This window comes from Glycine soja, chromosome 16 (genome assembly GCF_004193775.1).
Source record: "Glycine soja cultivar W05 chromosome 16, ASM419377v2, whole genome shotgun sequence".
Lineage (NCBI taxonomy): Eukaryota > Viridiplantae > Streptophyta > Magnoliopsida > Fabales > Fabaceae > Glycine > Glycine soja.
In genome coordinates this window covers 31,518,754-31,590,842 of record NC_041017.1, presented here as the reverse complement: position 1 = coordinate 31,590,842, position 72,089 = coordinate 31,518,754, and the positions used below count along the sequence as shown (strand labels likewise).

At 31.1% G+C, this 72,089-nt stretch overlaps 6 protein-coding genes and 2 pseudogenes across 12 annotated transcripts; 3 read left to right on the top strand and 5 right to left on the bottom strand.

Annotated features, from left to right (window-relative positions):
- Positions 1–1,897: 1,897 nt before the first annotated feature.
- Positions 1,898–6,304, top strand: LOC114389689 (annotated as a pseudogene).
- Positions 6,305–20,178: 13,874 nt separating this feature from the next.
- Positions 20,179–22,077, top strand: LOC114390993 (GATA transcription factor 9-like). Its single transcript, XM_028351970.1, has 2 exons — positions 20,179–20,454; positions 20,945–22,077. The coding sequence occupies exons 1-2, from the start codon at positions 20,359–20,361 to the stop codon at positions 21,683–21,685; spliced, it is 837 nt and encodes a 278-aa protein (XP_028207771.1). The 5' UTR covers positions 20,179–20,358; the 3' UTR covers positions 21,686–22,077.
- A 2,141-nt stretch (positions 22,078–24,218) lies between these two features.
- LOC114390992 (glucan endo-1,3-beta-glucosidase 8-like) lies at positions 24,219–27,590 on the bottom strand. Its single transcript, XM_028351969.1, has 2 exons — positions 26,393–27,590; positions 24,219–25,384 (listed from the first exon to the last, which is right to left on the bottom strand). Exons 1-2 carry the CDS (start codon positions 26,734–26,736, stop codon positions 24,277–24,279), a joined length of 1,452 nt encoding a protein of 483 aa, XP_028207770.1. The 5' UTR covers positions 26,737–27,590; the 3' UTR covers positions 24,219–24,276.
- A 5,126-nt stretch (positions 27,591–32,716) lies between these two features.
- On the bottom strand, positions 32,717–46,586 carry LOC114390205 (general negative regulator of transcription subunit 3-like). Of its 4 annotated transcripts, none has more exons than XM_028350906.1 (16): positions 46,330–46,586; positions 46,123–46,254; positions 42,850–42,987; positions 42,672–42,722; positions 41,492–41,581; positions 41,261–41,407; positions 40,976–41,083; positions 40,314–40,376; positions 38,929–39,628; positions 37,216–37,391; positions 36,351–36,516; positions 35,976–36,118; positions 34,729–35,004; positions 34,494–34,628; positions 34,236–34,417; positions 32,717–33,036 (listed from the first exon to the last, which is right to left on the bottom strand). In XM_028350906.1, exons 1-16 carry the CDS (start codon positions 46,420–46,422, stop codon positions 32,970–32,972), a joined length of 2,667 nt encoding a protein of 888 aa, XP_028206707.1. In that variant the 5' UTR covers positions 46,423–46,586; the 3' UTR covers positions 32,717–32,969. The 4 variants fall into 4 exon arrangements, with proteins under 4 accessions (XP_028206707.1, XP_028206708.1, XP_028206709.1 ...); XM_028350907.1 differs by having other exon boundaries at positions 37,216–37,386; positions 38,930–39,628; XM_028350908.1 differs by having other exon boundaries at positions 37,216–37,380; positions 38,930–39,628.
- A 1,939-nt stretch (positions 46,587–48,525) lies between these two features.
- LOC114390461 (E3 ubiquitin-protein ligase SIRP1-like) lies at positions 48,526–50,352 on the top strand. Its single transcript, XM_028351198.1, has 3 exons — positions 48,526–48,630; positions 48,780–48,853; positions 48,959–50,352. The coding sequence occupies exon 3, from the start codon at positions 49,000–49,002 to the stop codon at positions 49,966–49,968; it is 969 nt and encodes a 322-aa protein (XP_028206999.1). The 5' UTR covers positions 48,526–48,630; positions 48,780–48,853; positions 48,959–48,999; the 3' UTR covers positions 49,969–50,352.
- Positions 50,353–50,621: 269 nt separating this feature from the next.
- Positions 50,622–53,665, bottom strand: LOC114390409 (probable pyruvate kinase, cytosolic isozyme). The gene is made up of 4 exons (XM_028351137.1): positions 53,563–53,665; positions 52,964–53,230; positions 51,995–52,456; positions 50,622–51,794 (listed from the first exon to the last, which is right to left on the bottom strand). Exons 1-4 carry the CDS (start codon positions 53,563–53,565, stop codon positions 50,982–50,984), a joined length of 1,545 nt encoding a protein of 514 aa, XP_028206938.1. The 5' UTR covers positions 53,566–53,665; the 3' UTR covers positions 50,622–50,981.
- A 5,372-nt stretch (positions 53,666–59,037) lies between these two features.
- Positions 59,038–62,203, bottom strand: LOC114389362 (myb-related protein 2-like). 4 transcript variants are annotated; one of them, XM_028350018.1, is made up of 7 exons: positions 61,776–62,203; positions 61,401–61,611; positions 61,242–61,318; positions 60,749–60,809; positions 60,551–60,635; positions 60,369–60,438; positions 59,038–60,039 (listed from the first exon to the last, which is right to left on the bottom strand). In XM_028350018.1, exons 2-7 carry the CDS (start codon positions 61,606–61,608, stop codon positions 59,287–59,289), a joined length of 1,254 nt encoding a protein of 417 aa, XP_028205819.1. In that variant the 5' UTR covers positions 61,609–61,611; positions 61,776–62,203; the 3' UTR covers positions 59,038–59,286. The 4 variants fall into 4 exon arrangements, with proteins under 4 accessions (XP_028205819.1, XP_028205821.1, XP_028205820.1 ...); XM_028350020.1 differs by having other exon boundaries at positions 59,038–60,036; XM_028350019.1 differs by having other exon boundaries at positions 60,749–60,806; positions 61,776–62,200.
- Positions 62,204–70,860: 8,657 nt separating this feature from the next.
- Positions 70,861–71,696, bottom strand: LOC114389963 (annotated as a pseudogene).
- Between the last annotated feature and the right edge of the window lie 393 nt (positions 71,697–72,089).

Here is a 72,089-nt window from a genome sequence, read left to right as displayed (position 1 = left end):
CATGGCCTGAGTCTTTTTATTTAAAGCCTCGCAAGCATCCCGTGAGGTCGTGACTCCTCAGGAGTTTCCCGCCTTTGAAAGTCTCAGTTGAGGATTTGAAATAATATATTAACTAGAAAGAATTCGTAATTTGGGAAAATAAGAGTGTGTTTGGTTTGCTTTTTCATTTTCTGTTTTTATTTTCTGAAAACTATTTTTATTTTAAAAATATTAAAATTCTGAAAACATGTTTGGTTTGACTTCTTGTTTTCTGTTTTCATGAAATAAAAATACTGAAAATTTATGATATATTGACTTCGTGTCTTTTTTTATTTTTAAATTTGCTTAAAATTACATTCATTATCACCACAATTTCATTTTTACCCGAAATGAGGTTTCTGTTCTCAACTGAAAACACCGAAAACGAGAATGTATTGTTTTCATTTTCTGGTTGTTTTCTATTTTTATTTTCACTAAAAATATTTTCAGAAATCCAATCAAACACATTTTCATTATTATTTTCTGTTTTCAATAAAAATGAAAATAAAAAACAACCAAACCAAACACCCCTAAAATACCTACTACCTATCACCACTCCGTTAGATTCTTATATACATTGGCATCTAGTATATTATGGCCATTCCAAAATGGTTTGAATTTTTGCAGAATAAATTCAATAACCTGATAAAATGTGAAAGTTGATTAAGTTTTTCTTAATGAGGGTATATTTTTAATTAATTTATATGATTAATCAAGTTTTTGCTCTCTTAATTTTTTTATATTATAATTTGCACGAGTTTCTCTTGTATTTGCAAGCATTTCTTGTTTTTTTTAATGACTCATGCAGCTTGGATTCAAAATCTAATAAGAAATTTAATGTGGAACACAAAACAAAGATTGATCATGAAAAGATACAAAACAAAAACAAAAAATTGCACAAGAAATAGAATAGAATTTGACCCAAGAAATTAACAAGTTTAACATAAAGAAAAAGATGGTTGATATTAGAAATATTTTTTTTATAGGATTTAAATAAAGAAAACTCAAACTTAAACACATATAAGAACACCATAAAATTTTAATTGCCACAATATGCGTTGATAAAATTATATTTAATTCTTTACCTTATAACTAAAAAGAAAACTCTCACAACTTATGAAAATACTTCTCATTCAAATTCAATTTGATTTTTCTAAATTGAAAAGTTTTTTTCCCCAATGGGACATGACATAAAAAACAAGTAATAGATAAAGTTCTTAATAATAGCAAATCTATGATAGTATCCTCGTCTTGATAAAGTAAATAAATACCAAAAATAAATTAGAACAAATACTAATAAAAATTAATAATTAATATATTAAAATCAATCTCAAATCCTCGTTATATTTACGAAGAATAATTTGAAATCCCACAAAATAAAATAAACAATTCCGCTCTTATTTTCTTTCTTCATTTGCTACACTATATTTTAGGTCTTCATGTCTTTGGACTTTATAATTCAAAATGTTATTATGATTCATATCATTCTTCGTCCTCTTTTTCTTGAATTGGAGTTATCCTCAATTCTTCAAGATCTACATCTCTCTCTCTTCATCATGAATTCCACTTTTGTTTTGTTGAATTCAGGACTACTTAAAATTCAACAAGAAACTGTATTGGATCATGCTCTTCCCAAATAAAATTCACAAAGTTTTACAAATAAGTAGCAAAAAGGAAATTGTTTTGACAAAACTATACAGTAAAATATGTAATTAAGCTTATAATTTATAATTTATTATTAAAAATTTAACTATTGTGAGAACTTTTGAAAGGACAGAATTGATATAACAGAAAATAATAATAGTTGTAGTATCAATTTTTCTTTCAAAAAAGTTCTTGGAGCAGTAAATTGGGCAAAAAAAAAAAAAAAACAACAAAACAGGGTTTCCAATTCAGTTGTGTTATTGTCAATTCCAACTGTTTCATGAACAAAACTGAAACAACATTCGTGACAACTACCCTCTATGCTTATTTCTTCCCTTTCTCTTCGTCCCTTCTTCTTCCTATGTCCCAAGGCCTATTCTTTTCCACACCAATGCAAATTCCCACTTCAAAATTTTCCCAAACCCATTTTCAATGATCACAGGGCAATGCTAAATTCGAAGTTACTTGGTTATACTCACAGTTCTTGTGCTGAAAAGTTTGATTTTTTTTTTCTTTTTCTCTGTACAGTTACTGTGTGAAAATTTGAGTTTTGCGGCTTTCAGTAATACTGCATTGAGCTATGCCTACAGCAATGACGAAGGGGAAGCAAATGGAATTGATTTCTTGCACCTCATGGAAGGGCGTGGGGTTTGTTTGAATTCCCAGACCTAATTTTGGCTTCTAGAAGGTTGTTTGAGTTCTGGGTCGTTTTCTGATGGTTGGAAGCTTCATGGGAAGATTCTGAAGATGGGTTTTTGTGCAGAAGTGGTTTTGTGTGAGCGTCTTATGGACTTGTACAGGCATTTTGTGACTTGGATGGTGCAGTCAAGGTGTTTGATGAAATGCCTGTAAGACCGTTGTCTTGTTGGAACAAGATTTTGCATAGATTTGTTGCCAGGAAGATGGTGGGTCGTGTTCTGGGTTTGTTTGGGTGAATGGTGCGGGAAAAGGTGAAACCTGATGAGAGAACTTATGCTGGGGTTTTGAGGGGTTGTGGTGGTGGTGATGTTCCTTTCCACTGTGTGGAGCATATACAAGCAAGGACTATAACTCATGGTTATGAGAATAGTTTGTTGGTATGCAATCCTCTGATTGATTCATATTTTAAAAATGGGTTTTTGAATTCAGCTAAGAAGGTTTTTGACAGTTTACAGAAGAGGGATAGTGTTTCTTGGGTAGCTATGCTATCCAGTTTACCACAAAGTGGATGTGAAGAAGAGGTGGTTCTTCTGTTTTGTCAGATGCACACATTGGGAGTCTATCCTACCCCTTACATTTTTTCGAGTGTTCTAAGTGCCTGTACAAAAGTAGAGTTTTTTAAGCTTGGAGAGCAGCTCCATGGCTTTGTTCTGAAGCAGGGGTTCTCTTCAGAAACCTATGTTTGCAATGCCCTTGTGACATTATATTCAGGTTCGGGAACTTTATATACGCTGAGCAGGTTTTTAATGCGATGTCACAGAGGGATGAAGTTTCATATAATTTGCTCATCTCAGGTTTAGCTCAACAAGGATATAGTGACAGAGCTTTAGAGTTGTTTAAGAAAATGTGTCTTGATTGCCTAAAGCATGACTGTGTTACAGTTGCAAGTCTTTTGAGTGCCTGTTCATCAGTTGGGGCTCTTCTGGTGCAATTCCACTTGTATGCTATAAAGGCTGGGATGTCTTCAGATATTATCTTGGAAGGTGCACTGCTTGATCTTTATGTAAAATGCTTGGATATAAAAACCGCCCATGAATTTTTCCTTTCAACTGAAACTGAAAATGTGGTGTTGTGGAATGTGATGCTTGTAGCTTATGGCCTGTTAGACAATCTAAATGAATCATTTAAAATATTTACTCAGATGCAGATGGAAGGCATTGTACCAAATCAATTCACCTATCCAAGTATTTTGAGAACTTGCTCTTCTTTGAGGGTTCTTGATCTAGGAGAACAAATTCACTCTGAAGTCCTAAAAACTGGCTTTCAGTTCAATGTGTATGTCTCTAGTGTGCTTATTGACATGTATGCTAAACTTGGAAAATTGGATAATGCCTTAAAAATCTTTAGAAGACTAAAAGAAACAGATGTTGTTTCTTGGACAGCCATGATTGCTGGGTACCCTCAGCATGAAAAGTTTGCTGAAACTCTTAACCTCTTTAAAGAAATGCAAGATCAAGGGATACAATCTGATAATATAGGATTTGCAAGTGCAATTAGTGCATGTGCAGGTATCCAAACACTTAACCAAGGACAGCAAATTCATGCTCAGGCATGTGTCTCTGGCTATTCAGATGATCTTTCAGTTGGTAATGCACTCGTTAGTCTTTATGCTAGGTGTGGGAAAGTACGAGCAGCATACTTTGCTTTTGATAAAATATTTTCTAAAGATAATATATCACGGAACTCATTGATATCTGGTTTTGCACAAAGTGGACATTGTGAGGAAGCACTGAGTCTATTTTCTCAAATGAATAAAGCTGGACTAGAAATCAATTCATTCACTTTTGGTCCTGCAGTTAGTGCTGCTGCCAATGTTGCTAATGTTAAACTAGGGAAGCAGATTCATGCTATGATTATAAAAACTGGCCATGATTCAGAAACTGAAGTTTCTAATGTTTTGATCACATTATATGCAAAATGTGGTACCATTGATGATGCTGAGAGACAGTTTTTTAAAATGCCCAAGAAAAATGAGATTTCTTGGAATGCCATGCTTACTGGTTATTCTCAACATGGCCATGAATTTAAAGCATTAAGCGTTTTTGAGGATATGAAGCAGCTTGATGTATTGCCAAATCATGTCACCTTCGTGGAAGTTTTATCGGCCTGTAGCCATGTGGGTTTGGTTGATGAGGGAATTAGCTATTTTCAATCAACGAGTGAAATTCATGGTTTGGTGCCAAAACCTGAACATTATGCATGTGCTGTGGATATTCTCTGGCGGTCTGGTCTCTTAAGCTGCACAAGGAGATTTGTTGAGGAGATGTCAATTGAACCAGGTGCAATGGTCTGGAGGACCCTTTTAAGTGCTTGTATTGTTCATAAGAATATTGATATTGGAGAGTTTGCTGCAAGTCATCTTCTGGAACTGGACCCAAAGATTCAGTAACCTATGTTCTGCTTTCAAATATGTATGCAGTAACTGGGAAATGGGGTTGTAGGGATCAGACAAGGCAAATGATGAAAGATAGAGGTGTTAAAAAAGAGCCTGGTCTTAGCTGGATAGAGGTTAATAACTCAGTTCATGCATTTTTTGGTGGTGATCAGAAACACCCTCATGTAGATAAAATATATGAATATCTCGAAGATTTGAATGAACTGGCAGCTGAAAATGGTTACATACCGCAGACCAATAGCCTTTTGAATGATGTAGAATGACGTCAGAAGGGTCCAGCACAAATTATTCACAGTGAGAAACTAGCAATTGCTTTTGGATTACTTAGTTTGTCTAGCTCAACTCCTATCCATGTTTTTAAAAGCCTTCGTGTTTGTGGGGATTGCCATAACTGGATTAAGTATGTCTCTAAGATTTCAGATCGAGTAATTGTAGTGAGAGACTCATATCGCTTTCATCATTTTAAGAGTGGTATTTGTTCATGTAAAGATTACTGGTAAGATGGCCGAAGAAGGTTCACTAAAATGAAAGAATCCCCCAAGATTTGCAGGATGGACCAGGATTTATGACGAGTGTTGCAGAATATTTTTCATTGGTCAGTTTGCCTATGCCATTGGTAAGAACTCTAACATGAAATAAATGGAAAGATTTTAGGACAAGAAAGTCTTGATGCTTATGTTCTTCAACTTTTGTATACATAGTATGTTGTGTTCTCTTCTATACCTTTACTTCATCTGAATCAGTTTTCGAGTACTTTAGTTGGCTCCCTTGTATTAAAAATCAACGTTATGTTAGTTATTTTTTCAGTAAGTATTATGAAGCCATGTTTTTCTATTCTTCTTTTCAGGTGAACAATAATATCTGAAGCATTTCATGACCTTTATCTGCGTGTATTCCTTTTGATCCAAATATCATGCTTGAGCTTTTGGTGACATTTGGTTTGAGCCACAATGGTGATTTGGATATCTCTTCCACGGATATAAATACTCAAAATTGAAGATCTTATAAATAGGCTTGGAGGTATTTCCGTTGATCCTTCTAGGAGATCGTACACAAATCATCTTTTATCAACGTTGATTTATTTATTTTTTTGTACAAGAACAGTCACAGTAAAAAAGGGAACACCTGAAGAATGGCGTCAGGATTTATCAAGATCCTCTTCAGAACCATGAATTAATCCTCGGTAGCAGTTGCACATGCCCCGATGTCATGTCATACACATTAATTATCCTACGGAGATCCACATAATTTTTAGGTCATTCTAAAAAGTCATTGTAATTGTATGTTAAGTTGTATGTTAAAATTGCCAGATATTATAATAGCTTGGACTTAGTTTTGCAGCTGCTTGCTGGCTCATCTGCATAAGGGCTAGTATTTGTTGGCCCTATGAAATGATGTATATGATTGATATGACAATCTTGGATTTTATCTTCACCTACTGTGGGCATGCTTATGCTGTGAATTGGTGAAACCTTATTTTGAGGAGAAAAATAACTTGTCATCCAATAAACAGATTACCCTATCGTGTTTGCGATGGTGTTACTCCTATATACTTCATGAATACATTCTATCTCTTATGTTCCCAAATTTTAAAACAGTATTATAGCCCATCTTAAGTTTATTATTGGCCAACTATATTTATGTACACTTTAGATGTTTATTCTCATACGCGAGAGTGTTGTTATTGGACTACCCACATCTATCCACACTGAAGATATGAAATTTTGAGGATGTATGATGTGTTGAAGTCCACATTAATTGGAGCTATAATCAATGTAGTCTTTATACAACTTAAAACTTAGTCAATTCTTACATTTTAAGTTAATTTTGTGGAATTGAGTTAGATTTTAAGTAAACATTTTAAGAATTTTAAATTTTTAATAATATTAATATCAAATTCTTTACTTTTCACCTTCATTTTTAATGAGGAAAAGTTGATCCTAGAAGTACAAAAGAGAGATGTAGTAATGTGATTTACCTAGCTCTATATTCAACACACCAATTTTTTTTTAATGAATAAAAAGTGGTATAACATGGAGTTACCCTCAATAAATATTGTTGAGTAGGGCTAATGACATATTAAAACAACTAGTAGACACCACTCAGTAGATTATTGCATAAATCTAAACTGCAAACAATTTTACTCGGTTGCAACTAGTCATAAACTAGTTGTTTCACTATGTCAGGAAATCTCCGTAAGAAAGGTTGCCCACCAAAAGAGATTTTAGTTATTTCGGGAGGAATCAAACTTGCATCCCTGACAATGAGTTGGTGTACATGTCACAAAGCTGTGTATGAATTATTCATGCAAGTGCTGACCAAACACCAACACATCATGCATATCACGTCCATTGCAATATGGGAAAAGCAACGCTAAAACTGTAATTTCAGCACGAAAAAACTTGAAATGGGGCCCTCGAGTCGGTAGAATTTCTGAAATGTAGTCATACTTGAGAATCTTGGTGTAAGAATTTTTTTTCTTTTTGTAACAGTGAACTAGAATCATACTACGTTGGTACTAAACTGAACATATGCAATGTTTTATATATCACTCAACTATTTATCGATTCCTGTTGAGGATATGTTGGCACTTGGTATGTATGAATTTTATTTGTAAATGTAAATTTCGAGTACCTTTTATATACGCAGGGAAATTTAAAAATCTCAAGTTTGAATAGAATTAAAAATCATCAAAATATGCTTGAAATGTTTAAGAATATGGATATCTTGAATTTTCAAACATCCTACGTTTCTCTTGCTTTGGCATGATGTCAAGACAGTTAAGGCATTCAAAATACAGGATTTTGATTTATACGAATTGATATTGAAATGCTTAGTTGACTGTTACTACCTACACAAAATTGTAATTACAGTTAGGGGCATCCGACACATATGGCTCTCATAGGGGATGTTTGGTTAAGGAGATAAAATAAAAAGAAAGAAAGTGAAAGAAATAAAATAAGAAAGAAAGAAAATGAGTAAACATGAGATTATTTGTTAAGTAGTTTGGTAGAAAAGAAAATGAAAAGGAAGATAAAATTTGTTAATCTCCTGTTTGGTTGGATAGTAAGTGAAAGAAAGGAAAAAAAAAGAAAAAATAAAATTACCTAAATATCATGAATAGAAAAAAAAAATGCAATACAAATAAGGATAGTTTTATAATTATATAGAAGAATAACATAATTTTAATATTTTCTTTTCTTTGTAATTCATTCCTCACACTTTCTTGTATTTTAAACTCAAACTTAAAGTTTGAAAATTGTACTAGAAAATCTCAAATTCATCATTTCTTGATTTCTCTCTATAAGAAAGGAGAGAGAAAAACACGAATTTTATGAGACACTCATATGACAAATGGATTCCACTTAAACTTGGTGATTTTTTTTTTTAATCTTTGCCACATAGTGGTTGGAGAGGATTCAAGTCTTTTACATCATTATTTACATGTTTGAAGAGATGGTCCATAATCAATTCACCTACAAGCTTAATGGAAATTTTTTCATTCTGCATTGACTAGTATTTATCACTACAACTTGTAGTTTTGCCATTTACATTATTCCAGAGTAGCAGGTTCTGAATGACTTATACTCTTGTGAGGACAAACTATATCCAAATTGAAAGTTGGCACCTTTAATAGATACAAATGATGAGACTCAAAGTGGTCTTGCAAGTAACATTGCCATGAAAGTTGCATATCCTACATGGGGAGAATAGTTCCTCACAAGACTTTATTATGCTCACGAAGAGGTGCACAAATAAGAGGTGGATTCAACTAATCTCATAGGATAGATGAGGATGCATAATTAAAGTGTGCAAATAGTAAGATGATATTGGTAAAAGAACTTTCAGCACATTGATGGATCATAAAAAAACAGACCCATCATGCATATCCTTGGGGTAGGTGGCTGTTTCCTTTACCACATTATTGTATATTCATATGCTTGCGTTGAAATTGCTGGTCACACTCACGCCTCAGCCGATCAAATTATTACTACACAAATCACTTTTTCATGGGTCTCCAACGCCCTTCTTCAACCATACAGTTATGATCACTTATCTAGTCCTTTCCACTCACACCCAAAACTAGGAAAGTGTGCTCCCTTCATAATTTAGCTGCTCCCCTTTTCTTCCTTCTCTAGGCAGTGCCACATGAGATTGGAGCTTATTTCGGCCATAAATTAAAATATAGAGGGTCAAAGCATAGTTTGTCGAACACAACCTAACAATGAAAGTTGCTTTGGGGAAAATAATGTACAGAGAGTATTTGTGGTCACCTCAGTCATAGGAACTAAGGGGAGCATGTAGAATGATTTTAGGAAATGATGGCGATGGTGTTTGAAGCTGTGAGGATATTCTATTGGAACTATAGGACTCGTGACCATGAGATGGATGATAATACAAGTTTGGTTATTATTGTAATTTGCTGACAGGAAATAAATACTTAAGGCCTATTTGAATAAACAATTTAATCGAAATCAGGTCCTTCTTTTCAGGTTGAGTTTGTGTTGTCAACTACGTCAGACCAATGGAATTAAATGTTATTAAATGTTAATTTTTAACTTCTAATTTTTTATATTTTCTTAAATTTTTATTCTTGATATATTCATCAAATTTTTTAATTACTTTTTAAATAAATCATGATTTTATTAATTTTTTTTCATTTTATATTTTCAATTAGTTATTTCAACATGTTATTTTATCCAACACTTATAATTTAATAAGCTAGTTTTTTCAACTATTAAATAGTTTTTTTTTTTGCTCCAATTAACTTTTCAGCTTTGAGTTGGCTTCAATCACTTATTTTTTTTAAAACAATTATCATAAAAATTATTAAAAACAAGATAAAAATACACTTATTATAAATCATATTTTATTTTCATAAGACTGAGGTAGTGTTTATTTATTTTTTACTTTTCTTTTCCTTAAAAGGAGAATTTAAATATAATACATTTAGATTACCATTGACCATGTATATCAACTAGCATAGTTTGTTTCAATATAACTAGTGGTCTTTAAGTTCAAGATGTAGGTTACACACTTGTGTTTATGTGAATGATGCATGTGATCTTAAAAAAAAGTCAGTTAAAAATTCACCCGAAAAAAAAAGAGCTTATTTTTTTGTAAAAGAAAATAGGGAAGTGGCATTTTAAAAAAAAAAGAAAGAAAACTAAAGTAGTTTTTGAAAAAAGTTACGTTCCTTAACCCCCTCCCCCTCTCATCCTAAACAATGGGATAATAAAACGGAGCTTTTGACTACAACGCATGCCAATGGGCTAAAATCAACAAATAATTTCCATTTTACTTTTATTATAATTTTTAACTAACAATGAATATACCAAACATAAATTCTGTATGCATAAATTTCTTATTAAATATTTATAGAAGAAAAAAAAAGACAAAAATGTAATTTTCTCTCCTAAGTTAAAATTAGTTTGTGTATAAACTAATTTGCAAAACATATCTCATCTAACTTTTGCAAAAATTGATCTTAATGTATGTATACGTTAGTTTTATTTTATATGTTAATTCATTCTATCTTCTTCTTTTTTTCTCAAGGTTTGTTGATAATTTTTTTCAAGGGTCATAATAAACTTTGCAGAAAATTAATCTTCAAATGTCCCTAATTTAGTAACTTCATTAATGTTCATAATAGAACATATTGAACTAAGTAAAAAAAACTTATTAAAAAGTTACAAATTATTTTTTTATTACCACATTATTAATATAGAGTATTCATCGATTTCCAAAATCAATTCTTATTAAAAAATCTAACTTATCACCTTTGACAGTGTTTCCTCTCCTAATCAAGTTTTTTTCCTCCATAATACTTCAATTTGAGACTTTTAAATTACTTTCTTAAAAATAATTAAACACATTTAAAAAATAATAAATACTAACCAGTGCATTAAGAACATTGATTAAGAAACTTAAAATAAAAATATTTTTATTGAAAGACAAAAAATTATGTTGTTAATGATTTTTAAATGTAACTATGATTTATATAATAAATATTTTTTCTTTTTAATTTCTTAATCAATATCTTCAATATATTGATGAATAAGATCCTTTAAAATTAGGCAGCATAAGGGGGGGTTTGGGTTGATAAGAGATCAAAGGCCATTTGCCCGTGGGAGTGAGGACAAAGGACTATAGAAGGGCCTGTTAATTCATAAGCAGTTCCTTCTCTATCTGTCTCTTCTCTCTTCTTTGTATTAAACTGCTTCTTTCAACACCATTTATTTTCAAATCATCCAACGACTGACCCACCTTAAGATTCATAATGCATTTACGTTTTGTGTCAAATCTAGTAGTCCTCCAACATTTGCCAATTCAACTTGCATGTTAGTTCACGAGTTTATAAAATCAAATTCAAATTATGTACGTATGGAAATAATTTTGAAATTTCTTTTATGTTAATTCGAGCTATTTTAATATTTGTGAGTATTAATCGAAGTCTGAAGATGATATGCCACTTCAAAATTACATTTTTTTGTTTGTGAAAATACAATTCTTTCTGAATCCCGAGGACCTTCATGACATGCTTGGGACACTCCATTTATGATGTTTGAAAAAGATTGGGACAATTTATACTTCACTCAGTGACCACATATTTAACAAGACGGGACTTTTTTTTTTTATCATTTGGAAGTAATTTTTTTCCAAAATTACTAAATGGAAATATTTTTTGAATTAATTCTCATTTAGAAATAAGTTATAAAAGTAGCCACGACTTTATAAATAGAAGTCGTAAATCTTTACATGATTTTTTATTTTTTATTTATGTAACTTCAATGAGGACAAAAAAACTCTACCTAGTTTTAGATTTAAGTAGAGCTGTGTCCTTTTTCCCCATTTGGTTTCCACCCCCCTAGGGTCTCTGGTTTTGCTGTGTCTTTTTTTTCCCCCATGAATTTGGTTTACATCCCCTATGGTCTCTTGTTCTTGTCTTTTTTCATAAATTTATTTGTGGTGTTCTGTTTGGGTTGAGTGGTTGTCAACTTAGCTGATATTTGCTTCAATCACTCTGTTTTCCCTTGCATGCCCACCTTTTTTGCGTAAAAAAAATGAGCTGAGTTTATTTTGCTCAAATGAAGTTTTATTTACCACAAATTCCATAAAATTGGATGAGAGGCAGACTTATTTGTCAATTATATATGTCACACCATGTTGATCCCAAAATTTCTCAATTAAGCAAATTAGAGTTTTACTAATAAGATGTTGAGAAACAATTTTTTTTTTTTAAGAAAGAAACCAAAAAATGATGGATATCAACATGATCATATCATGCTCTAGCATATCACAGTGCTAAAAAAACAAGTATTTGCTAGCTTTGCACTCTCCTCTCGCAATACATTTTTTTTGGTGGAACTTGATTCCCAATTTTGTGAAGGGCGAGTTCCTTAGGGATAAACATTCTCTACCTAACTATAAGTTTTGTTAGTTTTCTTATTGGATTTTGGCATAATCCCCCCAATTGTTGCTTCCTTTTTGCTAATTTTAATTTGACGTTCTTTGGGGTTTGTGTGACTGAGTGGCTTCTTGGAGGCGCTAACCTAGTTGGGGTTTTCCTTGTCACTCTCCTATCAACCTCAATTTATTAAAAAAAAAAAATGAAAAAAAGTCTTTGGGATTGTCCCTATCCAGGCACAGATCAAGAAATTTTAATTTTTTTGGGAGCAAGACTCGTATATGTAAATTTATAGGTGTAATATACTCATTTTTATTTTATTTTAGGAGTGTAATATACTTGTGAATTAACTTTTGAAATTATGGGAACAATTCATAATTATACATACATATATATATTATATTAAGAAAAGTTATAAAACTTGTGGGGCAACAGCCATACAAAGCTGATCAATGTGAAAATTCATCCATAGTCCTATCTAGTAAGAACTCAGGGTTGAAGTGTGGAGCCAATTGCTCCATCATGAATGAAATTGAAATTGGAATTGGAACCTCAGAAATTAAGTAGCATGAGTCATGGTGAAATACAACTTATACTTCTAACTTCTATGTCTAATTATACTAATGCCTAATTTCATAGACAAATTCTAATTCAAGATACATATATCTATAACTTCTACAATTTAGGATGTCTCTATAATTATTCATATATTTTTTTATAAAAAAATTCAATAGAACTAAATACAAAGTTATATAGTCAATAGAAGAAAGTATATAATGATGATAAAGAATAAATAGGTTGGTGGAAAGTACATGTTGACATCGCATTAGCTACAAATATAAAATTAAACCTATCAATTTTATTGAATTAGTTTAAGAAACTTAGGCTGTTTAGATAAAAGCAATGGATTTTATTTTTATAACAATAATTTGTTGACTATTTTAATAAATTATCAATCATTTTTTTTTATTTTTTTTAATTAATTAAAATAAAATAATTAAAAATATGAAGAAAAGGTATATATTTTAAGAATGAATTTAGTATCATCCAACCATATGAGTCCAATTAAGTTTCAGGGACGATAATTTTCCTATTTTTGTGTTTTACTGTAATTATAGAAAAAAGTGAATTAGAAGTGTATTGAATTAGAATTTTGAAAAATTTTAAAATATCATTTTTTTATAACAAAGTCTCTCGTGATATTCAATTAGGATTTTAAAATAACAAATAAGTTTTGTGATATTTAATTAAGACTTTTAAGATTTTTTTAAGGAAGACAATAAAATTTGATAATATTCAAGTAAGATTTTTTATAACTTATAAAAAGTCTTTTGGTATTAAAGAATATAAAAATTTGGGTAGATTGTTTTTTTAAAAAGGATTTTGATGAATTTGATGAGATTTTTTAGTATAAAATATCTATTAAATAATCTCACTCAAATAAAAACATATCAAATATATTCTTTTCCTATGCACTTTTTTCTCGTTATGTGCTATGACTAATCATTTTTTCTTTATATTGACTATACTCATTGCCTACTTAATGCAATATTTTTGTATTTGTCACCTTTAATTTCATTATTCACATGATTCAATAATTCTTCTATCAATTTTTTACTCTCACTATTCCCTTATAATATATGTTTATTATTGCATCCCATTTAAACATATCATTAGATTTATCATGAAATAATTGTAGTAATTAAAAAAAAATCTAAAAATTAACTTATAATTTCAAATCTATTGTTCAAATCCAAAAGGAAGAACAAGATGTTATTACAAGAAAGGTTAGTATAGAAAAACATAAAATTAAAATCAATATAGTTATTAAAATATTAAAAAAAATTATATTGATTTTACTCTTTTTTTTATCCAAACCTTATCATTTCTTATTATTTTTTTATTAACTGTTGTAATTTTGAATGTGTTTTTAAAAATTCATAGAATTCTTTCAAATTCTTTAAATTCTTATGATATAAATTCATTAAAATTCAAACTATCATAAAAGTCTTGTAAAAAAATATGATAAGTCATAATATTTCTACATGATACTTTAAAATACATATGACTTTTTTTAAAATAGTCTTTTAAAATCATAATATGATATCACTCTTTAGTCTCATGTTAGAGTTATTCTTGCCCAAGTTAACTTTTTCCCATGGTTAATTCTATGTTGCTATTTTAAAAGAGTGAAAAATAATTTTGGCCTAAAAATCATGATTTGTGATGAAAAAAAAAAAGAAAAATGTTCGACAAAAAAATTATATATGAAGAAGTTTTCCAAAAAAATATAATGTAATGTATACTTTGTTTATATTTTGTATTTTGTCTTATATAAGATTTTTTGTACTATTACATATTTTTTTAAAATATTTTATACGATTAAAAATGAAATTGAAATTAAAATAGATATTGTGCATGGTACTGGTGGAAAACTAGTTAACAAAACACAATTTGAAAATATTACATAAAAATTAAAATATTTATAATAAAATATTATTTCGAAAACAATGAGGAAAGAATAAGGATGTTAGTATGTTACATAATACTTTTAAAGATAAAATGAGATTTTAATCATTGATTATAAATTTAATGATTGAGAGCTTAGTAATTTTTCAGTTTGCTATAGGTGTGAATATATTTTATCACAATATTAATTGTTAAATTTAATTAACAGTTGCAATTATATTTCATTCTTTAAAGCACAAAATTTCCGTATAGAAAGGCTAATTCCCAATTTGACACCAATATAATGCTTAAGGAAATATCCTAATTAAGGAACAAAAAGTTACAAGACATTTGTGAGAGTAAATGTTAGGTGAATAAAATATCTTAATTTTGTTTTTAAATGGAGTGGGAACAAAATATCAGTTTGGTTTAGAACTATGGTTGAATTGTTTTAAACCGTTTGATTTTTAACATACTTTTTCTTTGCATTACGTTTTCCTTAAAAAATATTGTTTGTTTTTATTTTATTTTATGGAGCAACCCAAAGAAGAGATTGATTTTCTCTTGCAAAGGAATTGAAATGATATAATTTTAGCACCGCAAAAATCGAATGAGAAAAGCAACTTGTAATTTTAATTTAGGAAAATGCAAGACAGATTTTGGAGAAAAAAAAATTATGCTATGTCAAGTTGCTTTCACTTCAATTGGCGTAAAGCCCATACTTGAGTGTGATGGTGATGCCATGTCCTAACTGTTAATACTTACATCTCCATTCTTTTGTCTTTTTCAATGCATTCTAATTACTTTTAATATTATTGTAAATAAAATGCTTTAAAATACATTAAGCTTTATTCATAGAAAGCAAAATTTTCTCTTGAAATATTTAATATAATTATATGTATATATATATTATCAAAATTCGAATTCAAAATTACTAGTTAAAATAAAATAATTTTATGTTAGTTCATGCGCATATGTCATGGTTTACTTCCAATATATGTTATCCTTTTTTAACATCTTACTTCAAAACTCAAACAAAAATCTTTTACAAGAAATGAATACTGAAATTAATTTTATAGAGATCGTTTCATGGAATAAAATGCAGTATTATTAAATATAATAAATCATTTATATTCAATGAAAGTAAATAGTATAAAAATAATTTTTTTAAAAGAAATGCATGTATATATTGAAATATCAATTATTTAATAGCACTACACCCATACAGTAAAGCATTTTTATATTATGGTTCAATCATAAATTATTATACAATTATAGTTTTTAATTTTTATACTTAAAATGATTTAATAATATTTTTATTGATACTATATCCATATTAAGATAATAAAATTATATATATATATACATATTAGAAAATTAATTTATTATTTTAAAGTTTACAATGCTATATATAGTTACATAATGATCTAAACAAAAAAAGGATAGACAATAGTTTTGTTATTTTTAATGTGTATTTATCCTTAAAAATTTGATAAAAATATATGAAAATGACACTGTTATATTTTATCCCCAAAATAAAAACCATATAATTGAACCTAAATTTAAGAAATGCAAATGCAACTTATCCTAATTAATGAATGAAAAACCCATGTGTCCGTACGTAGTTTCTTTTGACCACATGCAAATGAAGTTTGAAGGTGCTCAAAATCAAAACTGAAGTTAAATTTAAAAAGGATTTTCAAAGAATCTAAGACAGCAAGCAGGCTGCCACTACCAGTCTGTGCTTGTTCTGGCTGATGCATCTTTTGAGATTGCAAAGTAAAAAAAGAGAAAAAGATACTGCAAATATCCCTCCATCGCGTAAAGGAGACACTTTTAATATATATATATACAAATTGCTCTCACTATGATTGTTTAGGGTCTTGAAAAAAATATTTTTTATTTTTATTAATGCTATAAAAATATTACAGTATTTTTATTTTAAATATTTATACACAAAAAAATATATTATTTTATTAGTTATATATGAATGATTTAAAACAAAAATAAAAAATTGACACAAACAGGTGGTATGGTATGACATATTGCTAAATGAAAAACAATAAAATAAAATATGGATGCCATGAGATATTGCATTCACATGTATTCATATAAGCATTGTACATTTATTTACAATATTTATCATTCAGGTTTTTTTTTTTCATATGAAATCATTTTTAAATTATTTTTTTTAAAAAAAAAGATAAGACGTAACTGGTGGTATGACTTAAGAAGTCATAACTTAATATTTTTTTATTCTTTTTAACGGAAGTCGTAAATTTTTTAATGACTTTAGTTTAATTTTTAATTTTATTTATAACTTTAGAGTGGAACATATTTTTTTAACTTATGATTTCAAAGTCTTAAGTTTTGTTTTTTATTTTTTTAAAATTTTTTTACGACTTGAAAGTCATATTTTTTTACATTTAAATTTTTTTATTTTATAATTTTTAATTTACTTGTATTTTCTTTTTTTATTTTGTTTTCAATTTTTTTAAAAAGTTGTAAATAATTTTGTTTATTTAATTATTAAATAAATATTTTTAATTTTACTTATTATCAGTTTTATTTAATATCTTATATATATTTTTTATATGGTTTTATTTAATATTTTATATATTTATTATTTTAAATATTTTATATAATTTTTTAATAATATTTTATCTAAAATATTTTATATATTTAAAATTTAGATAATTTTGTATATTTTAATATTTTTTATATTTAACATAATTGTAGTAATTGTGCATACAAATAAGTAGACGAATAACATAATTTTTATTTTTTATATTTCTTTTTAAGTTGTATTGTTTATATTAATATATTCTGTTATTTTTTATTTAACAACTAATTTTGTTACTAATATTAACTTATAATTATGAAATAATATTATTTATTTTGTATAAAAGAACTTACTATTAATAACATCTAATAATTTAGTAACAAAATTAGTTGTTAAATTAAAAACAACATAATACATTACTATAAAATGAATCATACAACTTAAAGAAAAACTTAAGAAGTAAAAATTATATTAATTTTCTATTTGTTATATACAGTTACTATGATTATGTTAAATATACAAAATATTAAAATATACAAAACTATCTAAATTTTAAATATACAAAATATTTTAGATAAAACATTATTAAAAAATTATATAAAATATGTAAACTAAAAAATATTTAAAAAATATATAACTTATTAAATAAAACCATACAAAAAATATATACATGATATTAAATAAAACTAATAACAAGTAAAATTAAAAATATTTATTTAATAATTAAATAAATAAAATTATTACAATTTTTAAAAAAATTGAAAACAAAAAAAAGAAAATACAAGTAAATAAAAATCATGAAATTAAAAACTTTAAATGTAAGAAAAATGACTTCAAAGTTGTAAAAAAAAACTTACGATTTTGAAGTCATAAGTTAAAAAAAACGTACAACTTTAAATTCGTAAATAAAATAAAAATTAAACTAAAGTTGTAAAATTTTTTACGACTTTTGTTAAAAAAAGAAAAAAATAATAAGTCGTAATACTTGTTACGACTTATCCTCTTTTCAAAAATAATTTGAAAATGACTCCATATGGAAAAAAAATATGCACAAATGGTAAAACTCCTGGTTTCTTTGTTAACATAACAATTTCATGATATAATAGGGTTGCATACATAATCACACTCAAATCAATCAACACAAGCTATACATTAGGAATACTTCATAAATGTCACTTAGGTTATGAATCACACGCACAAGAATGCATGCATGCACAAGAACAAATAGAAATATTTATTAAAAGTTAGGTATTTAAATATATAATGACAAAGGCTAGGGTGGACTATCTTAATAGGTAGGCCAAAATGAACCATAACTTTGAAGTGTTATATTGATCTCGTTCCATGAATCACGATTTACATCCTTTGTACAAGATTACTCCTCCCCCAACTCTCTTCCGGGCAATTGTTGTTGTCAATCATCATTCGCCACTGAAATAATTTGTGTGAGGGAGAAGAGATCTAGCGTGAATAATCCTATGTTATTAGATTAATCTGATGGTTAAAAATAATGGTTCACAATTGACTACCTATTAAGGTGGTCCATCAAAGCAATGGCCTTAAATAATTTTGTATATTTTTTTTTGCTCCGCGTTGATATATCTTTGGATCCGTCCTGTCGATCAATATTGGAAAGGGTTCTCCTTATGATTTATTCCTAAAACTTAAAAATTGTGGTGTTATACATGCAAAGAAGAAATGCAAAGGAAGAAAAACAAGTTAACACTCATTGATCTCGCGTCAGGATGTTCTAGCATCACAAAGATACTCCAACTCATAGGATCAACATGAGCTAAAACTAGATTTCAAATTATTGCACTCCCAAGATCAGAGTCATATGCCAATTCATTCATGCGATCTCCCCGATTGGATTCATAAATATCTTTCACTTTAAAACACATGCAAACAACATGATACATGATACAACTCATGAGGACTAGGTTGCGGTAACATTTTCACAACCCATACACATGCCATGTTATATTGCATTCACATGTATTCATATAAGCATCATGCATTCATTCATAATATTAATCATAGACACATTCCTTCATTAACATAGAAATTTCATGGTATAGTAAGGGCAAAATATATGCTATGAATAATCCATAAATTTTCATTTAGGTTATGAATCACATGCATAGGAACACATGCATGCACAACAACACATAGAAAGAATTACACGGGCAACAACAGACATATATACACACTCAAATTTACTAAACAATTATTTATTAAAAATTAAGTATTTAAATAATGGCAAAGGCTAGGGTGGACATCTTGATCGGTGGTTCCCGTAACTCTGAACCATTAGATTAGTATCGTCCCATGGGTCATATTTCACAAACTCTGCACAACATTACTCCTCTCCCATTTCTCTTCCTGACAATTGCTATTGTGGATCATCATTTGCCGTGGAGGAACTGATGGGAGGAAGTAAGGATTTGGTGTGAACAATCCTATGTTATTAGATTAATCCAACGGCTAAAAATAATGGTTCACACTGAAGCAATGACCAAGTGCGTAATTTTTTTTTTACTTCCCCTTGATATATCTCTCGATCCGTCCTATCAATCAATATTAAAAAGGATTCTCCTTATGATTTATTCATAACACTTAAAAATTGTGGTGTTACACATACAAAGAAGAAATATGCAATGGAAGAAAAACAACCATGCAAGCAAGAGTTCAGTCAATGAATTCTACCCTTTTACTTTTAACCCAAAAATAAAAAGATTTTTTTCTTTTACAAAGGTCTTGTAAAATATTTTACTATCATATTAAACAATTACTTTAGTTATTTACAAAAAAAAAACAATTACTTTACTCTATCATTATCATTATCATTATTTTCACGACAAAAGGAAGAAGACACGAGGTAATAAAGGGAGCGTAAAGATGAATTGATGTTATGGAGTAAACATGGTAATGTAAAACTAGAGATGTTGATTGGTGAGTGTGTGCATGAGACAGGGATGTTAACTTTCTCTCGCCGATTGATTTTTGAAAATTTGATTTGTTTTCTTTAGCCTTTATCTGCCGACAAAAACTCAGAGGGCCATAAAGAGAGAAAGAGAAAGAGCATTTAGAGAGTGTTGAGTTGTGTGACATGTAACACCAAACTCACTCAAACCTACCTTTGTTTTTCTCCTTCTTTTTCTTCTCAGTTTCATTCTCTTGCTCATGGACATGGATGTTTGCCGAAATATATCAGTTTCTTCAAGTGAGTGTCAGCAAGAGCTTCCCACCCTTGATGACCTTTTCTGTCATCAGAACACGGTTAGTAGTGTGTTTTGCCTCTTCATTCTACCTTTCTATTTTTCTGCTTTTTGCACTTATTTGATAAAATTTTCTTACTTTGCTACTTGTTTGCAAGTTTTATCAAATGGGTTTTCCTTGAAAACCCCTCCTCCCTTTTTTGTTTTTTTTAAGTGATGAAGAAGTGATTCTTTTGTGTATGTAAACATATGAACAAAATTTAGATACAGTTTCTTTCTTAAGTGTTGCTTGTATCAGTCTTAATTTTGTGTAATAAAGGTTTGCTTTTAAAAAGATTAAGTGGATTATTAAAATAAAACTCCAATTCTGATTGAAAAACTGCACAAATAACACTTTAAGAAACTGTTTTTTAAGTTTTTGTCCTTAATAAACTCTGCAAATACTTTATAAAGTTTCAGTATTTGTTGGTATGTGTGTGTATATAAGTGTTTATATGCTGCCTTGTGTGTGGATTGTTCCAACTAAATTTGGCACCAAAAAATGTGAGCAGGAAGTGGATTTTGGCATGGAATGGTTATCAGTGTTTGTGGAAGACTGTTTCTCTAGTAGGCCAAGTTGCCTCTTGCCACCCTCTGGTGGTGGTGTTCAAACCACAAGCACTAGCACCAAGCCTTCTTCAGGCACAATAATGCCAAGACCCCAACAAAGTCATCACTGTCCTTTGCAGAATTTTGCTGTGCCAGGGAAAGCAAGGAGCAAGAGAAAGAGACTTTCAGCCCCTAGAACAACAAAACACACCCTAAGCACATGGTCACAACATTTCAGCTCACAGAATGATGGGGTGAGTTCTGACCCTCCTCTCTTGAAACAAGCATATTGGTTGGCTGATAGTGAACTCATAGTCCCCAAGAAGAAGGATGTTGAGCAAGAAGAGGGGGTTGTTGTGGTGGTGAAGAAGGAGAAATTGGGGGATTATTATGATGATGAGGGTGATGAAGTTAACAACAATAATACCAACAATAATAATAATGATAATGTGCAGCACCCAATTCCAAGAAGGTGCACACATTGTCTAGCTCAGAGGACCCCACAGTGGAGGGCAGGACCATTGGGTCCAAAGACACTATGCAATGCATGTGGGGTGAGGTACAAGTCTGGAAGGTTGTTGCCAGAGTATAGGCCAGCCAAGAGCCCTACTTTTGTAAGCTATTTGCATTCCAATTCACACAAGAAAGTCATGGAGATGAGAATGGGTGTTGGTGTTGCTGTTCTTTCTACAGACAAGAAGTAGTGAAAATCATGTGTTACTAAGGTTTTAAATATCGGTCGCAGTCGCATGCGATTTGTTGACATCATGGAAAATCACAGATAAATGTGACTGATGCGATCTCGACTGCGATCATCAACAATTAAAAAATATTGATGTTGTGATCCAAATCTAAGTCGTGGGCCTTTTTTAAAACCTTGTGTGTTACTATATACTTTTCATGTATAATCAAACTTGAAATTAAGGAACAAATTGTTTGGAAACAGATATACCATCGAGGGGGGAGGAGAATGTGTTACAATGACATCTACATATATATTATGAGCTATAGGAAGCACACTTTCAAAAGTACTAATACAAGTGCAGATTATAGCTTGTAATATACAAGGAATAATTTTTGTTTTTTAATTTCACCATTTTTATTCAAATCATGGCTACTATACTCAAATGTAGTTTTCCTATGTTATAATCCAATTATCCAAAGTTGTACACACAAATTACAATCCAAAGTTCAAAACATGCTACATTTTGGTCTTAACATGCTACATTTTGGTCTTAACATGCTTGTAAGTTCAAAGCATGTTCAATTAGACATTCTCGGAGGAATTAGATATAATATTTTGCATATGTATAGCAGGTGAAAGCATGCTTTAATATCGATCTTTATATAATAGCATGGTTTCATGCAAAATAACATGCTATACATAACCAAAGTTCAAAGCATGCTTGTAAGTATCATGCATGTTCTTATAAAAAATGTCTAGTTGAAATAAGCCTTTGGTCTTAACTCTTGCCTATATAGTAGTATATGCCCACACTATTGTTGCCTTGTATTTTTTTTCCCCAATATTTCACCATTTTCCTAATTTTGGTCTTTTTGTGCTTTGAAATTTCCATGTCAACGTCATGAATTTTGTTCCACTCGGTATCATATGCTTTCACAACAAGCACGTGAGGGTGTGTCTATTTGTTCAAATTTTGCAGTTGGCATGCACTAACACTATCCCCCTCCATTACGATATCCACATGCTCGTGACTTTTGATTTCATCATACTTTCAACTAAGAATAAGAGGAATAAAAAGGAGGGTGGTGAAAAGAATTCCGCAACTTTAATTTCATTGTTTTCTTTTGCACTCGGTTTATTGATTCTTGTTTGAGAATGGGTAAGGAAACGGGCTTTTCAAGAAACTCTTGTCCTTATGGCCATATCTGGAGAAAGATCAAATTTTCCGAGAGTGAAAGTCGAACTAATAGTAACCATCTGTCTAATTAATTTTTTTAATATACGTTTAAGAGTGGAGTTTTGTAATGAAAAAAAGGTATTTTTTATTTATAATTTTTTTCTTTACTTTAGTTTTTTTTAAATAAAAGAAAAATAATAAATTAGTATGAATTTAATAACTTGACTTTTTTTTAGACAGAAAATAATAAATTCCTCTCATTTGCATAAGTCAAGTTATTAAATTAGTATGAACTTAATAAGTTGAAAGTATAGTGAAATTTAATAACGTCTAAGAGTAGGAATAAAGTTTTAATAGTATGAATTTAGGAATAAAGTTTTAAAAATAAATTACTATGAATTTAATAACTTGACTTTTATAAATATTATATAACTATTTTAATTTAAAAGTAAGAAAATCCTCTCTCTCTCTCTCTCTCTCTCTCTCTCTCTCTCTCTCTCTCTCTCTCTCTCTCTCTCTCTCTCTCTTATTTTTAAAACTTTATTCCTAAACAACCGCAAGTGTAATGATTTGATTTTTCTATTAAAAACATTTTCTTCTTTTTATTTTAGAATAGAAGCACTTTGCTCTTAAAGGTCATATTTGATTCATGCAATAGTTTTAGACTTGATTCCTCTAAATTATGTAAATTCAATAATTTTATTAGTTGATAAATTAACCCAACAATTGATATTCCGTTACAATTATGTTTTATTTTACATATGTATGTAATATCCATTGTTGTGTGTGTATTTGTTTTACACAAATCATACTACCAGGCACATTCAACACAATTTCTGCGAGAGAAAATTTTAGTGTTCAACGTGATTGAACACCAAATCAAGCACCGCCTAAGAGCATGTTTGGGTTAACATTGAAGGTGCTTCCAACGTACTTTTTTCAAAGCAACCCTTTTATTACTTTTCCTTCAACTGCATAGGAATTTGTGCAATTAGTGCTTCAATGTTAAAGCAAATATGTACTAAGATTATTCACTTTGTTTTCTAAAATAAATTACTCAGTTTAGAGGAATTAGATATAATAATTTGCAATTTTTTATATAAGCACATTTTTCTTTATCAGTTAATAGTAATTTGCATATGTATAGCAGGTTAAAGCATTCTTTAATATCCATCTTTATATAATAGCATGTTACGTATTACTAGCCCATACATGTGAGGTCCGCAAAATTAGATCACAGAATAAAAAGTCAAATGCATTTAAGAGCAACTTCCTGCCTTTGCAAGGCATACGCTTACCATCCGATCTAAATTGCTTAAGTCTATAAAATTCTTTATTAAATGAATCTTGAAACTATAATACCAAGAACAACAACTGATGAAAATATCCATATAAATAATAGCACCTATAATAATAATGTTATGTACAAGATCCTACAAAAATAGAATCAAGGGTAGTAGAGTGACAAACAAGGAAGCTACTATTGGGGGCCTTAAAGAAGAGGACAAGGAAGGATTTATCTGAACAATAAAATTGCAAGTAGGTGTTGAAATATTGCTTGTTGTGAGTCTTGCCAAGCCTTCAAAATTGCAGGCCATGTAATTCTGATCCTGTGTCTGGTAGTACATATTAAATGCATATGAGGCATTTCCATTGGCATCCAAGTTGTTGCAAGAAGAACCATATCCAAGTGCAGTGCAATCAGCAAAGGTGCATGCATAGTTTATATTATCAGCAAGTTTGCTTAGGTCCTGTGCATCAGGGTTAAACATGCACCAGTTTGGCTCAAGATAGTGCACATTTTGTGCACCAACTAGTAGCTTGTTTTGGCCTTTTCCAGAAAGGTCCATTGGAAACTTGGGCTTCCCATCATACCCAAAAATGCCCCAATGTCTCTCAAAGTTCCCTGGGGCAATGGTCTTGGCATCCTCATCAATGAGCCCAAATAGGTAAACTTCAATAAATCCAGGCCTAAGTGGGGTCCCTTTGTTTATTGCAAGCCTCGGTAAAAGCCCATTATAGAACCTAAATGCATTGCCTACATTAGCATTTTTGTCACCATCTGTGGGCCACCCCACCTCTCCTACCAAAATTGGCATGTTCCCATATCCTACTTTTTCGAGGGCAGAGACCAAGGTATCAAAATTTGCATCAAAAACATTTGTGTATGAAACCCCATTATCATTTATGGGATTGGCCACACCATCAAAGAAGGCATAGTCAAAGGGGAAATTATCATTCCCATAGAGGCTCAAGAAAGGGTAAATGTTTACTGTGAATGGTGCATTGTTCTTTGCCAAAAATTGCACTATTTGGGTCATTAGGTCACTTATATCTGGCCTAAATATTCCTGCTGACGGCACAGGGTTGTTTGGTGGAGACTCATACACATCAGCATTTAAGGGCACTGTGGCCTTTATGGAGTCCCCTAGGCCTGCGTCATTGAGGGCATTTTGAATGTTCTGTAATGCAGGGAGGGTGATGTTCAAGAATGAACCATTGTAGGATTTTAAAAATGGCTCGTTCCCAACTGCTACATACCTGTGAAAGAATACAGATGGAGAGCAAAATGAACAATCACTTAGTTGGGAAAGAAAGGTTTAACTGCAAAATTTTACTTATGGAATCCGAATATAAAACCCATATGCACAATGGATAATGCTTTATTCACCAAGTTACCAAGTTCAAACATCTGAATTGAGAAAATGGCTTTCAACATTCCTTAAAAAATGCCTTTTAACATTCCTTCAAGATCTATTGTTTTCCACTTATCAAAGATGTAAAGGAAAAAGTGAAATAAGTTTTCTCAAAATTATTCATTTTCAAAGTGTAAATTTTAATTAATATTCTAATTACAAAAGGAATAATTAATATGGATCTAAGTGGTAGAATCGGCCAATCAAAATCGACTTTCAAAACACTCTAAAAAGAAGACACACCACAAGTACCAAAAAAGAGAATCTATATTCAGAGAAGGTACTAGTTGAGTTCACTTTTCTATGTCTACTTCTTAAAACCAGATTCAGTACAGTCAAATTTGCATGCATTCATAAAATACTTATATTTTTAACCATTAGATGAACATCAAATGGTTAAATGGTATCATAAATTTGATTTACTGAAATCCTCACACAATTCCAAATTATTGAATGTTTGAATACGTGAAAAATTGAATGCAAATAATCCAAATCCCTGCTTCCCACAATATTTCCTATCCTCCCTAAACTCAAACAGAAAAACAAGGCACAAAACTCTCTTTTCGTCAATGATATTTGATCACACTGGACTTCAAATTTTTCATAAGCTAAGGTAATATATAGGCCATATCATGAAGCAAAATCAAAGCAAGGATCCAAAATAACAACTAAAACAAGAAATCAAATAAACACTCAGATCAGATCAATGATTCAAATATTAAACAACTGCATACTAATATTTTACTCTCCCTCGAGATTAAAAACATCCCACATTCACAAAATTGACATCCTTCAATGTTAATTAAAAACAAAACAAAACAAAAAAAAAGTGAAAGTAAGTAAAATGACTCACTTGATGTTAATTCCACCCCTGAAGTTGTAACGAGTGACATTCTTCTTGACCCACTGCAAGGCACGATCATAGTCATTCATCTCAGCAAGCTGGTTATTGGGAATGGCAACCATGACTTCAATGCCAGAGCCAGATAGAGCACTCATGCTAGACTCATCTGCATCAAACAGTTTCACCTTTTGGATCCCATTGTCCTTCAGCATCTCAACCACTGTGTCTGCCTTCAACTGGTGTGTGGCTTGAGTCCCCCAATTCACTCCAAGCCCTTCCACACACCACCAACACCAACCCATCACACCAATCACCATAACCAATCTCAAAAACCAACCTTTTCCCATCATCATCACCCCCAGAAAATAATAACAAAAGGGTACAAGTACTGTTTATTTGCTCTTTGAAAAAGGTTGTTTGGGTGGAAAGACTAATCCTTTGAGATACTAATCCTTCGAGATAGTACGTAACAAGTGAAGGTGGGGCTTTAGGAATGAAAAATTTAGAACACTTTTTCTTTCACCCCCACAATGAATGAGAATGAGTTGGCGAAATTGAAAGAATTTTAATTAATTTTGAGACTAATGTGATGACTATTTTTTCTCTAATTTTTCTTTTATCAACCTCTGTTGAACTTTGAACAGTGTAAACCGCCAAAAGTTCTGCCTACTAATATAAATCTACGAATTTTGGACCGATCCTTATTCGTTAGTTCTATTGTTTATTGAAAGCTAAAACCAGAGGAACAAGATTACAAGAAGAATCAAGTTTCTTTGTTTCCTGTATTTTTCTAGAAAACATAGGGGAGAAAGTGAGATTGGAACATGAGAAAAAAATTGAAAATTGTCGAAAAAGGTTGGTTGAATTTGAATGAAAATATTGTTCTATAGTATTGCCGAAGTGAAGAAAGACAATAATATTAATTACCTCCACATATTTTTTTGTGATTGGGGGGTAAGGTGGCACCAAATTGTGGATCTAGAGAAAGTTCAAATAATAGCCTACAATTTAAGAAAGTTTTTTGGACTTGGTAAAGGGAAGAAAATAAATGTGATTAATAAATGAATGGTATGAAAAGAAAAATGGAAGTTTGAATTGCTGGAAAAGAACGAGTTGAAAGAGAAAGGTTTTGCTTATTTAGGAAAAGGAGAAGAGAAGAGAGGTTTTGCTTTGTTTTCTTATGTGTCGGTTTTGGATGAAAGATGTGAGAAGTGAGATTAGAAACATGAGCGAGCGTTGATGTTATTTGTTGTGTGAAGTGTGAACTGGAAAGTGGGGAAGAGGTTTTAGACAGAGAAGAAACCACGTCAGTTGGTCACGGTTTCCAAAATAAATCAATTTATTTATGGGGTTATTAAATATTGACATTTAAGGTACAAATTTATGTTGGTGCATTTAAATTGTTATTTTTTTTGCTGAAAATTTAAATTATTGTTATTTTTTTGTTGAAATAATTTTTTTATTTATTAGTATTACTAGAAATGTTTATTTGTATAAATACATTTATGACTATGAAAATTAAACTTAAGTTTTCATATATATATATATATATATATATATATATATATATATATATATATATATTACTTTAAACTTTCGTTGCTAGACAGACTTTAATGGATTATTATTATTAAGAATGTTTAATTTTTTTTCTTTTTTTCTGAGAGGATGATAATTTTTTTTTTTATTATCTAAATAACGGCTATTTTTCTTTTTCTCACATATTTTATATATATATATATATTACATTTTGTTTCTTCTATTTTTCTCTCTCTTAAATGAAACATTTTCTTTTTAATTTCACTCAATCTATTCAAGTTTATTATTAGAATTATTGAAGGTTGACTCTAATTTTGGGTAGATAGGTAGATTGAAGAAAGATAAGTAAACTGTGTTATAATTGATAGGATAAAAAGAAAGAAAAAAATAAGGAGAAAAATTAGGTGAAAAGAAAAAGCTAAAAGAGAAAATAAGTGAATAGAGTTTGTTTTCTAAGTCAAACAAACAAGCGTTAAGTTTGAGCTGTTGTAACTGTTATATTGGTCTTTTTTGGTACATAACTGTTATATTGGTCTACATGTTCATGATTGAAAAGACAATAACTGAAATAAAATTGTAAAATGCTTTGACAAGTATTTTATATATTATAAAATATTTATTGATGCATACAAAATATTAAAATATATGTTAAAAGTATTATAAAATATTAAACTAATGATGATAAAAAATAGAATAAAACCAGAATTATAACTTTATTCATAAATATTACTTTTATAATATCTTATTGTATTAAATGTTAATTTTAAAAATTAATTAATTAAAAATTAATAAAAATAAAATATTCTTAATTAAATAATTAAATTGAGAAAATATTAATTAATATATTGTATATTATTTATAAATATTTAATTAACTTGAGACTTTTTAAAATTTAATATATATTGATGACTTCCAATATGAATATTAAAAAAATAATTTTAAAATTATAGTAATATTTAATTAATGAATTATAATTCATATAAAAGTTTATAAATATTATATTAAATTTAATATTAAATAAATAATTTATATTTGTTTTTCATAACTATTCTCCTTCAAATAAGAAAATTTGTTTAAGGTAGTATGGATTATTAAATACGGGTACCCTGCAGAAATTTAAACATTGTTTTGTGATGCTGTAAAAAATTTGTTCATTCTATTAGATCTAACTCTTATTTTTATTTTTTAAAAGTTAGACCTAACTCCTGTTAATATTGAATAAATAAATTTAAGTATTAGTTAAAATAAAATTTAGTTGGACAATTAGTTTTCAAAAAATATTAATTTAATTTAGTATAAAAACCTTCAAAATTAGAGTTGGCATAAGGGTAAGGCTAATAAAGCCCCCACTTTATACCTTTAAAAGTTTATCCTAGATTCATTAAATAGGATACCTATCATATTATCTACATACCAAACCCAAAAAGTGTTGGATATGAGAGGTGTGTTTTGAAAAACTCAAGTCATTGGCTATAGATAAAAGCAAAATAAAGTATATAAACGAGAGACAACTCTCACTCTATGAGCTAACATTTGAAGTTTAATTAAATCTAAATTTACATTCTAAGATGATATTAGAGTCTATCCTAGAGCCATTGATGGACCTCCTTTGTTTGTCACGCTACAAGCGATAATCTTAGTATGAGAGAGAGTGTTGGAAAATTCACTTAAATTATGGTCACCCCTAAATAGAAGGGTGTATTGAAGGTTCCATATAATAGGTATTAATTTAGCAAAAAATAAGATATGTTGAAGTTTCACATTGCCTAAAGATAATTTTGCGATAAATTATATAAGTAATGAACAATTTCTATCTTATAAGTCAATTTTATAGGATTAAGTTGAACTTATAACTTATTTTTTGACATAATATTTTAAGAAAATAAGTAGTACTTGATAAAAAGATAGTAATTAATCTATTAAGAGTAATTATATATTTTTATCTTAAATATATTTTTAGTCTTTGAAATTTAATTTTTTTTACCCTTGTAAAATCATTTTTTTATTTTTAGTCCTTAAAGCACTTTATATAATATTTTGAATAATAGAGAACTAAAAAAATCATATTTAAACCTATATTTTTTTTTAAAAAAAACCTAAAAGTGTTAAATCAGTAATAATTATAATTAAATGCATGTACATGCATAAAAATTTGTATAATTTTTTAAATTTCAATAGTGACTCTATTAGATAATGTCCATAAATTATTGTTTTACTTGCTAAAGTGACTCCCTTCTTTATTTTTATGTGTAGTGAATCTCTTCTATAGGGAATAGTGTTATGATCTCTATTCTCTTCAACTTTTCCTAAAGAAGAAAAAAGAGAGTCAACAAGGTGATAGACTTATTAATTGAGTTATAAGGTTGGTCTCAGTCTTTTATTTGTTTTGTACATGTTAAGTTTATGTGAATGTGTTAAATTGACTTTTTTTAGTTGTTTCCTATTTTATATTTTTAACTTCTTTTGGTAATTCAGAATCTAATTTTGTACATGTAATTAAGTTAAAACCTAAAGGTAAAACTATCTTCATTTATCTATCATAATAATTTAAAAAAGGATGTTGTATACCAAAAAAGTTTGGAAGATAAACTATTAACAAAAACAGACATTTTAATAAAATAGTAGCTAACCTTAAAATCATTTTATACTTATCTAAGATTTTATACCAAAATTAATTCTTATACTATTTACTCTACTTTTTTATTATTATTGTTTTTGTATAATGGGGTAGTATCGAATATTGATGCTACCGATGCTCTCCTGCGGTCAGGTGGTCGGTGAACTCAGCCGTCCTTGCACCATTACCTGTACACATGGGAAGTTCCCTCTGACTGTGTTAAGAGGAGAGACTTTATTTATTTTTACTGAAATGTTAAGAGTTTCTTTTAAGTAATTAAAAATATATTTATTTTTAAAAAGTTACATATATTATATTTCTGCATATCTTATCATATGCATGCAATACATATTTTTTTCACTTTTAATTGTTTAAAATTAACGTTGGACTAATACAAATAAACATATTTTTTTTTTACTATATTTGCATGATACTAAAGTTCGTGAAAACAATTTTTTTTTACCCAAAAGATGTAGTATATGAACAATTTTCAGGACAACGAGTTGTATTCTGATGCTCATTTATCTTGCGGTAGGAAGAGTCGTTTTAAGTGTGAGTTGTTTTTTACTTTTTATATTGATTTCACGTATAATTGATGTAAAATAATCAAATAAGAGACTATTTATTTTTTTCAATTGAGCCCTAACGTATATAACTTATTGAATTAAAGTTTTCCTCTAATAAGCTCACTCGTAATACAAAAAAGATAAAACACTGCTTTAAACTAAACAATATCAAACTTTAAAACCAATGTCATACTTGTAGCTCGATCAGTGTTTACCGGAATAATATATGAAAACTATTGAACCATTAACAATTGAGCAAAGCTGTGGAGTTAATTATTTTGACTTATTTAAATAAATAATGCTTGCATTTTTGTTATTTCGCTCTCGGATATTATTGATTGAGAGCCAATAATTTGTTCTATTGAAAGGTGGAAAGTAGATAGGTATGGTGTACCATTAGTGGGTAGCAAAGTCCCAACGACGACGTTTTGTTGCCTCTACGAGTATACAGTAAACACATGCATGCATGCGTTGCATGTCTCGGTCAACTTGTAAAATGTGGTGGTGTTTATGAGTAATGCCTTGTAGGTCCTGCAAGATGTACATTTATGAAAGAATCACATGAGCCCAATTTTGAGGCCAATTTTTATTATATTCTATAAAATAAAACAAAGTTACAATTTTTTCAGAATTTATTTCTATCATAGCAAATACTTTGAAAATTTTAGTTTACTGTACAGAAAATTATATTAATTTATCTATTGAAAAATATATAAGATAAATTTTACTATTAATATTTTAAACTATAATTAATATTTATTACTCATTATCAAATGTTTTCAACAAGCTATTCTTATCATAAGAAAAACTTAAATACAATTTTATTATTCTTATTTTGTTCCATCCACAATTTTGATTCCTCTATTGAACTTTAGCTTTTCTATTTTAAAAGTTTGTAATCTTGATCCAATCTTTAATTTTATCCATGTTTATTTATTTATTTTTTGTCTAGTTGAACTAGATATAACACATTCATTTAAGATACTATAAAAAATTATATAATTAATTAAAATATAAGAAATCAAGGAAAATAAATTGCGAATGTGATTTCCAATTAATCCATTAAATCTAATCCAATAAAAACCTAATGATAAATTTTTTCATGCGTCGAACTTAAAATTTATAATATAAAACACACAATTGTTTGAGGCCAGTTAGTTTTCGTGGTGCAATCGGCCATTTTGTGCAAAGGAAAAAAAAATACTTTTTTTATATCAAAAAAGAAATGTTACTTTGAAATAAAGTTACTGAGAAAAAAAAGAACACATGATAACCATAAAAAAACTAAAAACATTTTCGTGGTCCAGATCATGGTGCTGATATTACTACTACACATGCAAAATTACATCCTACATTATTTAAGAAAACTTACACCTAAGTAAAAGTATCTGATGTTTTACCATATTTTCTCCACAAGCGTAATAAATATAGTACCGTTCACTCCTCACATTGAGCTCGGACCCCCTTCACAGATCATTATTCAGTATTCACACCACTCATTCCAATTTGTGCAAAAGGCCCTATGTCATTGGCAGATCAGTCCATTAAAAAACTGACCAGTTGCAACCAATTTACGATTGTTAGGGATAGTCGGAATGGAATGAAACATAATACAAGCTATAAAATCAAACATTGGCAATTTCTTAGCATCATCATTCATCATTAAGAAAAACTTTGCGGAAAAGAAAGATTGTGCATGGAAACTTATTCAACATATCTGTGCTGTTCTCTTTACACAAGACATTTTTCCTTCTTTGGAAGGTAAAAGTCGTTTACCGATGCAATAAAATGCTTGTGAAAACTAAAACACTAATAAGAACCAAGATGCTACATATTTACCAGGAAACATCTTTCTAAGAATCTTCTAGACAATAGGCTCATCTTCAAGATAGTTATATTCAAAGGTGAAGTCGGTCTTGATTCTTTGACACCTGAGAATAATCAAATCAAGGCACAGATAACTCAGGACAACCAGAAATGCCGTGTCGAATACCAACAAAATCAACCATTTCATGGACAGAACCAGAAAAGGGAAAACTAGAAAATACAATCAATAGGATTGTTTTGAAATAAAATTGATAGTAGCCAGAAGCACAGCGCCAAACAACAACAAATTTCATGTAAGGAAGGAAGGCAGGCCAAGTGTTTGAGTAGAGTACTACAATGTCTGTCCCCATACCCACATTTTAAAGCAATACCCGTAGTCAAACCCATACCCGCATGGGTAGTAACTTTAATATTTGTACCTTTACTCAGACCTGTTATTTGTATTTTAGTAAACTTGAATATGGTCTCTCATTATGCATTTGCTTGGCAAATTAATAATACGTGAATGCTATTATAATACCAAAATTAATTATGAAAAACCAATAAAAGAAGAATTGATTAAAAGTAAAATAAGAAATTTAATTGGAGAAAATATTTAAAAATAATCCAATTCCAAATTATATAGCATTACAGAGAGAATTCTTTAACCGAGTTAAAAAACTATTTTAGAAACTTTTAAATTGAAATTATAAAATATAATAAATTTACTATGTGGGTAGGAGTAGGGTTGGATAATATAGTGCCTATACTTACACTCATGCTTGCAAAATTTTCTGTAAATACTCATTTCCGAGCCTAGACCCATTTGATGGGCAAATACCTAATTCATCATGGACAATTTTTATGGGCACCCATTAGGTTTGGGTCTAATTGCCATCACTAATTTCATAGACTGAACCAGAAAAGGGAAAACTTGAGATATAATCAAAGTTGTTTTAGAATTAATTTAGAGTAATATCCAATTTAGTCTTTCCAAGATATGTGTGACATCACATTAACCCTTCATTTATCTTCGACATCAAAATGGGCCTTCAATGATAACTAAATGCCCGTTACTTTTGTCCTTTAAGGAACCAAGTTGATGCCACTTTAACTACAAATTTGATGACTTAAACTGACATTAAAGGACCAACTCTGTGTACATATTTCTAAATAGACGACCAACCTGACAAAATGTATCTAGAAGACGAAAATGGATATTTGCTCAAATTTTTAAGAGATAGCCATCTCCAATCTTTCTATGAAGTAAAACATTAATTACTACGAGTGCAGATAGATGAAATTATAAGTTCACTAAGCTTACCAGCCATGCTGCAGATCATCATTTGCAATATGGAAATCAAAGTACACATACGTTCCCTGCTCATATTCATCTGTTGCAACTTTTGGCTCTTCATGCCGTTGAAACCATGTGTTATACTTCCGGTGATATCTCCAAGACTGCTTCTTTAGCTCTTTTGCAGCCATATACTGTTGGTAAGTGTTCTGCAGAAAATAATGAATGTAAGCTTACATAACTGAATGAGAGTAATGCTAATCAGTATCCAAAATGTCCACATACCTGTTGATAGTAAAATGCAAAGAACAGGGTATCAGTGCCATATTGTTCGATACCTACTCTCTCCCAAAAAGCAGGATTATTAACAATAGGTGCCTGTACTTGAGGAAAACTAGGAGGTGTTATCGTAGGGTGTTTCTGCATAACCAAAACAAAGGGAAAAAATGGTCTTATAATCTTATTATAGATAACAGAGTATTCAATAAAAATGAGGATTACTAAAACCAAGAAAGCATACAGGAGTATAGGTCCTAGGACGTTCTGAGTCCTTAGGTTGTGGAAGTTTGAGGTGGGCTGCCTCAAGCATCTGTAAATAATATAATTGATCACGAACTCCGCCAGAATTAGCAGTTGATGCACTGAAGTTGTCACCAAGAGCTCCAAGGTCAGTTGAACTTCTTCCTATAACACCAAGGTTACCAGTACGCTGATTTGATTGTAAAGGTAGGCCAGGAGACAAATCAATATCTCTAGAAGTCTGAGCAGGCTCAGGAAGAGAGGCAGGTACTCCAGCCTGCAGCATAAATGACAAACAGTCAACTTGAATCACCCATGAATATATTTTATACAATATGCCCAATAGATTCTTCCACACCATGTTTAAACATGAATCAAAATATAAATAAGTATTTTTGCTGTCTACAAAGCATAACAAGTTCAGTTCAGCCCTACCCATCTAACTGCTTAAAGAACTATTCCTATTTAGTTAGCTTTATAGCTTTCAAGTTTCAAATCAGATGCTACATGCTATTGAACTAATTAGTTTTTGTATAATGACAAAATGGAAGGAATTAAGGAAACAAAGGTAGAATCAGAAACTGGCTACACCTGCATCTGCATGTGTGGTCTCCATTTTTTTTTTTTGCACAGCAAAAATCATAATATATTATAAATAAGATTCAGTACTAGGTGTACTGAAATATACAACAAGAAAAAACATAGGCAATGAAAAGCCAAACCCAACTATAAAAGACAAAAACAATACAGCTGACAAGATATGCCCAGCCCCTCTAAGAGAGTTCATCCTTCAAGTTAGTTGACCAAAAATTAAAATGAGATTGAAAGTCCTTCTCCATACACTTTAACCAGGACCAAGTAAGGACTTCATCCATGACTTTTTCAGGGTTGAAAGGCTGGTTATTGAAAGCCCTGCATGTGTGGTCTCCATGTACTTCAAATATATGTATATTTATATATTTTACATATCCTACCTTCTTAGGTGGACAATGGTCAGGATTGCTAGTTTTATTTTATTTTTTGGTCCATTCCTTTTGTCACCTGATCTATTTAGTCACTGGCTTTTCCAACTTATGATCCAGGGTTTATTGATATAAATCAGATGCATGCATGACAACAGAGTTTACACAGAAAACATAACATGTAGGTATGTGTGTGCACGTGTAAATATATGCTTCAGCAAGTTGTACAAGTATATAAGATAATGTATCTTAAAGAATATAAAAGTCCATGAGTTAGTCAGCATACAGGAGAATCTACAGCATATGTGGATTTCAATTCATCTTCATTCACAAAATTCTTGCCAATCCCATTACTAGCAGTAGATTCAGTCCCTGAATCATCAGGAAAAATCTGTTGTTGTGGCTCGTCACCCTTAGAATTGCCAACATCTGCAGAATATAAAAAACTGTGATATATCTCATCTTTCACAAAAATACCAATCAAGGTATATATATTTCTAATTCCAACATCAAATCTGGGATAGGCCCAATTAACGTATTATGAATCAATTTTACAAAAAAATATGAACTATTCAGACGCAAGAATGATTTTATACTTTTATAACATCTCTAACAATCTTCAACAAGTCATACGGCTGAATAAGAGTAACACAAAATATACCTGCATCTTTGGAAACAACTAATAGCAATGACTGTTGACTAGATGGGGAATGGACAGAATTTGGTGGCTGCGGTAATGAGGTGGAAGCAATACCACTAAGACCTGGTGACTGGACTCCAAGTCCCACACCAGATTGAGATGCAACAGATGAGCCTTGAGAATTGAACTGCACATATAGTAGGATGCTATAATAGAAAGAACATCCAAACCAGAGCATAAAAATTAAACTGCACAAATAGCAGCATGTCATGTAAAATATATATTTCCAATCCATTGTAGAAAAAAATCAGGTTGTTGTGAAGATGCATTTTATCATTCAATAAAATATTCAAGTATCTGATAGAGTCAATCACAGAGAAGATTATATATGTAAGAAAAACAGAAGAGAAATAAAATTATCTGGGGCCCAGCCCATTAATAAAATTGTTGAACATGGTAATTAAGAGTATCTCAAAGGAAAATTCTACCAGAATGCTATGAGACCGGTGATGCTCAATGGTAGACAATGTAGGGCAGTCAAGTGTCAAAAAAATAGCAAAAGAATTAAGGCATGTTTGATTGTGCTTTTGTTTTTTAGTTTTTAGAAACTGTTTTTTGAAACAGTTTTCAAAAACTAATTTTTAGATGATTAAAGTGGGGGAAGATGTAAATCAAGGATTCCAACCAATGCAAAAATCTCAGCAATTCTCCCTTTAAAAAGTCAGGCACTAAAGAAGTGTAGATGAAATGTTAATTTTCTAACTATACAATATATTTTTTCTGAAATTGGTAGCAGAAGAGTGTCACAAATGGGGCAGTTGGCAGACAATAAATATTCAATCTTTAAATTCTGGGTAAAAGAGGAAAAAATGCAGAGAAATGGTACCTGCTGTAAGAGAGGATTTTGTTGCTGAGCAGAAAACTGCTTAGGATTCCCTGCTACAAAAGATGGCATATTAAGAATGGCACTTTGCCCTTGTTGCTGCACTTGCTGCAACTTCTGCAAATACCTTTCCCTTTGATCAGGAGCTATTTCAGTTCTTCCACGAACCTGAACCTGAAGTATAAAATGAACAAGTCAAAGGTATAAAACATAAAATAAACTACACAGCATATATGTTCCATCCCATTGAAATCCTTACTCCCCATGTCATTATTACATATTTACATGTACTAAGAAGTGTGTTATGCTTCTACTCCAATTCTGCAAGCAAGAACAATGCATTTCCATATAACTAAAAATTTATAGCTTTACAGAACAACTTATGAAATACATACTCTCATTCAACTCCTCAGTAACAAAAAAAGAAAAGGTATCTATATTTAGTGACCTATTTGTAATAGTACAACAAGCCTTAAAAGTTAAAATTGACTGTAAAATCCAGCATCTGATATACCCCCAACATAGGTATATATATGTGCACCCATGTAATTATTTTCCGTGTAAATAGGCCTACATACATATCCAAAAAATACATTCATATATAGATTAGCAGAAGCGCGGAGCTCAAACGAATGAAACATCACAAAAGTCACTAAAACAAGCATGAAAGATTTTTCTAATCTTTGATAATCAAATAATTAAGATAGAAAAGAGAAATGCACGAGAATAAGAAATTCTCAAGAAGTATACCAAGAGAAAAAGGAAAAAGACAAAAGAAAAGGCATGAAAAATCTTAATTAAAGATTCACCATAAAACTTATGAAATGGTCAAGTTCTGGCTACAATCGTTAGCTGTGATGAACTCCATTCACCTATAAGATTACTCATAAACCAAACATTTATTGAATACATAATTCATTTTGAAAATTGCATACTTGTTCTAGTCTTCTGGAAATCTCCATACATATCATTGGATTCCCTACACATGGCTCAAAACACAGAATATTTTATAATTTATATACATCAATATATAGATGGTTTAGCTTGTCTTGTCTACTACGTGAAAATTTATCATAAATCAATATTATATTTATATGATAGTGTAGGAGTTCCCCTATAAAGAGGGGCTCTATGTTAGGAGAAACAAGGGGGTAGCATGGGATCAAAACCTTGAGGCTTTGTAACAGAATAACAGTATGTTAGTTCTAGAATAGAAGGAGAATATAAATAGAAAGGGGAGGGATAGAGGGGCATTAGTTTGGTAAAGTAGTATCAGATAGGTAGTATAAAATTAAAATACAATTAAACTGAGGATGGCTTGCAATTTAGGTACCTGTAGGTATGACTTAGTTTAATAAAATAATGGATTATATATATAAGACGCATGCACAGCTTCAGTATTTACAATTTTAGCTAGATTTCAATTGAAGAACTTGGTATCCTATACCTCTCAGTAACTAAATGAACAACAACCAATAGCACAGCACAATCTAATTGCATATTATAATTTTCTCTGATATTGTCTATTAATAACATTACAAATCTATCTTCAGTTTGAACTTTGAAATCAAGTAAACAAGTTGCAAAGAATAGAGCAATACAGGCATATTTCAAGTTAGAATGCATAACATAATTGGAGAACAAAGTAACCAACAGCTCATACTTCAAATACAACAAATCAACAATAGCAAATGAAAATTCAAGAGAAAAAGTGTACCACATCATTCTGATTCTGGAAGGGGCTTCCAGATCTCCATTGCATGCCAGGAACAGCAGAAGGGGAGAACACTCTCCCAGATACAGTTGCAGCTTCGTTGACACTACTAGAGTCAACTGAGGAAGTTCCATCATTAGGCCTAGCAACCTGAGGCATGATCATTCTATTACTTAAAGGGGATACAAGAGGCTGCACCATCCCATTGCTTCCGAGTCTATCATCACCTACCAATATGTTTCTCTTGGTTATTTCTGGTGCAGAAGGCACTGAACCAAGGGGCCCATTGCTGGAAACCATATTGCCAGAAGCAAGAGGTATGCTATTTGTTGCTTGATTTGATACGCTGTTTCTGCTGATGTTCCTTACGAGTGTAACATCAGAAAGCGATGGAGATGGTCTTTGACCAGGGAAACTATTAATCTCTTCCTCCTTCATAGTGCTAGACTGATTAACAAAAGATGAAGCATCCACAGGACTACTAATCTCCAAGGAACTCTGAACAGAATTTGAACCAGGCATGACTGATGCAATGGCTGGTGGACTCGACAAGTTAGGCACAGGAACATTCATAGAAACAGGAGTAGCAAAATTCCCTGCTGGTGTTGTAGCAGTAGGACTAACTATACTACTTTTAGGAGGTGGAGTTCTTGCGACAAAATCAGAATTGCTATCCTGGGAAGCTGTATCATCAGCTTGCTCCTGGAAAGAAGCATTCAATGATTAGAAATTGGAGTTGCCCAGAGAGGGACCAATCAACAATAAATGGCATCTAACAAGGATATAGGATTTTCTGTGTTAACTGGTAGTTCAGCCACATGCACTTGGTGGAACTACTACAATCATGATCAATCAGCATGTTCTATTCTCAACAAGGTTACTTAAGAAAAATGTCATCAGAAAAATTGTTAAAATTGGATTAACTGGTGCCATATGTAACATATAACTAGGGCTAAAACTACTATTTTGAGTACTTTCTCCACTTCTTATGTACGTGATCTTTTTATTTATTTTTCTTTAAGCTATTTATCAATTTGTTATGATGTCTCATAAAGTCATGCCACTGACAATAAGTTATCTCATTTGACAATTAAAAATCAAAATTCTCATAAACTTGGAGTTAAATACATATATCCTTACCCAAAACGGAATAGAACCTATCCAATATTATTTATATCATTTAAAACCATCAAAAAACAATTAGAAAGGCAAAGCAAGCCTCATGTATCCTGTATGCAATGATATGTCTTTTGCTGGTGCATCATTTTGGAAAATAAACTGCATAAATATTCACTGGAGATTTCTGAAAAAAATCTCTACTTTTCAAGAATAATCTCTCATAAGAAAAATTTTCAGCTCATAGAAATAAGAATTAAGGGATACACACAGATGTTTGTGATGCTGAAGCTGAAGCTGCCACAGAAGGCTTCAAGCTAAGCACAGGTGTCACCTGCCGAAATAGAAAATAAATTAGGAGCTTTGTATATAGAAAAATTCTAAAATATTAACATAAAGGAAATGTCAGCAAAAAAATGTATACCAACAAAAAAATGCATTAAATTAATTTTGGAAAGAAAACATTCTTGCAACCATTCATAGTTATCAATCCCAAATAAACAAGGAGCAGCCAGATCCCAAAACCACTATAGCTGAATCACTACACTGAAGTTTATAGATACAAATTAATTAATTTATGTTATACCTATATAAATTCTAAAAAAAATACCCAAAATAAGGCATATTGGTATTTATCAAAAGTCATAATTATAAGCTACCTAACACACAAGTGAATAATAACAAAAGTCATGTATCATTGAAAAAAGTATAGCATGAAAGAGCAATGTAATCTGTATATCCCAAACCCATTTGGAGAAATAATTGCTTTATTTTGCAGTTTGGTGACAGAGCTTTTGTAACAAAAGAAAGACAATTATTTATCTAAAATTAAGCAAGAAAATATGCAACTACAAATGCACCAGTATGTGTTAGTGTGTGTGGCTGTGCACTCTCTCAGAATTTGCAACAGAGCAATAACCATTAAACAAATACCTTAGCAGGACCAGGGGGAATTGTAACAATATCTTCAAGTGACTCCACCTTGTCTAAGGGTAATGAACTATATAACTCATCAACATCACTAAATTCTTCAAAGTCGTCCTGTAAAATAAAATGAAAAATAGGAAAGACAGAAAATTAATACCAATTCATAATTTTTGCATGGTATCAAACTCTAAGACTTTCTTTGAAAGGACTACACAAAGGGTAAATTTCCTCGGTGATAGTTTTTATTTTTTAAAAGCAAAATGGCAAGAGTGCAAGCTATAAAAGACAAACCTGATTACGGTCTACATAGTCATCCAGGAAATCTTTGACATCATTAACCTGCTCTGGACTTAGTTCATCATTATCTAGTAGCCTCAAGATAAATTCACATTTCTTTATATGAGCCTTGTGCCGAGTAATTGATGTTTCTAGATGTGTCTGACAAACAAAAAGAAACATTTGAATAGCCATGACAGATAAATCATCAACAGTCTCATAAATTGTGTTTCCTTTACTACATACCAATCTGGGAGGCCTGTTCTTTCCTTTCTTGACAGAAAGTCCTTCAAGCTCAGCTTCAAAGTTATCAATCTGATTTTCTAACTCCCCAACCTACTCAAACATTTAAAACAATAATGTTTTCCAGAGAAAGAAATATAAGTACACTATTCGAACTAAATATAACCTCTTCTAAATAACACATGAATACAGAGACACTCCAATGTGAATCGTGAGGTAAGCAGGCAGTAGACTTGTATAAACATCATTATGGAAAGCAAATTTTAAGTACCAATTTGAACTAACAAATTCCCATTAGTGAAAAGGTCACTTAACAGTGAACAGAGAACCTGCATTATTTTCCACATTGTAACTTGGAAGAACCATTAGGTACAAAGCAAACATGGCTGTTCATTTGCCTAACACTATGAAGTTACATTAAATTAAGGTATACAAGCTATCGAAGCAACAAGTAACTGCTATACTTTGATCACAACTGTTGAGATCCCCTGTCAACTACAGATATGGCCAAAGTAAAATTTATAAAGGCTTGTAAAATCCTTATCTAATGATATAATTTTGGCAATTGAGGTAGGCCCAACCCAAATTCAAGATAGTATCCGAGCCTATGATAGATTTTATATTGAGCAACCAACTATCCAAAAAAAAAACTTGGCCCCACGGATTTCCAACACAATCAACCCGGCCCTCTGACTTTCCGAATGCAATATTAAAAAAAAAGTCGTACAATCTCCACACTCCATATGTCAAGTCCTAGGCACGTGGGAGGGGGGTGTTACTGTTGAGATCCCAATCAATTACAAATATGGCCAAAGTATAGCTTATAAAGGCTTGGGCAATCTTTACCTCATGAGTAGCTTTTGTAGTTGAGTTAGGCCTAGTTCAAATTCAAAATTGTATCAAAGCCTATGATCGGTTTGATGTTGGGCCACACCCAACTGTCCAGAAAATAGGCCCCATAGATTTCCTAGTGCAATCAACCTAACCCTACTGCTTTCCTAGTACGGGTGAGGACTATGTGTTGAGATCCCACATTGACTACAAAAATGGCCAAAGTAGAGTTTATAAAGGCTTGGGTAATTCACACCTCATGAGCTAACTTTTGGGTTGAGTTAGGTTTCAACCCAAATTCGAGAACAACAAAAGTAAAAATTAAAGTTACTCATAGCAATTGATTTCATACCACATTGTTCAACCAATCCCTTGTCTCTGATTTAGCCTTCTCTCTAGGATCCTGTCACAAAGCATTGAGAATAAGATACTCTTCATCCCCTAAAAAGGAAGCATAATCATAATACACCTAGAAAAGCCAAAAATAAAAATAAAATAAAAAAGCATATTTCCCTGTGTCAAAGACTCACAGTTTTAGGCTGTTGACCTAAGCCTTCTTTGGAGAATGCTTTTGTCTTTGTCTCCTTCTCACAGATCTTGAATCTTTCCATTTCACGCTCAATAAGCTTGCGTGCATCCACCAGAGCCTGCTCATATGAGGCACTAACCTATGTCACGATGTGTTAAAAGAGAAAACATTGTCAAATTCAAAACCAAGTCAAAAATCCAAATTTTAGTACAAGAATATTTCATACCACCCAATATCACACAAGTCAACCCAGCAATACCATCATCTAAGCCATAACCAGAAAGAAAAGCGCAATATACAACAGATGAACAGACAGGACAAAACATAGTAGCAAACGTTATTCCGCTAGATCCATACTAAAATATGCTCTGATTACAGATTACTAGCTATTCAGTCAAAGAGAATAAGAAACCATTTGCTCCATATTAGCCAGAAAATACATCATTAAAATATAGGATAAGACTTGAGTGCAGTTTCTTAGGTGCTTACAGTGTTGTTTTCCTATCAAAATTGGATTTCACCTCAATAACCAGTGTGACTTTTATCATGCAGCTTATCAAGATGAAACTTCAATTTTAATTGGATAATGGGATCAAAAAGTACTTTAGGAACTACACCTATAAGTTCTGTCCTAAAATGTAAATTTGCTGGAAACAAATTCATTCATCAATAATTTCCAAGGCTTTCCTCTACAAAATTTACAGCTCATTTCAGAAGCCAGCACTCCACACACACACACACAAATGTAAGGTAAGAAATACCAAAACTGAAATGTATAACATGGTTGAGAAGTTAGAAAGAAAGAAAAAATTCAGTTCTTGTTTGGCTTCCAACAACTGAAAAGCACACAACGAATTCTAACAGGACCCTCTAAAACACACAATATTTTGCATATCTCGTAATACAACTACAACAACAACCAAAGCATCCATACTAGATGGGATCAGCTACTTGTTTAAATTCAGTCAAAAACCAACTCTTCATAGAGATCATTCAAACAGTTCCACAAGAGTTTTTTTCTTAGTCTTCCTCCACCTCTATTTATTGGTCCCCTTCATTTGATCAAACTCTAGTTAGGGTTCTATTGGTCTTCTTCTCACACTTCTCACATGCGCAAACAATCACGCTTATCACATGTACCCAAACATCAGCACCCCTTGTGTGGGGCATGGTATCTTATTTACTCACTAATATCTTTTTGACGTTCAAAGTCAATACGTTATTAATACATGTAAAAACTTGCCTATATTTGAATGCAAGAATGTTTAGTCAGTAATACTTCTATTGGAAAATATTCCTCCACCAACTTGAGATATGAAACCTTTTATTAAATAATAAATAGTTACCTGATTAGGTACATTTTTTCACTTTGACTTAAAATACAAGCCGTTTGTCCATCAGTTACAAGAAAGCGGCGATGATTTGACCGATTAATGATTACTTTGCTTAGGTCGTGCTCGAATCACATGAGGTTTCATTACGTATTGCTTTTGGGTCCACCTAGTTTGGCCATCTCCCTTTTTTGCTCTAAGCGAATTTCCAAAACGACATAGCCAACCAATTAAAATGTGTTAGGGAATTAGAATGAAAAGTTCATTCCCATAACATTAGGTTTTTTTCTGGAGGCGGGTTATACCAAAACATAAGGATTGTGTGTGGTAAGAATTTTATCATGACCCTCTGAAACCCTCAATAATTCACATGCCTTGTACTATGCAACAACAACAGGCAAAGCATTTTCATAATAGATGGGGTCGGCTACTTGTTTAAGTTCAGTAAAAACACCAACTCTTCATAGAGGTCATTTAAATCTAAAATTTAACTCCCCAAGGTTTGATCCTGTAGAATGACCCATTTCATCATTGAGCAAAGAGTGTGAAATAAATCAGATCAAATTTTCGATCAAAAGTACTATGTGAAATCCTTAGTTTTCCCCCCTTCTCTATCCCTATCACATAGGTAGAGCTTTTGAATCAACAGAGAACCCTTTTCCTATATCTGTATAATCGACATTATTACATTCCAATTCCTTCCTGATACCTCCTAAGGAAAATACCAAATTGACGGATTAGTGTGAGCTTACTCATAAGGCTATGCACCCTTTGAATAAGAATCCATTTTTTGAAAGATTTTGGCTTTCATGTGTTGGTGGGGCTTCCTAGAGTTTTTTTTCCAAGTCTTCCTTCACGTCTATTTATTGGTCTTTCCTTCATTTGAACAAACTCTTGTTAGGGCTTCTATTGGTCTTCTTCTCACGCTTGTCACTTGTGCAAACAGTTACATATAAAACTATTCATCTGCAAACAAACACCTAACAGCTTAAGAATAGAAAAGAGTTAATTCATGATATGATTTCAAAGCCTCTATGGCCACGTGATCAAGGATTCAATCCTTGTTATCCTCATTCTTCCAAGTAGATGCTTCAGTGGAAAGTAAGGGCTGTTTGTTTTACCCTAGAAATCAATTCCCCACACTGCCACCATAAGATTTGCGGTAAAGATTAATTTAGGCACACATCCTGTTAAGAATAGTCCCACATCGGGTAATTCATGAACATGATAAGTGCTTATATAGCTGGGTAGACCACCCCCTTATGAACCGGTTTTTAAGGGGACCTTTCGGATGCCTTGGCTGCACTATAAATTCCCTTGGCTGCACTATAAAATTTAATACATCCCAATAAGTTTGTGTTCAAGTGAGCGTTGACAAAATTGATTTTGGTTAAAATCGATTTTGAAGTAATGCGATTTATATTTGGATATTTTTATTCTAAAAGCAAGTTAATAGGAAACTCAGAATCAATTTTTATCCAAAACAAAAGCTACCTAAAGGTGCTTCAACTCAAAATCACATTAGCTGCATTTTTTTTTCTTTTTTGATCAGCTAATGTTAATTGTTAGTTGTTAGTGGAGGGATTCGAACCCACGACCTTTCCCTTCTTTCCTTCTCCCTTTACCACCAAGCCAAACTTACAACCAGGCATCACATTAGCTGGTATTTCAATGAGATTCTAGGTAATCCAACATGAAACCAAACACACGCCAAAACAAACTAACACTTTGTCAGGCATGCACACACATTATTTTCCCTCCTTAAAATGTTGGCTCAAGACACAAATTAGCTTAGGAGTGATGACTCTATATCTCATATCATATCATATAACCATACAACAATAATACAATTCGACATTGCGTGTGCTAGGTTCAACTTAAGCCAATTGAAAGAAAGACAGAAATTACAATAACCAGCACAAGATTAAAATGAGAATTTTCACCTTCTTGTCTTTGATCTCACTGGACTGAATCCAAGTCTTAATCTGGTCCCTGTACCTCTGCAGCTTCTTAATCTCCTTCTTCAGGTCCGCCTCGAACTTCTCCTTCTGGTTCGCATTATCGGTGTCGTAAACCTAACGCACCAACGCCATGTGTGAGCCAAAAACAGGAGAAAATTCGAAATAATCGAAGAAGAGAAGAGGACCTACCTTGTTCCAGATGCTATCGAAGACTTCGACGCCTTCCTGAACCTTCTTAAGAACGCGATCAATCTCGCCTTGGAGTTTTCGACTCGCTCCCATTTCCACCGATTCCACTCATGCAACTCGCCCTGAATTGAATCACTTTCAGTACTATGATCAACTCTGCGTGCGTGCGTGCGTGCGTTCATTCAACCTCTGAGCAGTGTTTGTTTGTTTGTTTTTTCCTCTTGTTCGCGAGAGTAAGACCCACTCTTTCTTATAAAAAGTCGTTGTTATCATTGGGCGTGTACACATTTATCCACTCCATGAGACCCACACCAGCACCATTATTCAATTAATCAAATTAAAAGAATAAATATATTCCGATTTTTAATAATTTATTTGTTTATTTAGGTATGGTATAATTGTAATTTTAATATGAATATTTAAATAGGAATATTCATATAAATACATTAACGTTAAATAAGGTTATTTATTTCAATTCGTATTTCATAACAGAGTTTGTGGACAATACGGTTTGTGGACTTATATTTATTTTAATTAGGTCATAGAAGGACCCGATTCAACCTTTAAAATATAAAAAGTTAAGAAGATTCTAATTTTAGCTTTAATGATTTTGATTATTAAACTATTGGTTTTAGTCCTTTTAGTTTTTTTAAATATCCAAAATCTGTTCCCAGTATAAAGAAAAAAAAATATTAGTTTTAAGGACTAAATTTTGGATATTTTTAATAATACCAAGACAAAAACTAATGATTTTGAAACTAACAGTACTAACTAATATCCTATAACACTAACTACTCATTCAACTAACATTTACAATTCTTAACAAATAACAACTATACCGGTATGGCTTAGAATACCTTGGCCCATCTTAAAGATACCTTTACCTTCATGATACCGAGAACATCTCGACCCATGAAAGTATTCTTAGAACACTTAAGAAAAAGATATTAGGATAAATTAATTGCCTTAATGGAGTAATTATCAGGTAAATTTGGATTAACAAAAGTGATAATCGAAAGGTAATGCCTATCGAGCCACATAATCCATTAAAATATATAAAAAGGTTAGACACCCTCTACCCACTAAATACATACAGAAACAAAATAGAAGAAAAGAGATCAGTGACATCCAAATCATTACTCAATAAACAAGAAGAAATTTGAATTTATCAAAGTACCTTCGTGCATATACAACAACTAATTAAGGTGAGGGTTGTACAATTTTTATTGGTAAAAATTGAAGGTGTCAAAAGATTTATAATAATTTATACACTTTGTTCAACTAACTGAATTTGTCTCCTCAATAAATAATCATAATCTAAATATTAATAATAAATAACTAACTATTTAATTATATCAGAGTATGATAACAAGTGTGAAAAAATAATATTCATTTGACTTAGTAACCCATGTATCACAAAATAAAGAAGTCAAGTAGCTATGTAGGAAGGAAAATAGATTTTCTCATTATTCAAAATAAGAAATTTAAATTGTTCCGGATGATTCAGACTAATGAAGATTGACTTAATGGTAAGAAGTTCTTGTTCTGATTGGGTGAAAGGGCTGCATACTTCTAAAATGGGTAAACCCCTATTTTAATTTTTGAGATTGCAAGCATCAATCATTTTAATCTTAATTTTAAAAAATTCTAACTTCAGTATTTAATTTTCCAAAAAAGTTTTTACTATTATTTTATATGAAAAAGACTAAAATGATTTATCCTTTATATAGTTAGTAACTAAAGTTAAGACTTTGTAAAGATAAAAAATAGAGTTTAAGAGTGTGACATGGAGTAATTTGTATGACATGTAGTTTAAGAGTACGAGTGAAATCAGCATCGTATATATAGCACAATAATCTCTTCTAAATCCGTGGACTCAATCCTTTCATATGGATGCTGAAGATTGGGGTGCCATACACATGGACGAAATTTTCTCCTAAGTTCTCTCTCATCAACTTTTTTTATATAAAAAAAAAAAAAACCCATATTCAGATTCGCAAGTTGTGATCCAAAATGAAGTTGATGTGCTTTGTCAGATGTTATAATCTTGCTAAAAAAGATTACATTCTAAAGTTTACCATCCAATCAACATAGCTTTGCATAGTAAAAGCAAATCAAGCAAAAACCGAAATCTAATTTAACCTTAAAAAGCCATAATAGAGCAAAAAATGATTGGTGTAACCCTTCTACCTAAAACAAACCAAAACTAAAAAAGAACATTTGCAGGAGGTATAAGATGGCATTAGAAAATTGAATGTTATTAATTTCTTCATCCACTTCCACTATTTCAAAATCAAAATGGTACGAATGAAATTTCATTTATAATTTGATAACCAAATTTCATTTGATGTTACTTATCTTGGTCTTGATAGTAGCCTATGGGGGGCAATCATATGTAATCTTAATCTGAAATTTGATTGTTTGTTCTTTGCATAACATGTCTATTTCAGATTCTTATGTTCTTCCTTGGATGATGGCGCTTCAACTTTGCTATATGTGAAGGGAGTTCTGAAAAAAACTTGAGGTAGCTAGAGAAGGTTGCCGAATATGATTATAATTTCAAAACAAGACCACCTTCATTGAATGTTTTTTATTGATTAGCTATTATTGTTTCCAATTTCATAAACAGGAAGAAGAAAAGATTTCAATAAGCTATGTTGATAAAGGGAGATGGAGAATGATATAGAGGGTGTGCATTGGTGCAACATATGCTCTAAAATGGTGAATCCAATGAGTGATGATGAGAACATATGCCCTTTTTGTGAGACAGAAATTTCTGAGGTAATGGACAACCTAAGGGACCAGAATGATGTTGTTGACTTAAGGTCAGCTTGGGTGTTCTCACTCTACGCCCCGATTTTTCTCGGTTTGATGGGTGTTTTCAGCCCTTCCCTAGCAAGAATTGCTTCACATGGAGGCAGCAGCTCAAGGGGGGTGGAAGAAGAGGTTGAGCAAGAGAGGGAAAATGAGCTTGTGCTTGGGAGAAGGAGAAGAACTTCAACTTACATGATGCACCTCTTTCGTGGTCTTCACGTTAGGATGGTGTCTGAACTTGAAAACCCTGAAGACAATAGGAACATGGATGGCAGAAGCATACTTGTGATTGATCCATTCAGTGAAGGTGCATTGATTTTGAGGGGCCCTAACTTGAGCCACACAAGTAGCCCAAATGAGAGTAATGCTGTTGGCAGCTCCTTGAATGACCTTGTGGTAGGATCTGGCTTTGATTTGTTGCTACAGCATTTGGCTCAGATTGGTCCTGGTGGGTATTCAAGTGTGAACCCTCCGGCACAGAAGGCGGCAATTGAGGCATTGCCTAGTGTGACTAGTGAGGAGAAGTTGCAGTGCACAGTGTGCTTGGAGGATGTTGAGGTTGGGAGTGAAGCAAAGGAGATGCCATGTAAGCACAAGTTCCATGGTGATTGCATTGTCTCATGGCTCAAACTTCATGGTTCTTGTCCAGTTTGCAGGTTTCAGATGCCATCTGAGGATTCAACTCTTGAAGCCAATGTGGGAGTTGGAAATGGGGACAATCAGAACAGTGAGCTGGTCAGAGCTGGAGAAGAGAGACCAAGAAATGGAAGGAGGAACTGGTTTCCTGTGCTGCAATCATTTAACAATTTTCTTCCTTATCCTTGATCAATACTTTGTTGGGTTTTAAATTGCAGTCGTGGTTGTGGCTGTGGTTGTGGTCTCCTTGTGATCCTTGACTTTGTGAGAAACTGCAAAAAGATGCGATTGATGCTGCAATTGTGATTGCAATGCTGTCGCGGAGAGCTAAAGAACCTTGATGCTGCTGCCAAAATTGCTGTCACGGACCGTTTATTAAAGCCTTTTGGGGTCTAGTTTTCCTCACCCTCATCAAGCATGAACAGCTAAGTCTAGACACTGTCATGCCTCTAAAATCCTTCCTAATTGTATATATCATTTAGATTTCCTTGTCTGACTTTCTTGTACCATTCAAATGTATATGTTTGTCAATAATTTGCAAAAACAGAATAAACTTAATTATTATTCTCTACTCAAATTGAGTTCATTCTTTTTCTTTACCAATCTCAAAAGACAATGAACATGGTGCCACAGCTATGTGTAATTCCTGATTAAACCATAACATGTCTTTGATTACAATAGGTCCTAAAATTACCAAAAATAACTTTTAGTATTTGAAATTGGCAAATCTTAGTCATTTTAGAAATCACGTTGAAGGTCTGTCAATTTGATAGCTAACTTTAGATATTATCAGTCATTTAAATTCTTAATTTTGGTACACATCATGACATCAATCAATTTGGTCTCTAATATCGTGGTACATTAGTCAATTTGGTCTGCAATGTCAAGGACCAAATTGACTTTATAATGTCTAACTCAAGAACCAAATCAATGATGGTGTCAATTTGAGAGACTAGTTTAATTGTTCTAAAAGTTAGGAACTTTTGTAATATCAAAAAACTAAATTGAGTAATGCTCAAATTTCAGGAATAATTCAGTATATTATTCTTTAATTCTCACATTAGATACCATCGTCAATCAAATCAGAAAGAGAACAAAGAACTATTTTCTGAAAACCAGAACAAGAAAACAAGCCTACAAGTAAAAAGTGGAAAACTGAACAAAACAAGGGATTAGTCCTAGTCCTTGACTTGCGACTTCAGTTAACAAACATCCAATATCTTGATGACAGTACCAGACTCAAGACGGTGAAGTGCTACAACAGAGTCTCCAGGCTTGCACAAGTCATTTTTCTTTGCATATGAAAGAGCAAGCTGTATGGTTTCTTCTGTTGATTCAGTCATGGAATCTCCAAAAGAACCTGTGCCCAAAACAGGTATTAGTCCCCGGTAGATAAGGCTATGCCTTGCAGGGGCTTCCTGACTGCAGAACCATTCAAAAGAATCTGTTGTTATCTCAGGAACCACCAGTGACAGAATAGGCATGCTGGGTCTATACTTTGCCACAAGTTTTGAAGTGGTTCCTCCTCTAGTTAGAACTAAGATGAGTGCAGCATTGATGCAATTTGCAGTCCTAACTGCCGCTGAAGCCATGCTCTCCAAAGGACTCATTGGAGTTGGAGCTGTTTCCATCACTCTCTTGAATAGGTCACCATAGTCTATGAAACTCTCTGCCTCTGAACAGATTCTGGCCATGGTTTGGACAGCAATGTCTGGATAGGCTCCTGCAGCAGTTTCCCCGCTAAGCATAACACAGTCTGTGCCATCAAGGACTGCATTGGCAACATCGGTGGCCTCGGCTCGTGTAGGCCGAGGAGATTTGATCATGGACTCTAACATCTGGGTGGCTGTCACCACAGGCTTGCCTTTAATGTTTGACTTGTGTATCATAACTTTCTGAGCTAGAAAGATCTTCTCAATTGGAATTTCCATTCCCAGGTCACCTCTTGCCACCATGAATGCATCTGAATTTTCCAGTATTTCATCAAAATTTGCAACACCCTCTTGATTTTCAACCTAACAAAGACAACAAATAAGTACAATTTGGGAGATTAATCAATGCCAGAACTTTGTTTCTTGTTTTCATAGACTTGTACGGAGAGCTTATACGTATGTTTGAAAATAGAATCAAAGTGAAAGTAAAATGACATTTCTGTAAATTATTTGAAGAGTTAAAGTAAAACAGAATACATTTACTTGAGAATAAGGATGGATACCTTGGACATGAGAAGTATGCTTTTTGCATGCTTTCCAAGTAGATTTCTGACCTCCACAAGGTCTGAACCTTTTCTAACAAAAGAGAGAGCAATGATATCAATCTTATTAGGAACCCCCCACTCCAAAATGTCCTCCTTGTCCTTCTCTGTCAAGGTTGGAAGATCAACAACCACTCCAGGAAGGTTAACATTCTTCCTCTCCCCCAGAACTGCAGAATTTTCGCAATGACATCGAACCAAGCCATTCTCTTTGTCACATTCTAGCACAGTGAAACTAATTGTCCCATCAGCACACAGAATATTACTCCCTGGACTCAAATGGTGTGCCAACTTCTTGTAGCTCATGCTGATCATGTTCTCATCACCCTTTATGCTGTAATCAGTTGTGATTGTGATTTCTTGTCCCCTATGGATTTGTATTGGCTTCCCTTCATTCAAAAACCCAGTTCTGATCTCTGGACCCTGCCATGTTACATGTGACATAATCATTCTCAAATCTTTGTCAAACCAAGGCCAAAAAGAACAATTCACATATTTGAAAACTCTGCATAATTTTTTAGAACATGATGGAAACTGGACATTGAAGTGTACAGTATCCAAATAATTTTCTCTTGTAATGCATATAACTTTTTTAATATCTGAATATTCTTTTAGATTGATCATATTTATACTATTTTTTTCTTTTTCATAAAAGGAACTAAATTGACAAAACGTTACATTTCAGGCATAAAAAATGTACCTCAACCTTTTATAATAATATACTAGTGGAAAAATGTCTGTGAGCATTTTAAATTTTTGGAATTAAATTGTTGTATACGTAATTAATGTGATTTTTTTATCAATGTAAAACAAACTGTTGACACATAATGCAAACCAAGAAGAAAAACCTCCAAAAGAACAATAACAAGAAAAATAACAAAACATAAAATAGAAAAAACATACACAACACAAAGTTGTAAAGTTTCAAACCTTGGTGTCCAACATGACAGCACAGAGAATGCCGGTGTTGTTCATTGCAGTTCTGAGATTATCAAGGGTCTCTTGGTGGTAAGAGTGAGTGCCATGAGAGAAGTTGAAGCGAGCCACGTTCATCCCTGCCTTCAGAAGCTTCTCCAGCATCTCCACTGACCTACTTGATGGTCCCAAAGTGCACACAATCTTGGTCTTCAACTTCCCACAATTTCTCCCTAACATCTTTTCCATTCCTTCCTTAGATATCAATGTGCTGTGCTTTCCCTGCTTATATGTCACACAATGTCAATGTATATATATGAAAAATTATGTATTGATGAAAAAATGTTATATAATTTATGAATAATTTTCTGACACATAACACAAGGCATATATAGGTACATGGCAGCGTCAAGATGCTACAAAACTTGTTTGACAAATTAGCGTTAGCTAGCTTGAAATCCAAGCAATTTTGTCCATGCAATTTATGTGCTTTCGAAAGAAAAATCATTATGGACGATCAACTTTTGATGGTTGAAGCTTTGAAATAGAATATGCTCATATAGCTAAGTACACATGTGACGAATCAATAATTAAATCGAATAGAATTAATGTACCATCTAGTTGGCTTCCTGAATAATGTTAAGACTTGGAACAAGAAGATTTGCTATTCACCAGAAAACAAAGAGAGCAAGAATAATTGGAATTCACCGAAACAAAAGAAAGAGCAAGAAGATTTGGAGTGAAGTGAAGTAAAAGGTGAGAAGAGGCCCTTATATATAAGTAATGGAGAAATCATTTAGCCGAGCATCTCGTAAAAAAGATTATATTGTAATATAATTATGATTACTAATAAGATAAAAGATTATGGTAATATAATCTAAAATATCTATAACTCCAATCCTTATGATAAAAGATTTGTAATATAATCTATCTATATATCTATAACTTGACTAACGATAATGGCAGCTGTAACTATCTACATGTGTCTTCAGAAAAAAAAAAAAAAACTATCCACCTGTGTATTTCAAAGCTAAGTCCTCGCTTTTGATTTTTTTTATTATTTGTAATCCTTTCAAACAATATGATTTCATTTTAATTTTAAATTTTGAATCTTTGTATACTATATCAAATTGAAGATCTCTTTCTTTTCTTTAGATAAATTAAATTTTAATGTTGTTGAGATAATAATACATCCTAGTTCGAATTTAATTTTTAAATAATAGATTTCTACACACCAAATCAATAAAGATGGTGTTGCTTAAAAAAGTTAACAGCATAGCTGAAAAAAAAAATCAAATGCATCGCTTAATTAATTTTTTTTAAGGTTAAATAAATGGACCATAAATCAGGTTGGGACAAAAGCCCGAAGAAGTGGGCATATGTATCCAATGATGTACTTTTAATAAAAGGCATGCATATCTTATATGGAATTATTCCAAGAAAACGAAAATCCCTAGTTTTTTTTTTTCAATTTATTATTATTATTTTTCATATGTAAGTGTTTCCTAGGGATAATAACGAACTGAATATTACGGGAACAGTGTTCGCATATGAGGTGACAGCAGATGGCCTATTTTCTTGACAGCGTTCTTCCGTTTTTCCTAGAATGTTTTTGTCAAGAAAATATTATGATATTTTAAAAAATTTATCAAAAAATGTATTTATTTTTAGACTTAGTTTACATATTTATTCGAATGAACTGGCTTTAATTTTTTTATATAAAATATTAAAACTACAATAAACGTAGAGATTAAAAATAAATAAATTTTATAAAAAAATAATGATATTTCGAAATATTAAAAATATATTTAATCTTTTATTTTTTCTTCATGCAGGGAAGGCATCGTTGTGAATTGTGATGCTCTATCTTTTTGCTTTTAATCTTTCATTCCTTCCTACAATATAGCGTACAACAATTTGCATGTTTTGGGCCACTAGCAAAGAATCAGGCAACTGAAACATAAACGTGGAGATTATAAATAAATAATTTTTTTTATAGAGATAACAAATAAAAATACATAAGGGATAGTTTGGTTGTGTGGATGAGAAATTTGGAGTAAAGAGCAAGAAGTTTTGGAGTTGGAGAAAAAGATGAGACGAGGCCATTATGTATATGAAATGGAGAAATCTTATAACCAGAAGATAAAAGATGAAATTGTAACGGGTGGGATGGATACACGTATTGTCTTGTCTTCGATTTTTCGACTCTCTAATATATATTGAGAATAAATATCTATATTCAAGATTTAAATCATTATATTATCAATTTTATTAAAAAATTATTTTTTATTTTATTATCATATTTATTGTTTTATTAAATAGTTAATTTGACAAATCTTTAATTAAAATTAGAGACTTGTTATCACGATAGAGAGTATGATAATGAGAAACAAGTCTTTTATAATATTAATCTAAATTGTTCTAGATCGTAGGATTATTGTGAATAAGACATCAATAATCCGGATAAATCAATATGTATGTAATGATTTTTATTGGATAAAGATTAATATATCTCGTTTATTAGATTGCATATATAAATGATGATGATGTATATGTGGATGTCATCATTGAACTGACTCAATTGAGGAATTTATAATAGTTAATACCACCTTGATATGTCAATAGGAAGTTCTCAGGAAGAAATATAATAGTTTACTTTAATGTGAAATTATTATAGTAATTAAGTTATTTGTTATATTTTAATTTCGGACCTCTAATGTCTTAGGACATTAGTTGAATGAATATTGGATATAATTAAATACTTGTAGAATTAATGATTAATCAAGGAGAAATCCATCAACTCTAAGTGATGAGTTTGAGCTCTATGATAGAATGACCCTGGCTGGCCAAGGCAATTGAATGAAAAAAAAAAAAGAATTTCTTTAAACGTGTTAGCTTATTAGAATTTAACAATAATAATATACTATAGAGTTAACCTTGAGCGATGGAAGAAAATATTAGATTATTCTTTTGTTGGTTCTTGAAGGTAAAATATGTTATTTTATGCTATCCGGACATTAAGAAGTGTTACTATAGAGTTTAGTATTGAACCTACGGGACACACACAAATGAGTGTTTCAATCTTTGTAAAAAAAGGAAATAATGTATTTAATAAATAAATTAGAGAATTTAATTTAATCAAATAAATATTTTAGTGAAATATTATTATATTTTTTGCTAACACCAAGAATATAATTAATATAAAAAAGGGGAGTATTATTTTATAAATGGGGGAGTTGTTCATAAGATAAGAATAATGTTCTATTGCTACATACGAGAAATATGATTAATTATTATAATTAGTTATGTGATTAATTATAAATTATTTTTGTCTTACATTGGGTAGGAAGCTCCTCAAATTCATATCTCTTTAACATTATGAATAGAATCAGCTGCCTAAGTCAAGGTGCACCAGACACAAACTAGAAATATTCAAGCCTAGTTTTAGACCTGAAAAGTAGATAGGGGATTTGCTTTTTAGAGTTCTACTCATCAAAGAGTTGATAGCAGATATTAGTCTCGGTGTGTAGATACATGAGTCTTCACACTATGAAGAAAAATTAATTTTGCTGCTTCAAGAACGCATATCGTACACAAACTTTTTTTTTTCTATTTATTATTGTTGTATATTTTTTAATGTAAAATAAATCATAATTTTCCGCTGTAAGTGTTGAGAACACTTTTATATAACTATCAACATGTACCCATACCCGTCCTCCATGCCCGACGTGTTAAAATTTGTCATCACATCCTCGTACTCATTGGGTATCGGGTATCCCCGTCCTCGCTCCGTTTCCGGTTCATATTTGTAAACTATCTTTTTTAAAAAATGTTAAAAATTTGATTTTTGAAAAAATAAATTGATTGTTACACATTTATTTTTAACTACTTATCTATCAATAATTTCATTATAATGCATTTGTCTATAAAGATCGTCAAGAAAAGAATATTAAATTATATAAAAATTCTAAGATAAAATTAACAAGTAATAAACAAAATTTTAATAATTTCATCATTAGAGAAGGATATGGGGACATGTAGGGCAGGTAGTGACATCCTCATTTTCGACTCCGATCCCAATTGAAAAAGTCAAATAATCTTCGAATTCAAACTTATATCCGATCAACTTAAATATTCTTGGTCAAAATCAAGACATGTTGACACATACCGATGAGTACGGACTTTGTTGCGATACCTAGTTCCTCCATGTAAATTATACATATCTAATTATGTTCATGCCATCTACAGTTCGGGAGGATTTAAGCGATAAATCATCATTAAATTCCCTTTTGTAAAATAGACATGTGATCAATGCCATTCGGGCAATGTCGTTTCACAAGGATATCTAGTTATGACTACCGCATGTAATCCACATAAATTTAAGCAAACAGTCAATCATGTATTTTAATTAAATTAAAATTTTCACAATTATTTAAACTTATTTTTAATTTATTTCAATAACTTATTCACTAATTATAGAAGACAAATCTTGTAAAACTTCTGTTGACATAACACCGACGACATGAAACTAATAACATGTCGCTTTGCATATGTAGCACATGGTGATGTTATCTTTTGATCACATGACACAATACTTCCCTTGTTTTGTTCAGTTTTCCACTTTTTACTTGTAGGCTTGTTTATCAGCAAAAGATTCTGCGCTACAAATATTTTTTTGTTTTATGATTTTTTCCATCCTCTTTTTTCTTTTCTAGTAGTTATAACCTTTGTAAATGAATAGTTTATTGGCAAATTGGTATTCACCTGAATAGTCCATTAATTTTTTTTTACAATGCACTGAACAATAAATATACCTATAGGCTATTATTCGTAATTTTATACTCTTTAAAGGTTATTTTTTTCTTCAACCTTTATTCTCCACTCTTTTCCTCCTAAAAGAGAAGCATCATAAAAAATCAAAAGTCAGAGCGTATGAGAATCTCTTCCCTATAGGTAAGCACATGTACTTTTATACACCATTTTTCCTGGAAAATCGGTTCAAATTTACGAATTTTCTTAGATATCAATGACTTCATGATGAGCAAAACAATGAATCTACCCTTATTAATTTACTTCCTATATAATGTATTGTATTTTTATCACCTTTTAGGTAAGTCATTCATTAATTCTTACGCGTTTACGAGTATACTTATATTCTGTGAGTTGATTCTTGAGTAAATTTTTTTTAGTAGACTCTATAAATTCTAAATAAACTTATAGACTTTTTCGAGTTCAATAAGTTAAAAAAATTAGACTAAAATATAAGTCATTTTAGGTTGTTGTTTGTCTGTTTAATATACAACATACCTTCGTTTAAGTTGTTATTCTCAAATACATAAATTCTCACATTTAATAACATTAAACTCTTATTCTCTAATAACATCAAACCCTCCATGTGAATGATCTACCACTACTATAACATCTATAAGTTATCATTTAGTAATGATGTATTACTAGACTTAGTTATTTAAGTATTGTGAAATTTGTGATTTATTATTTATTTTTATTATATCGTTGAAATGTTTAATTGATATGTTATTTATAAATATTTTATTATTATTTTTATATGAAATAGACTCGTTTAGTTCACAAGTCAAGTTTATGAAATTCTCGGGGATCTATCGGGTTTGATAACCTTGTGACATTGTTTATGAATTTGAATAAAGGAATCATTGCTGAAGAAGTTATAACTCCTTGAGATAAATTTTAATTATCCGTTGAGATAAATTAAGAGTGATAACGATATTTTCTATGTGCAAACATAAAACAATTTCATGCTATACGCATCACAATAGCCGGCAATTCTTGGAATTATAGCAAGTTAGCAGCTACCGTACTCACAATTTAGAATGATAGATGATTGCCAAATGAGTTATAAGTTACTAAAGTAAAGCGGTTGGCGCAAGCCATAGCTTATTCAATGTTTTACTTCCTTTTTTCTCTCCTTCGTTGGAGAATTTATTTAGAATCACTGTTTCTGATAATTTGGATGCCACTTTGCCACAAAAGAAATGGGCTTTTACTGCTTCATTTTTTAATATAATCAGTTTGAAAATAACCTTTGAACTCTTGAATTAACATCACACATGTAAAGGGTCATAGTGTATACTCTACTCACTTTTGTTTGATGTAGTGTACATAGTAATTCTACATGCAAGTCTATATTGGATGGAGCGAATTATTCTGTTCATCTCAGTTATTTTCAATGGGTTGTAATTGGCTTATGCCAAAAACTTGATGCAAGTTACTCACCAAAAATGAAAACTCATATGGAGTAGGAACTAAAGATGAAACCTTCTTAGCCTTTCATGTCCAAATGTTACATACTGTGGTAAGTCCTAGCAATTCCAGCTGAAACCGTTCAAATCAAACTGTTGGCAGTGGGAAGAAGCATCATTATCATCATGGGAATTCAGGTCCAGTTTCACATCAAAGTTTGCAAGTCTATAATCTTGAGAAATCTTCTCGTAGTTCAATTTAACTGGCACTCTTCCAGTTTCAGTGCTCTCTCTTCTCTTCCAACCTTCTTCCTTTGGAACCGTTGTTCTACCAAAATTTTCTTCTTCTTGAACTCCTACATTCATGGACAAGAGGCTTGATGGCCTCTCTGATAAAAAATCACCCTTCACTACTTTACTATTACTTGATGAGGAAAGAAACATCATATTCTCCTTTACTTCATCACACAATCTGTAATCAGGCTTTAAATGCATAGACTCTTCTGCACACCCTTTTGAAACTGAAAATGGAGGGCCATTACAGGCTCTCAAATTCAGGTTCATGCTATGTGTTTCTCTGTCTCTTTGAGATTCCTCACTATAGTTTAAGAAACTTCCCATTGAACAATCAGTGGCTTGGCCTTCTTGTGTTTGTTGAGGCCACAAAACCTGCAATTCTTTCAGTTCTGAAAATTTAGAGTCAAGGCTTTGAGGGGATACTCTGGATGCCAGTTCAGATAGTTGAACTTTGGCTGCTTCAACTCCCTCAGCGCCTAAATTTTGTCTTCCTAGTGTCTCTTGTGCTTTTTCCAACACTGCCTGAAGGTACTTCCCTTGTGCCTCTATCCTTAGCTGTAAGTGTCTCTGTACCTGCTTAAAGAGTGAAGAAAAAGAATCAGAACAGAAGCAATTATAACAACTTACAAACCTTAATGTATACTGAAAAGAACTTTTTTAAATCAATGTTCTACAACTTGGATGCTGAACACAATTGTGAAAATATTTGAGTTTTATGTATGAAACTGTTGATGAGCTAAACAGTTATTCGGATGAAATTAATGTTATCATTCTAAATACAATGATATAATAATGGATAAGTGTGGTACATTCATGAATTCTCATCTTCATTATGTAAGTTAGAATAATTTATGATTTTACTTTTGCATAAAAAATTAAGTTAAAAAGTTAAAGATGTTCTATACCTCAAGCTGCTCATGTAGTCTTCTTTGTACTTCAATTTGCATCTGTAATGCATCATTTATTTCTGAATTTCTGGATTGAGGGTTAATTCTTGTTAGTGTTGCCTCCCATTACAAAGAATTCTTTTTGAACAATAAAAACTTGATGACAGAATAAATTGAAGGCAACTGGAAGTTGTTCTTACTTGTTTGTCTGGAGGCCTATGCTTAAATGTTTCATTTGAACTCCACTTGCTTCTGAAATTCCGGTTGCTGCTTCCATGGTTGATGCTGGTAAGATAAATTCATTTTCAAATTGCATGCTTGGTAAAAGATAGGTTCTTTGTAGTTCATAATCTGCTTATGATATTCATGTAAAGCACATAAGCAAGATGTTCCCTCACCAATTTTATTGTTGCTAGTATTGGTTTGTCCATGCATATTTTTACTGATCCTGTACTTCTGCTATCAAGAAAAAGTAATTAATAACTAAACACATAAAAGCATATATGCACAATAAAGATAATTAATACAAATCATTTCAACAGTCTTTCCCCATGAAGGCCAGTGACTAGAATGAGGTTTTGGTGTCATTGAAATTTACTTTTCATACCAGTTAAAACAGAACAGCGAGCAAGTTCTACTATAGAATTAATAGATTTTTAGGTCAAGTTTCAAAGATTGATGTTGTTTTCATGTTGAAAGGAACATTAAAAAGCCAAACCAACTATTTACATATAACTAGTACCATCATGTGTCTAGGTGTTCTCTTTCACTAATTGAATTGCAGTCTTTACATAACATTATCACAATTATACTGGCAATTTAAATAAATAATGTAGCCAAAATTAAATAAACCTTATCTTAATTATACTGGTAGTTGAAATGATATGCTACCTGTAGATGACTCTTTAAGTGGTAGAGAGTAAGTCCAGGAATCCCCATTAGTTTCAGTACTGTTTTTGGTGTAGCTTCTGCATAGCAAGAGCAATCAAAATTAGCTTCAAAATTGTCATTTTCTGATTCATGATCTGTTTATTATTTGCATAGACTCACTGTCTGCTCCTCCGAGTTGATTGACTGCTTCGATGAACCTTTCATGAAGATCTGGTGTCCATTTTAGTCTAGGCTTAGCATCAGTTGAGAGAACAAGTCCTGGATCACCAGCTCCATTGCCTCCTTGCAACATCATATGCCTCTCAGTGGGGCTGTGCATCCTTAAAGCATGCATGTTCTTAGCTTGTTGCTGCTGCTGATAGTACATTATCTTTCAAGGAAACGAAATGATATCATTACTCTATATAGATGCACAAGATAATATTAAAAGGGCAATCTAGTGCACAAGGCTCAAACTTTATGACCTTGACAAGGCAACAACCTTACTGTTGTGCCGAGGATCACCCTCAAGATATTATTCAAAATCATTTTTACCTGTTGAGTATTACTCCTTCTGGATACAAACAGCTAAAGTGAAATTTGATTGTCCTGTATTCTTGAAGAGCACTTCTTTGGTGTTTCAACTAAAATACATGAAAGTTTCTACAACTGCTCTTGCATGTCTTTTTTCTCCTTGACAAGATTTTCACAAGCCTTGGTTGTACTCAAAGATGTCCTTATAAAGAAAATGCCCTTAGGAAAGTGGCCTTGTGAAGCATAGAATCTTGGACAGAAGCAACTCAAAACTGAACTTGATCCAATATATTTCATAGCTACTTAAAAAGAGATGGCATTCTTCCTACTTTCTTCATTGTGGGCTCTCTTCACCTCCACTTTTGATTTAGAGAAAGCACTTGTCCATTGGAATTGTGTGCATTATACTTTCTGGGACACCTCACCTCACACGTTGCATTTGGTATCAAAATTGACCCATCAATTTATATCAGTGTACACCTGCATTTGTTTTTGTCCCACTGGCAAATGCAGGAATCTTATTCCAAAAGTTTAGAGAAGAATTTTGTGACTTGAATTATAGAATCAACTTTTCCTTTTTCCTTGAAAGCATCAGAAACCACACTTCTCCCCCTATGTTTTTCAAGAAATATTCTTGGCTTGGAACTCCTTAGTCCTTGCCACTAGCGTAGATAATTGAGACAATTTAAAGGTAGATGATTTTACCTAGTAATACCATCAATAATGCCAATGAGGATTGGCTGAATGCAATCTACACTGGAGACTATAGCAGAGGAAATCAAATTACCAGTACGTTCTTAAATATAAAGCAATACGTCAATAAAAAATAAAAATAAAAAGATGCTAACTACCACTAATAGAGAGAATGTTATGTTTTTTAATGAATAGAATTTTATTTGACTAAACTATAATTTTGGTCCTCATTGAATTTTTTGTTTCAATTTTATCTCTTTAGTTTAATTTTTTTTAGTGTTTTTGTTAGACCAAAATGGTCCTTCTATTAATTTTTTTTCCCTAACAATATTAATTTTTAATGCATGATAAAAAATTATCTAATTTAGTATTTCTGATGGTATGTTTGGAATGAAGGAGAGAAATTAGATTGGAGAGAAATGTATTTTTTTAGGACCCATACCTTTCATATTCTATTTTAATTCAAAAAAATTTCTTATATCTTTATCTTTTCTATTTTTCTCCTCTAAACCAAACACACTCTAACAGATTGTCATGGGCCATTAAATTAACTAAATTAGTGTGTTAAACTGACAGAAGTACTAACTTGGTTTAACACAAACACCTTGAGCAACCAAAATTATGTTATTAATGTAAAATTAGTTATAGTTGAAAATTGTAGAAAACAATAATCTTGTAATTTAGAAATCCTAGAAATAGATATGGTGCAGATACATTCAAGAAAAAGAATAATAATGGAAAGATGCTCTTCTTCAAGTCCTTTGATTTTTATTTTTATTATTTTAAAGAGAGGAATAGAATAAGAACACATTCTGTTTTGTCTTGTCTGGTAAGTTGTGGTGCTTATGTGACCAATAGAGAATAATTTTTTTTTTAAAAAAGGATGTAGAAGTATTCATGCTGCCGGCTTTGCCTTGACGAATCCTAAGTTGCTGGGACCATATGACAAGACAAAAAACTAGTGACTAGTGAGTGTACTTTGGTTCTTTTATACTTGCATTTGATTTTTAACATTTGTAGACAGTGGAGTGGAACACTTGTCCTTGAGTGGTTGGAGTTGCAGATTCTCTTATGAATCCATGCACACACCTCATTGTGTTTAATATGGCCTTAATTTGCACTCTATTGGACTCATAAACTCATCCACGATATCTGTACTTAGTTTAGTTTTTACATCACTTTTTCTTTATAGTTGTTACACCTTTTGTAGTATGTTAAATCATTTGATTGGAAGAGAGAAATGAAAAAAAAATTATAATAGATAACAAAAAACTGATGTAAAAAATGAGAAATCCTCTTAGACTATATATACCTCTCTGATTAGCTAGAAAATAGAGAGGGGGGAAACTGGACTGGATTGAAGAAATATGACTTCCATTTATTGTTGCATGAAATAGTGGAAAATCACTTAGAAGTTTCAACTCACTTTCATGGTATTGTAGTGGCTGAGCCTGAGAATGGAGTGGTTGAGTTGTTCTCCACTTAATTAAGTTGTCTTCTCATTGTTATTGAATCGTACAAGTGGAAAGTGATTTTCATTTCAAAGTCTCAAACTACATGAATAATTAGGTGGTTTAATTATGTTTTTAGTGCTTTAAATTTGTTTTTTTTTAATTTTCAAATTAAAATTTATATTTTTTATCTCTTAAATTTACAAACTGATTTTTTAGTCTCTCTCAACTGATTTTTATCAGTTTAAATGCATAATTTATAGTGATTTTTTACCGCAAGAAAGATCTAAAAAACCTTAATTTGAAGATTTAAAAATATAAATTTTAATTTCAAAGACTAAAAAAAGACAGATTTCCAAAGTTGAAGAACAAAAACATACTAATTAACTCAATAATTATCCTTAAACTTTCAAGCGGTGCACAAAACATATGGAATTGAATGTACAATTAAAGTGAAACCCAAGACGAAACTTGCATTATTGAAATTTATAGGCTATTAGGATGAATTTAGCATGAACAATTTATCTTATTAAATGATTTTTTCAACAAAAGAATGTATAAGAATCAAGACACACGAAACTTGATATAGTCGAGAGATAAAAAAAAAGGAACAAAATTAATTTTATTCCTTACCTATTTATTAAAATTCGTTTTGGTCTTGAAAGATATATTTTGGTCCTTGGCCTTTTAAATTTAATTTAATATTGCACTTACAAAATAATTATCATTTTCGATTTTTCAACACAATTTTAATCATATATTTTACTCATTGAAGACAAAATATGTCTCAATGATTCACTAACATGAAAAGTTTGAACAAAAAGTACCATAAACCAAATGAAAAATAACATAAAGAATAAACAACTAGAATAGTTGAAAATTTTAAAAAATTAATAACAGATTCTTTTTTAGTTGCTCATGAGATTCAATTTTAACGCGATTTTATACCATCTGACATTTTTTAGTTCAAACATTAGTTGAGACTTCATAATTTTTCTATAAATAAATCTAGTAGAATAAATTTTACGTCTTGAATAAAAAAATTAAAATTGGACCAAAAAAGTCATTATTTCAAAAGGAAAAAAACATCAACCTAAATTTGAGAGATAAAGAAATCAAAATAAATCTTTTAAAAAGTAAAGGATCAAAGCAAATTTTAATATAAGATTAAAAATATTTATAATCCCTATAAATATTGAAAAATCTCTATTTTTAATCTTTAATATTTAGCCTTTTATTTTATAAAAAGTGTCGCAATTGAACTCAGTTATTGAATAAGTCAACTAACTTTAATAATGGTTTAATTTTTTGTTGTAAAAAGTTGCATGTAAATCACAAAATGTGATGATTTTCAACCACCCCACATTCTACCTTCATTCACAAAGGCATCAAAGGCAACGAGGATATAAAAAACTGTTACATTTTGTAATTTTATTTTATAATTTATAATTCATATTTTGTAGTTGTTTTTACCACAAAAATTAAATCATCATTAACTCTAGTTGATAGTGACAGTAACTAGATTTATTTGTGAAACATTTTATAAAATGAGGGACTAAAAATCAATAATTTAAAATAAAAGGACTAAAAACAAATTTTTTTAATATTTATAAAAACTTAAAATATGTTAAACCCTTTAATATAAGTAAGAGACCACAGCTATATTTTAGTCCAAAAAACAAGTTCCAAAAAATACAAAAAAATAAAGGTGTGTTGACCGTGTTTTAGTTTTTAGATAAAAGATTTAATTGTATTATTTACTCTCAACTTTTTTTTGGCAAGCTTACATGACATACTAAAATAATTATATTTTTTACCCCAACTTTTTCAGTTTTTGGTAAATTTTATTTTCAACTTTTTTATTTTTTTGACAAATTTATTTCCAACTTTTACACTTATGTTAGAATGCCACGTGAACTAAACACAAAAGGTAAAATTTGCAAGTTCTTTAAAGAGTAAGAGATAAAATACGCTAAATTAATTTGTTGGGATAAAATTCATAAAAAAGTAAAAAGTTAACAGAAAAATGCAATTAAGCCTTTTTAAAAATTATCTTGTATAATAATTTTCAAAAATGGATTTTCAGAAAGTAGAAGTAAAGGTGGGAGTGCAAGTGTAAGGAAAATTACGATTAACAGGAAATGGAAAATAAAAATCAAAATAACTTAAAAAATGTTTTGCTTTTCTAGGTTTAAAACCTATAAATGAGATACTACTTTTGAGTTTTTTTTATTATACAAAAACTACACCTATAAAACAAGTTTTTTTTTTATTTTCGATTTTTAAAAATTAAAAAGTTTTTCAAAACAGGATATAAGACCCAAAAATGTCCAATGAATCTTATATACTACGAAATGTTACCGTACCACACCATGTTTGTAATGAAGTGTTAGTAAAGAGATATCTTAATCAAGTTCGTTTCAAAAGCTTCTCCTACCTGGACGTAGCCTAAAATAAATTATCTCCAATGATGCTATAAATAAGATTCATTGCTATAAATTAATCATTTCAATTCCAATGATGTTTTAAAGGAAACAATAATCTATATATAGAAGATCAATTCAGATTTAATTGATATTGTCGTTAGGAAGAATTTCCAAAAGATTTGATAAGTGCTAAAGCATAATTCCTGAATAATTTGCCGGCATGTAGATAAAAAGAGCTGCAAAAATAATTAAGCAAAATTGGTGTCAATGTCAAGTGGTATAAAAAGAGGGGGCGCAGCACGAGAACTTCTGATAGTGATAATTTTGGTCAGTTCGTGTAAATATCTAATGGATTAAATATGTGTTTGTACCTATAAAATAAGAAATTTTTAATTTAGTCGTTTAAAAATTTTGTTTTGATTTAAGTCTTTTAAAGTTTTTTTTTTTAGTTTTTGTTGTTTAATAACAATGTTAAACAATAATATAATAATGATGTTGATAATACATTAATTTATTATGTTGTCAATTAGTATAGGGTAACTATGTGTAAACTAATGTGTTTTTAAATTTTCATATGTTCAAAATAATTAATGGCATCAGATAGTTTACAAAAAAAATTCACATGACTATCCTTTCAAATTCTTTAAAGGTGTAACAAATAAGTTGGTATTATGTCATCAATTAATATTATTATCAATTGATAGCATGGACTAAAACAAAAAAAAATCTTTTACGAACCAAAAAAAAACTTTAAAGGACTAAAAAAACATAATATTTTATTGGGACCATAGGGATATTTAAGCTATATATAACTTTCTCTCCAAAACATTTCATAACTCATATATGTTATTTGGTTTTCAAAAATTTGTGCATACAAAATATTTGAAACATAAAAAATTTTATTTTTACTTTTCATCTAATAAATAATTTTTTTCTCTTGTCACTCATTCATCACCGTCACAATATATTGTCACTCTCATCACCACTTCTATTATTATTGTTATTGTCATTGTTGTCATCACTTTCATCTATATCGTCATTATTATTGTCATTGTTACTATTATCGTTATTGTCATTATTATTATCTTTGTTGTTCTCACCACCACCTCTATTCCTACCACTTCATCCAACAATGTTACCACTTAATCCACCATTGCTACCACCACTTCTACCATTGCAATCACCACCACCAAATAATGATAACAAGTATAATTGATAATTGTCATAGACACTTGCATTTCCGTAGTGTTTTTGGTGTAATTATTTAATATCTCTTGTGCTTTTGAGGTTTGCACTTAATTTACTTTTTTTTTTCTTCAATGGAAGCATTTTCTAGTTAAGAGTTTAGTTTGTGTGTTTTTCCCATTTGATCATTGTTTTTGTGTTGTTTTTGAAGGAATTGTGTGAAGGATCTTCTTGGAGAGATATATTAAAGCACTGCACCAGGGTACTAAAAGGATGAAGACTCTAGAAGTTATTGACCTCACTTAAGAGAACTCACTTAAGCAAGTCATGTTTAACTGCTAAACGAGTTACTTACGGAGGAGAAATTTTATGTTGCATTTGTTTAAGCAAGTTATGCATGACTTGCTTAAGTGGACCATCAGGAAACCTCTATTGCTTTTTGATTTAAGAGACTAAAAGTCAAAGAGAGGATGAATTTGAGATTTACTAATAGAAAACTTTAGAGAGATAATAAGGGTGTGGTGGCTTCTATATTATGTTCAAGGACTCTTCGCGCAACGGCTCTTCATTAATTTCTTCATCCATGGCTGAGTAGCTAAATCAATATTGATTGGGGTTTGTTGTAAATATACTTAGTTCATGTAATTGCTACATTTTTCTAATTCAATAAAGTATTATTATTATTATTATTATTATTATTATATACCTATTGTTTGTCTTTTAGTTTGATCACCAAAATTACATTGTGCCAATTGTTCATTTGTATTGGGAAATTCAATTGAATGTGAATTGAAAATAACCAATAATATTTATGTATAGGGATAGAATAATTTGTTGGTTGATGATATTATACTTAATTAAATAAAAATAATCGACAAGGTATGTTTGACTAATCTAATGAAATTAAATCATAACAACTTCGTTTGATTGTAACAACTTAAATTTTTGTGTTTACCAAACATTCAACAAATTTTCACGATCACTTTTTCCTACCTTAATCTATTTAATTTCCACACTTTTTTTAATTCTTAATACCTTAAACTTCATAGTGTTCTTAATTATTTGGAATTATTCAATCACTGCACAAGTTATTATAAAGACGACTTTACTCATCATTTTATTACTTGAGTGATTTGTTATTCTTATCAAAATGTCAACAATGATCACTGTTTAAGCGCTTTATTGTACGTACGTTCCATAGCATCGGAAGAAAATCTCAACTCAAGAAATCAAATAAATTAAAAGCCTACAGGTACATTCTCAAGTCAAGGAACTTAATTATTCTCTTATATAAGCCACAAATAATGGATACCCAATTCCCACCCAACTCTTATTCTTTACTTATTATAGATAGATACATTGATGCTTCATTTTCAACATCCACGCACGATGACAAATATCATCAAAGCATAATCATTTCACGAGAAGCTTGAATTTTGAATTTGGATCCTTTGCTATTGTATAACATCGTTCAATTGGTATCATATATTGGATTTGCAAAGGAAAATTTGAGTTTAATTGCCGTAAAATATATTTTTGCAAAAAGGCAAGAATTAGTCTCATAACTTATGCAAATAAATATATAAAAATACTTTCAGTTTAAAGAAAAAAGGTATTCCGTTTCACTACCCTTCCCTCAAGAATGATTTTATCCAGAAAAAAAATGTCATTTGATGTTAATTGCTTTTCGTCAAAACCGTACAAGACCGAGTTTTGTTTTCTGTCAAATTTCATCTTATATTTTTTCTGACTTTTAAAATTAAAATTCATTTTTAATACAATTTCATCGTCCCGCGTCAGTCTTCATGCAATTCATACATCTTATCATTTCTAATTAAAGGATTAGTGATGTTTTTAGCTTCTAAAAAAAATAGTAACTAGTTTTAGTCTCTATCTTTTGAAACCATAATTAAGTTTTGTCCTTCTATTCTTCAAATATGACACTATAGGAAACAAAATATTATGGTTTTTTTTTCAGAACAAAATATTATGATTTTAAGAACTAAAGTTTGGGCATTTAAAAAATTAATAATTCAAAATTTATGGTTTTAGAAGTTGGGGACTAGAATAAAAAAACAGCTCAATTTTTGTAGACTTTTTTTGTCATGGATAATAATCTTATCCGATTTGAACATAATTACCTCTAGTGAAAGACGCTTGTGTTTTAGATAAAAAAAATTGTGGATTAAAAATTCCATTAACCCATAATTAAAATAAATAAGCCACTCTCTGCAATATGTTCTCTGGAAAATATGTCCTATTCCATGATTCTAATATCTCGGGAAAGATGAGGAGCATTTAATGTTATGGATTTGAAAGGGATAGTTCTCTAACAAGAGATCAATTTTAGGTTGGTTATAGTCGCTTATAGAACCCTAATTAGAGAATATGCCACGTCAACAACGAGAATATGATTCCACAAATATAGAAGTGAGATGAATTAAGCACCGATACCATGCTCCCAACTTCAACAAAAATGAGTTCACACATATAGGCTACAAAAGATTCTTGCAAGGGTCAAAATGAAGGAATGCCATACACAAAACTCAATGGTGGCAATGCAAGTGATATTCTTCTTGACAAATTAAATTCGGTACTTGCGTATCTCACATCTTCGTTGTTTCATTGTTTTCAGGTAGAATTTTTGGAATATGAAAAGTACATGTAGCAATTAAAGAGCCATAAAGTCATAATAATTATATAAAGGTCACACATATATATTTTATTCTTAAACTTATTGTTGAATTTAGTTTTTAGTCTTTTAAAAATTTTCTTTTTTTTTTAAGGAAGAATTTTTCTATTTGGTCTTCATAAATTAAAAATGGTTTAGGTAATATATATATATATATATATATATATATATATATATAGTTGTGTTTATTATGAATGATTAATAGGAGAGAATGTGAACCGGCTTTCAAGTGCCAAAGCCTTTGATATTTTTTGTTGGAGAGAGTAGTGAAAGTATCCTCTTTAGTTTTGTTCTTTCATTTTATAGCTCAAAATCTATGATTAAATTTGGTAAGGCTGATAATTGTTTTGCTGATTTCTTTGGGCCCTGCTACTTGTACCCTCTTTTATTATTTATGCACTGGAAGCTATTTTTTGAAATTTTATTTGATAAAAAATATCCTTAGCAGAAATTAATTTTTGTTTAGTTAAAAGATAAATAGTCTATTTAGTACTTAAACTATGCATTCACTGATAATTTGGTTTCTACATTTTTTAAATGACTAATTTAATTTACAAATATTGTGACAAATTAATCTAATGACTTTATGCAAGTTCATTATGCTTTACACACTTCCATTTCATTCATCAAATGCAGCATCTTATTACATTTGTTGCTCTTCATAAAAGCATAAGCAAGCACAAAAGCCGGTTAACGACATCAATGATTCTAAATGGAAAAAAGGAAATTAATGTTCCAACAAGAAGAGGAAACAAGAAATGGACAAGCAAAACATTCACTCCTTGAAACCATGGAGAGAAAATGGATCCAATACCAGCAACACAGGCCACCAACAAGCAAGGAAAAAGACAAAGTTGAGTAAACCAAAGCAACAAATGCACCAAAACCACTTCCCAATGTCTTTGTTGCAAGGCTTGTGAAGCTCACCTCTTCAACCCCATGTTCTCCCATTGAATCAAAGCGAAGTTCAGCAACAATAATGATTGAGGAAATGAAATAGAGCCATGAGGCAAGTATTATGATTGTTGAAGGAAATGGACCAAATTTAATAGTCAAAGATGGCAAAGCCAGCATTCCAGGACCCACAACAATACCAATGATCAAACCAACAGCACCCCAGAAGCTCTTCCCCTTAGAAGTTTCATCAGGAACCTCATTCTTGGTGGGGTTGTTAGCATTGTTTCCATTGTTTGCATTATCCTCGGGTGATGGGGTAGTGAATGTTATTGCATTGCAGGGTGCAAAGTTTGTGGTGACAGGAGCATTGGAGCCATTGGTTATGAAAATAAGAGCTATAGTGGTCTTATAACTTGTTTGAAGATTGGTTATATGTCCAACAAAATGCACTGTGCCATTGATTTTTGGACATGTGAAAGGCTTGTAGCTGAAGAATATTGGCTTGGAGAGTAGCATGTTGGTGGAATGAGTTATGGGTAAAAGTGAGTTCTTTGATTTTGCAGGCCAAGTGATGGAACAAGACTACAAGAGTGTATGATATGACTCTAGCACACAACTCTGCTTGTTAATAATGATTCTATTCTATGCAATCTTAAAGGACTAAACCCAGGTCTTCTCCTCAATGAACATTAACTAATTATTAATCACATTTTTTTAGACCCTTTTTAACATAAGTGTTAGCCCTCGATGAACATCACATATATGCCTGTAATATATTTTAAGAACAGGATTAGTCTTGTGATAGCAACACCAGCTGTAACATGTACCATAATAGACCCAAGAAGACAATTGAGAAGTCCATCCATTACATTTACGTGTCCCATAACAGCGGGAGAATATCCAATCACGTATCATTCTGTTACTACTACATATCATTCTGTTATTGCCTTTTATCCATCATCCATTTCCGTTGCAACCGTTTCAGTGCAAG

Excerpts from the sequence above, each read along its gene's own strand:
- LOC114390993 (XM_028351970.1), top strand. The coding sequence starts at position 20,359 with ATGGACATGGATGTTTGCCGAAATATATCAGTTTCTTCAAGTGAGTGT. Across the intron at positions 20,455-20,944 it reads TTTTCTGTCATCAGAACACG|GAAGTGGATTTTGGCATGGA; the intron begins GTTAGTAGTGTG and ends AAATGTGAGCAG.
- LOC114390992 (XM_028351969.1), bottom strand. The coding sequence starts at position 26,736 with ATGATGATGGGAAAAGGTTGGTTTTTGAGATTGGTTATGGTGATTGGT. Across the intron at positions 25,385-26,392 it reads AGGGGTGGAATTAACATCAA|GTATGTAGCAGTTGGGAACG; the intron begins GTGAGTCATTTT and ends ATTCTTTCACAG.
- LOC114390205 (XM_028350906.1), bottom strand. The coding sequence starts at position 46,422 with ATGGGAGCGAGTCGAAAACTCCAAGGCGAGATTGATCGCGTTCTTAAG. Across the intron at positions 35,005-35,975 it reads CATATGCTGTAGATTCTCCT|GCTGGAGTACCTGCCTCTCT; the intron begins GTATGCTGACTA and ends TTTATGCTGCAG. Across the intron at positions 34,629-34,728 it reads GTCCTAGGACCTATACTCCT|AAACACCCTACGATAACACC; the intron begins GTATGCTTTCTT and ends TTGGTTATGCAG.
- LOC114390461 (XM_028351198.1), top strand. The coding sequence starts at position 49,000 with ATGGAGAATGATATAGAGGGTGTGCATTGGTGCAACATATGCTCTAAA.
- LOC114390409 (XM_028351137.1), bottom strand. Across the intron at positions 52,457-52,963 it reads CTGTCATGTTGGACACCAAG|GGTCCAGAGATCAGAACTGG; the intron begins GTTTGAAACTTT and ends GTAACATGGCAG. Across the intron at positions 51,795-51,994 it reads GCATACTTCTCATGTCCAAG|GTTGAAAATCAAGAGGGTGT; the intron begins GTATCCATCCTT and ends TGTCTTTGTTAG.
- LOC114389362 (XM_028350018.1), bottom strand. The coding sequence starts at position 61,608 with ATGTACTATCAGCAGCAGCAACAAGCTAAGAACATGCATGCTTTAAGG. Across the intron at positions 60,636-60,748 it reads TACTAGCAACAATAAAATTG|CATCAACCATGGAAGCAGCA; the intron begins GTGAGGGAACAT and ends TTATCTTACCAG. Across the intron at positions 60,439-60,550 it reads ATAGGCCTCCAGACAAACAA|AAATTCAGAAATAAATGATG; the intron begins GTAAGAACAACT and ends CCCTCAATCCAG.